The 52,663-nt window shown below is 45.8% G+C and overlaps 1 protein-coding gene across 2 annotated transcripts; it reads left to right on the top strand.

Moving 5' to 3' along the window:
* The first annotated feature begins 29,030 nt into the window (after nt 1-29,030).
* On the top strand, nt 29,031-33,290 carry TMEM177 (transmembrane protein 177). 2 transcript variants are annotated; one of them, XM_068408032.1, is made up of 2 exons: nt 29,031-29,106; nt 32,164-33,290. In XM_068408032.1, exon 2 carries the CDS (start codon nt 32,178-32,180, stop codon nt 33,111-33,113), a length of 936 nt encoding a protein of 311 aa, XP_068264133.1. In that variant the 5' UTR covers nt 29,031-29,106; nt 32,164-32,177; the 3' UTR covers nt 33,114-33,290. The 2 variants fall into 2 exon arrangements, with proteins under 2 accessions (XP_068264133.1, XP_068264134.1); XM_068408033.1 differs by lacking the exon at nt 29,031-29,106 and adding an exon at nt 29,305-29,793.
* Nucleotides 33,291-52,663: the final 19,373 nt, after the last annotated feature.

Below are 52,663 nucleotides of genomic sequence, written 5' to 3'. Positions count from 1 at the left end.
TAGCGTATGTTGTTCCAGATTTACAGCAGCTGTAAATGATGTACTAAGGTTCACAAACCCATTTGCACTCTCTGGCTGGGAAGAAGGGAGGCAAGATTTTTCCAGGGAGGAGAATATATTTCAAGATGTACTTAGAAATGAGAGCGAGCGTGTGTGCGAGTGAGAAACCGCTACTTTACACAGACTGGTCGTATCTTGACTTTATACTTGAGGCTCTCTCCTCTGGCACTCTTAGGCTTTGGCTTTGGACAGCCAGAGGAAGGTGGCTCGCACCACGCAGGCTTTCACTGCAAAAAGTCTTCTCTATCCTTCATTTTTAGCAACTTTACTGTGAACTTCCAGTACACCCTGCAGCTGAGCTTAGTGCAATCCAGCCCCGTTAACTTTTCTCACCAAATTTCCATTTCTATATAATCGAGTCCAGCAGCTTTGCTTCTTTCAAAGCAATTGGAGCTCCCAGGCGTGAGCTCTCTGTGTTTCCAAATGTCATCTATGTAAAGTTCAGTACCTCCTGAACAAGCAAATGCGTTGCTGTGTTTTCCTGTCAAATGCCTCGGGGAAGGAATGTAACTGAAATGTCAGTCTGAGGAAGAAGCGTCTCCCAAAGCGTGAACGGAGCGTGTAGAAATACGGACATTGTTTCTCTAGGGGCACCCGCCAGACAGCAAATGGCTTTATGTGCATCATCGTCTATCTGTCAGCTCCCCAGAAATCTTTCTTTTGAAGCTAGTAAAAAAAAAACCCCATTCTTTTATTACAGATTTCTTTATTTTTTCAAGTCTACATAAACGTAGCATTCCAGCTTTTTAACGCTGCACCCACGCAGTCCCTCTGCCTGTTTCTCTGTCTGCCCGTCGTAATCTGAATTTCTTGGCCACATAAACATATTGGGCAGATGCATGGAGGCCTCTGAGAGAAAAAGTTTCCTTAAGCTCAATATAGAAATCTGTGGTTGGAGAGAAGAGAAAATTATTAATGTCTCTACTGAGGGAAAAGCGAGGGCCATCTCTTTGGCTTGGTGGCAGCTGGCTGCCAGCCAGCCCTGTGTAGCTTCAGGTTAGCCACATCCCGTGCTGGCTTTTGACCTGCCAAGAAGCAAAGAAGATGATGGAGGGCAGGGAAGAAGCTGGGAAGTTGGCTTAGAGACCACATCAGGGAGGGCAGGGCCCAAACATATGGGAACGGAATCCCGGAGAGGGGTGAGGAGCTGGGTGTGCTCTTTGAGGTGTCTCAGGGAACGGCAATGAGGAGATGGATTATTCAATCAATCAATTTGATTGAACCAACCCAGAGGTTGGAAGAGCCCTCTGGGATCATCGAGTCCAACCATTGCCCTGACACCACCATGGCAACTAGACCATGGCACTAAGTGCCACATCCAGGCTTTTCTTAAACCCCTCCAGAGATGGTGACTCCACCACCTCCCTGGGCAGCCCCTTCCAATGGCTAATGACCCTTGCTGAGAAGAAATGCTTCCTCATGTCCAACCTGAACCTCCCCTGGTGAAGCTTGAGGCTGTGTCCTCTTGTCCTGTCGCTAGTTGCCTGGGAGAAGAGGCCGACTCCCACTCCGCTATTGCAGTGGGACAGAGCAGGGGGCATGGACCATGAATCCCCAGCAGGTTTGCTGCTCGTGGAAGACTTCTTTCAGTGGCAGTGCAGTGCTCTTTCCATTGCCTTGTTAGCCTCTGTACCTGGGTCCAAAGCCCAAAAGCTGGCAACATCCCAGCTGCTTTCAGGCAAACTGTTTCTGCGACCCTGTCCGTGGCTCCTGGGAGGAATTCCTGAGCACCACTGGTGCTCCTCAGTCTCCTCCTCCCTGCCACGGGCACCTGGTTGGCATCTGAAAACCCTTGCAAAAATGATGATGGTTTTTTTTTTTTGCATTCAGAAGGTTTATAATTTGTTTGTCTCCTTTTCACACTCCCATATCTCACTTCAGTGTTTCTGTAGTGTCTGTAGCTCGCCACTTTGCCCAAGTCAGCTGAAAACTATTAGAATTGTCAAGAAATTCAGAACCAGTTACTGTTACCAACAAAGCTGCTTTCTCACTGCCGTCTTCATTAGTTTTGCTGGCACTTGCAGCTAACGAGGACAGAACAACATAGGGTCTAAACCAGTTGTCTTCTGTATTTCCAGAGTTTCAAATCCAGGAGGGCTATTAACTGCTCCATCGCTCCACTCAGATGATTATCTCATTTTATTTTATTAGCCAGTACCACAAATGGCTCGCTCAGGGCCAGCAGTGGTGGCCAAGGCTTGCCTTAGCTTTTGCCAATCGGCCCCCTGCAATGCAAACTTTTGCCCAACGTAACGACCAGCCTCGGCTTGCTGCAGCGTTTCTGAACTGTCCCATCTTGGTAATAACCTTAATGCTTTCAAGACAGTATTTTATAGACTAGTTTTGCTCATATTTGATTCTGACCTTTTGCTCCGCTCTCGTGAGACCCCCCCTGCAGTGCTGCGTCCAGCTCTGGGGCCCCCAACATAAGAAGGACACGGAGCTGTTGGAGCGAGTCCAGAGGAGGCCACGGAGATGCTCAGAGGGCTGGAGGACCTCTGCTATGGAGACAGGCTGAGAGAGCTGGGGCTGTTCAGCCTGGAGAAGAAAAGGCTCTGGGGAGACCTTCTAGCACCTTCCAGTCCCTGAAGGGGCTACAGGAAAGCGGGAGAGGGACTTTTTACAAGGGCATGGAGTGACAGGACAAGGGGGAATGGTTTTAAACTGAAAGAGGGGAGATTGAGATTAGATATTAGGAAGAAATTTTTTCCTATGAGGGTGGTGAAAGCCTGGCCCAGGTTGCCCAGAGAAGCTGTGGCTGCCCCCTCCCCGGCGGTGTTCAAGGCCAGGTTGGATGGGGCTTGGAGCAACCTGGTCTGGTGGAAGGTGTCCCTGCCTGTGGCAGGGGGGTTGGAACTAGATGATCTTTAAGGTCCCTTCCAACCCAAACCATTCTATGATATTTCCCCAGCTGGAATACAGGCTAAGAGCAGCAGGGCTGGTGCAAACGCTACGCTGAAAGGGGCAGCAAGTGCAGCGGCAGGGCTCTTTGATGAGCAAAGTGTCGTTAATATTTCTAGTTGGTGCTTGTCGTGGTTCTGAGGAGCTAAAGGAGAGGTGTCCTGTGGATCAGGAAACACCAGGAGCAAGAAGGGGGCCTTTGCAAGCAGCTGAAATGGCAGCAGCACTGCTCTGAGCCACGGTCGGGGGCTGTTTGTTTAAGTCGCAGTTTGAAGGTGGCTGAGGGAAGCTGTGGGCAAAGCTCTTTTGTTTAGATGCTGGCTCAAGGTCTACCTGGACCAGGGCTGAGAAAAGAGCTGGCCGGGGAATCTGGGCAGCCTTTAACCCCTCTGGTGGGCCAGCAGGCATCGCCTGCGCTCTTCAGCGCTGTAAAGCAGGGGGAAGGTGGGCTCTGCGGCCCCGAGCGGGCCGTTACCTCCCACGGGCGTTGATCTGAACTGTTCTTGCTAGAAATCAAGAGGAGAGCATGTGTTATGCTTTAGGGGCCTCTTATTATCAAAACTTGAAGAATAGTGTTTCCTGCTCATCCCCTTTGCCCCTGTGGCCCTGCCCACCGCCGCTCTCCCAGTGCCCTGGGGATAACTCAGGTTGGCACGTCTGGGAACTTTTCCACGTGAAAGTTAAGCCCGTGATTTAGGACTTCATCACCCGCCAGCCTCTCCATCCATCCGCACACAGTTTGCTGGCAGGAGCCACTGCTCATCTCCCCCAGCTGGGAAAGGCAGGTTGCAGGTGGGATATATTAGGTGTCAGATTATAATTGATCTGCAAAGTGCACATTTAACACTGCTAACCCACTTCAAAGGGAAGCGGGACCTTCCAACCACCCTCCTCCGTAGGGAGAAGAGGAGGCTCAGAGGTGACCTTATTGCAGTCTACAACTACCTGAAGGGAGGTTGTAGTGAAGTGGGAGTCGGCCTCTTCTTCCGGGCAACCAGTGATAGGACAAGAGGACACAGCCTCAAGCTTCACCAGGGGAGGTTCAGGTTGGACATTAGGAAGCATTTCTTCTCAGCAAGGGTCATTAGCCATTGGAAGGGGCTGCCCAGGGAGGTGGTGGAGTCACCATCTCTGGAGGGGTTTAAGAAAAGACTGGACATGGCACTTAGTGCCCTGGTCTAGTTGCCAGGGTGGTGTCAGGGCAATGGTTGGACTCGATGATCCCAGAGGGCTCTTCCAACCTGAGTGATTCTGTGATCTGAGAGCTTTCCTGCATTGTTATTTCCCCTGAAGATTCATTCCACAGCCTTATAGATGTGTTGAGCATCTTAACCCTCCCGGATTTTCAGGATTTCCTAACCTTCAGCTATCAGCTGCCTGAAGCATGGCCTGACCTGTTGGCTCGGCTCCCGTAGCTCGCTTTGATGGATACAGTGGTTCTTCCTGATATGATGAGCTGGCCCGTATGGGAGTGCCAGACCTGACAGCTGTGGGCACTGCGGCCGTGGTGGAATAAACAAAGCCTTTTCTGTTTCAGAGGCTTCCAGGCTGTCAATCTTCAGGCGGGGAAAGGATCGCTCACTGTTTCCTTCCCCTCCTGCTCCTTCAATGAATACAATACTCCATTTTAAACGTGCAAAACTCGCCTTCCCCCCTCTACAGCTGAGCATCTGGGACTTTAAAACGGACTCCCCTAGTAAATAAAAACAAGCAGCTTGATTAGTTTCATGGCAGCAAAAGTGGGTTAATCGCTAAAACTGCTTCTTATGCTGTCATGGTTCAGATAAATGGGTTTAGCACAGCAAGCAGCCGAAGGGCACGCGTTAGCGGCTCCTCCTGCAGCAGAGGAGGAGAGCACGCTCAGCGGATCACCGCTCGGAGGCACCAGCCTTCCCCCTGACTTCAGTGGAGCTGAGATTGTGCTGTAAATAAATATATCTGCTTCCAAAGAGACAGATCAAACACAAGTAAGCTTTTTCTTGTATCTGGTAAGATCTTTTTCCTCTGTTTCCTCAATGGATTTCCACAGCATTAAATTTTCATTAAAAAGAAAGTGATTTAAAAATTGCGTTTACCTAGAGCCTCTGACCACGTGCGGCCATATTGCCACATAAAAAGCATATGTATTCTCAGCTCCTATTGGAAATCACAGAATCAATCAGGTTGGAAGAGCCCTCTGGGCTCATCGAGTCCAACCATTGCCCTGACACCACCATGGCAACCAGACCAGGGCACTAAGTGCCATGTCCAGGCTTTTCTTAAACCCCTCCAGAGATGGTGACTCCACCACCTCCCTGGGCAGCCCCTTCCAATGGCTAATGACCCTTGCTGAGAAGAAATGCTTCCTAATGTCCAACCTGAACCTCCCCTGGCGAAGCTTGAGGCTGTGTCCTCTTGTCCTAGCGCTAGTTGCCTGGGAAATAAAGCTATCAGTGCTTCAGTTGTGGTGTGATAGCACCTGGGTACAGCAATATCCACTCCGGCTCCACCTCTGCCAGCCCTCGATCCAAAGCATCAGCAACCAGCCCCAGAGCTACGGATAATTTAGGATAATTTTGTTAGTCTGGGTGCAGGACTTGGATTATGTTAAATGATCAGGTGCAGCCTGGATTTGTTCACACAGCAGCTGCAGCAGTAAAAAGGTATGACAGCCCAGGGGAATGTGAAGAAGTCAAGGAGGGAAATGAATATCAGCTTCCAGGCAGGACGGGAAAACGCACGAAGGTTTGGTGTAATCACTGGAGTCTGGCTAAAATGTTGGGGGGGTAACTTTGAAATATAGAACAGGATGAGCTTTTTTGATGGCCAGCCCACTGTTGGTATTAGGTAAAGCTGTTGTACAGTTTGCTAAGTTGGCAAATAGTTGGTAACTAAATATTTGGAAGTATTACATCCATTAGCATATTGCTATGAGGCCTTCAAAGGGAGTATTATGGGGTATTGAGTGGTCAGAAAATGTAAAGTAGTTTTCCATTTCTTGAGTGAATCCCTGCACCAGCTCCTCCCAAACAAATACATGGATGGATGGTTGGTTTCAGCACTGGTTTCTGTTGTGTTATTTATCCATTGCTCTGACAAACTCTCACCTAAAAACAATTAAGACACACAAAATTATTAAGCTGTGATTCTCATCTCTTGTCAATTCACCACCGAGCCAGCCACCAGCAGCCCCTTTCCTGCAGCACACTGCTCCCTTGGGAGGTTTTTCCAACCAACTTTGCTTCTGATTAACCCTGGAGATCTCGCCAGACCTGGAGAGGCAGCTGTGACACAGCCACGCCGTCCTCCCCTTCTTCACAGAAAGCAACAAACGAAATCTCTACTTTTTACTGACTGTAGCAAACAAGCAGTTTCAGGCGCGTGAGAAAGAGAAGCCATTTGGTGTGGTTTTTCGCTTCAGCAAAAGCGTTTGCACAGCTGCAACCCACAGCTCTGCTCCTGAGCCCTGCACAGCTCTTCCCTCATCCCCTCCTTTTGCAGGACCGGTGCTGAGCAGGGAGATGCTGTCAGAGCAGCTCCCTGGGCTGGTGGGAACCGGCAGACAGGAGGTTCAGGTTAGACATGAGGAAGCATTTCTCCTCAGCAAGGGTCATTAGCCATTGGAAGGGGCTGCCCAGGGAGGTGGTGGAGTCACCATCTCTGGAGGGGTTTAAGAAAAGCCTGGACATGGCACTTAGTGCCATGGTCTAGTTGACAGGGTGGTGTCAGGGCAATGGTTGGACTCGATGATCCCTGAGGTCTCTTCCAACCTGGTTGATTCTATGATAGGTCTGCTCCCTCTATAGGTAACGTTTGCATTGCCTGATATACGTGTATTCCTTCTAAGAGGCTACAGGTACTGCCCAGGAAAGGCCTCCACACAGGTCTCCCAGCAAACGCTCAGTGCACCGACCCTCTCCATCGCACTGTAGATAAATCACCCCATATTCGCTGGAGGGAGGGAGGCAGAGCAGAGGAAGCGAGAGGCTTCACCAATAAACTGGGACTCCTGTTCCTACTCAGACCAGCTCTTCCTCCACGTGCTCATCCTCCTTTGCTCCCCAGCTCTCTCTCGCACCAGTGGGTCAATACGCTGACATCGGAGCTTGCCTGTTTTCTTGTAACATCCTCCATGCACAACACCACACTACATCGTGGGCTCCTCTAGGAATACACACTTCGCTGGAGCATGTTTTTATGCAGAATATGGGGCAGTCCAGCTGAGGAATCGTGGGTGTAGTGCCTGCATCCAGAGAGCAGCTCTTGCTAGAATCAATTCTGCCTTTAATTACAGCGCCAGATTGCAAGCTCTTCAGAAAAAGAGATTCTGTCCCCAGTTCTTCACTGCCTCCTGTTTTTGGGTAAGCAAATGGGTGCAGCTCAGCGAACCGCACGACCCTCATTCCGTCCCGGTAACGCAATTACAGCAGTTGCTGCTCTGCTCGCAGCTGCACACACTGCGCACAAAGCGGGACAAAGCGTGTGTACGCTGGTGCGGAGGGTCAGCTTTGGGGCTTTGGAATCCTCCAGCGCAGCTGCGATCCTGCCTGCTGGCAGCCTGCACGTGACAGTCCCCGTCTGGGCTACCAGGGTGGGTCGGGGCCGCGGGGGAAGGTGACGCTGGCGCTCGCGCACGGGGCTGCTGAGCACTCAGTAGCTGGGAGTCCGGGGAGCATCTGTCAGAGTAGGAGTAATAGTATTGCTGCTCTTAATTAGGGTTGGTACCGCTGCTCCGTGGCGAGCAGCCTTATCATGCCCACACTGCTGCTCCTCCTAACCTTGCTCTCCTCCATGCTCTTGCTTTTCAGTGTATTTATTCATTTCTCTCCATTTCCAGAGCATAATTATACTGAACATATTCCGAAGCTCACAGTAAATCCCTCCCTGTCCCCAAGCTCCCCCAGTGCTAACCTTCCCAGTGCTTCCCTGGCTTCAGGTTACCCGCATCTTGAGTACTGTGTTCAGTTCTGGGCCCCGCACTTCAAGAAAGATGTTGAGGTGTTGGAGCGAGTCCAGAGGAGGGTGACCAAGCTGGTGAAGGGTCTGGAGGGTCTGACCTCCGAGGAACGGCTGAGGGAGCTGGGGTTGTTTAGCCTGGAGAAGAGGAGGCTCAGAGGTGACCTTATTGCAGTCTACAACTACCTGAAGGGAGGTTGTAGTGAAGTGGGAGTCGGCCTCTTCTCCCGGGCAACCAGCGACAGGACAAGAGGACACAGCCTCAAGCTTCGCCAGGGGAGGTTCAGGTTGGACATGAGGAAGCATTTCTTCTCAGCAAGGGTCATTAGCCATTGGAAGGGGCTGCCCAGGGAGGTGGTGGAGTCACCATCTCTGGAGGGGTTTAAGAAAAGCCTGGACATGGCACTTAGTGCCCTGGTCTAGTTGCCATGGTGGTGTAGGGGCAGCGGTTGGACTCGATGATCCCTGAGGTCTCTTCCAACCTGGTTGATTCTGTGATTCTGTGATTCTGTGTTAACCCCTGCACTGCCCGGATCTCTACACCGCTGATGAAGGAGGTGCTTTAAAGACCCCCTGTCCAAACTGAGTGCTTTGCCTTCCAGTGTCTCTCAACCAATTTGAAGTGGATATGGAAGTATTATAGCCCAAGAAAAAGGTTGTTAGCAGGGTTTGGGGTTTTTTTTGAAGGAGCAAATATCAAAACATCATGCCTTTCTAGCCCTGGGAGATGCAGAGGTGTCACAACTCTTTGGGAACAGTATTATGCCACAGACAAAAGCTATTTTAGCTTCTCTTTCTCATTTTTTAAAATGATATTAAATAGCATCCTCTCTCCTCGGGGCACATTCTGGCTAAGTCATATCTCACTGTAAATCAAAAGCATTTCCACTAACCTCAGCAACGATTTTGGCCAGGTAACTAGGGCATGAAAAATAATATGGTCAGGAGGCTTCAAAATGTGTCTCCAATATTTTCACAATAATCTCTCTGCAAAGGTGATCAGGCAGCAAGGGAACCTGATTAATAATTAACTAAAACCAAGATCCCTCCCCTATGTAAAAGCTATGTTGATACCCAAATTAAATAACCAAAAGTCACTCTTAGATTTGCTGCTTTGTTGCACGCTGATATCTGTGCTGATAAAAAACACCGTCTGTTTCAACATGTTTTTATCGTACCCCTCATCGGCAGAGGTTTGATGGTGTCTTCTGATAATTAGCAATATAAACCACCAGACTGCTCAATTTTTAGCCATGTTTCCTTTTGAAAACAGGCTTATGCAACAGTGTCTGTCATCCACCTCCTTCTCCTCCCAGTCCCACCACTGTCAGCTGCATCACCCAAATTTCAACCAATTATGGGGCAGGGAGGGGGGGAATAGAGACCTGAAATGTATTGAGTGTCCACAGATTTCACGAAATGAGTGGAAAAGATAAATGCTATTAAGGACCTCAGGCTGCTTGCACTGGGTGGAGGGAAGGGTGGGATGGAGATGACCCTTCCTAAACCTGGGAGAGCCCACTCTGGAGCTCTGCCTGGACACGAACCCATGGGAACAACACGTCTGTGGTTTCATCGCTCGAGCTTTGACGTCTCTGTGCATGCCTTTCTTCCCATCCTGCTTAGCTTATTAGTTGAGAAGGCATCCTCCTGTGTGGGCTATAATCTCTGTTATTTCCACAGGTCACTGAGAATACTTTTTCACCAGAAGTGCCCCTTATGAGGTGAAGCATCTAACGGTGCCTGAACTAGCACGCACGTCCCTGCACAGACCATGCTGTCCAAGCAGGTACGTGCATACACTCTGGGCCTTTTGGGACCTATCCCTTACAGAGCAAGTGCATTTTATATGATGCTTCTACATGTCAGCACTTCACGCTTCCTCCCCCCCGCCCCCGGCGTTAGTTAGCTCGGGTTGGTAATTCACCATTGCTTTGACATCTGGCAGCACAATCAAAGCAGAATCTCACTTACTGAGGCTGCAAGGCAAGCAAATCTGTGTTTCTTCACAGCTTTGTCACCTCATCCTGTTTCACAGCAGAAAGTTCATTGCTGCCCCTGTGAAAAGGCTCTTCTGCTATTAAGGGGATGGTTCCACGTTGGGATTGCTTCAGCAGCAAAGCCAGCCTAATGGGTTTGTCTGAGTTCAAGCCCCCACCTATGGGTGCTTCACCCCTTTCAGGTGGGCTAACTTAATTTTTCTCTGGGGTTATGCCCTCAAACTTCTTTGAGGTGGATTTGCTGCTGGGGAAGCTGTAATGTAGCATGGCACACAGACTCAACTGCTCTTGCAAACATGTAAGAGTACCTCCTACTGTATGCTACAAAATAATAATGAACGCAGTGAAGTCTGGACTTTAAAAATAATTACCAGAAAAAAAGGAAATGTAATGTGTCATTTTGTATTTTTTTGGATAGAAGAGGGACTAGTCCAGCTCCTACTAAATTAGGGTTTATTCCTATGCTTCCTACTCTATAAGAAGGTACCTTTATTTCCAGACCAGAATGTGCCCAAAGGAACTTAATCTGCCAAGCACAGATTTATCAAGCAGAGGGGGACAGGTGAGGATCTAACGAGGACTAAGCTCAACCCTTCCCACTGTGCCCGTTCATAGCTGGGTTATTAAGTGGCACTAAGTTGTCCACCGGCACGACCACGTCTGACCCAGCCCAGGACCTATTCTGGCCAATGCCCACAGACAGGCAAATCCTTCATAGCACAGTAATACGAGAAAGTCAGTGGGAGAACGAAGCAATTTATAAAATAACTATACATCTGCCAGGTGATTTGTTGGGATCTGCCATCACTTTTGCTGAAAATGAAATAGTTAATTTGGCAGTAGCTGCTCTATCACACCGTAGTAAAAAACCCTTGAAATTATGATATCAGCACAACAAAGCTAGATAAATTTTAAATTTCCTCCATTACAAGTCTTTCTTGGGATCTGGCTGATTTTAATCCCACCCATGCCATGTCCTATTTCAGTCCATTTGATGTTGAGCAGTGTGGTGCTCCCACTAAGGGGCAGGACCAGGCTCTTACATTTGCTGTAGAGCTGTCAGTTCTGGCTCTGTGTTTTTCTTGGTTTTCATATTATCTGCTGTTCATGATTTGGATTTCTTTTTCCCTCTTTGTTCCCCAATGCTGCAAGTACAAACCAGCCATCTGTAATCTTACCGTCACTCCTTCATTTAGAGAGCAGGCACCAACACATCTCTGAGCTCTGTCTGCAGCATCCAAGGAAAAATCAATTCCAGCCGTATTGTATCAATTTCAACCCTTCATAGGAACTGGCAGAGTTTAAATCTCTTAGCTCTCTATGTCTTGAATCAACTTTGCATAGATACAAAGGCAGAATAATCCTCCTAACTTGGAGGGGGTTTAATTCAAGTGTGCGTCTATCTAAAGAAATTAAATAAATGCGTTGCTTCAGTTCACATGCTTTTTCTGAGGGAGGGGGAAGATGTGACCGCCTGCTTTAGGAGGCCAAGTGTTGATACTTCTAATGAGCATCAGCTAACTTTACCCTAGTCCTACATTCTCCAAGGGAATCACAATGGAGCAAAGGCTTCATCTTGTTCCTACTCATGTCAGTAAAAAAAATTCCCACTGATTTAAATTAGAGCATGAGTGATCCTCAAATATGAGTCAGAACTGCACACTCCAGCTTTCATTGGGTCAGGCTTGAAGGGTCTCTCTTAAACAACAGTCCTGCACAAACTCACCCAAGTTCCTCACGTGCAAAAATATTAGTTTACAAAATGAGGCCCCAAACCCTGACTCACTCCTTCTTTATCTAAGCTCCCACGGCAGTACTGTAAATATTATCTAGGCAGTTAGAGATTTGTTCTTTCACCTCTATAGCACCATCACTTTTTTCCTTCTCTAAGTCTTTTACTCTGCAACCCCCACACTTTGCCCTGTGCCTTTACAGAAACAGCAGAAGCAATAAACTTTCATTTCCCTCTACAAACATTATGAAACTGCTTAATTATTAAAATGTCTGTGTTGTTTCACTGGAGGGAGAAAGACAAGCTCTGCATGTTCTAATTGTTTGTTTTCTTCTCAGTTTCCTTGGCATAGGGTTTGTTCTTTTTTTTTTTTTTTAAGCTTAAACAAACATTTCTTCAGACTCAGCATTCAAAAAGTTCCTGGTGAATTAAACTCGTTGAGGCCCACCAACCTGAATCTATCAATGGAGACGTGAGGAGGGGAGGTGATCTCATTTTATGGTAACACGTCTGTAGGACATCTCCTAATCTCTGAAAGTGGAAGGATTGCCTTTTAAATCCCAAGAGTTACAGTCAAAAGCCTTCTTGAATCCGTAGTTGACCTACAAGCAACGTGTTGCAGAAAGCATTTTCTAATCAAGACTTAGCTAATGCTGTGACAACCTGTGGTTCATGAGACCTTTGTGGTTGCCAGGCGCTAGCGTGGGGCTCTTTGCACAGAGGCAGCCAGCCTGGGAGGGGTTCCAGACACGCACAAGTTCAGCACAAATGGCCAAAGTCTTTTTTCAACCTGGAGAAAGTTGGCTTTGTGAAATGTGTCCAGTGAAACCTGGACATATGGTGGCTTTAGCTGTAGAGAACTTCATGTGCATAATCTGCCTTCCTGCACTTCTGCCAGTGACAGCTGGGAGGTCACTACAATTATCCCGAATTTGGATGCTGAGCGGCAGTGAGCACTTGCCTGTTTGGAGAAGAGAGAAAATTTGTTTGCAACAGCTTGTAACTTATGTCTTCAAAGCGTGCCTGCCCTTTCTTGCTTATAAAGACCACGCACTGGGAGATCAGGTAGAGGATTAATGAAGAGGACACTCATCTCCTCAGCTACTGAGGTTTTGTTAAAGCTGAGTCAGTAAACCCGATTAGTCGGCAGGATGTCCAGGCAGGATTAATTTGGGGTTGGACATAGGCTGGTAAAGAAATGCTGGGTGTGTTTCTCCTCCTCTGTCAGGGCTGCAAGTGGGGTTTTGTGCATGTGGGACGTGGTGTGACCAAGTGGCTAATCCACAAGGGAGGTTCTCAGCAGTAAGTGGGATGAGATGGGTTACTCTCTAAGCTACGAGGAAAAAGAGAACATCATCCTGTGGGCACTACTCAGGTTATAGCAACGCAAATTTTTCAGGAGGACCAAGCAGCATGGTGGATGGTGGCACTCAGTGGGGAGTGCACAGTGTGGCACTTCCGAGTACGTCTCTCGAAACTATGCTGTGTCCTCTTGTCCTATCGCTGGTTGCCCGGGAGAAGAGGCCGACTCCCACTTCACTACAACCTCCCTTCAGGTAGTTGTAGACTGCACTAAGGTCACCTCTGAGCCTCCTCTTCTCCAGGCTAAACACCCCCAGCTCCCTCAGCCGTTCCTCGGAGGTCAGACCCTCCAGACCCTTCCCCAGCTTGGTCGCCCTCCTCTGCACTCGCTCCAACACCTCAACATCTTTCTTGAAGTGTAGTAGCGCTGGAGGAGCTAAGGCGACTGACACTACAAGCCTTTAGGCACCATGGTGTTTCACGAGCAACTCCCAGGGTGACGGTTTGCAGAAGGACTTAATGTGCCCAGGAGCTTCTCCAAATAATGATCAGGCTTTCCAGGAAGGTTCAGCTCTACAGAATACATACAAAAGCGTGGTGTGGTGATCTCTGTGAGCGGGCACGGCACACTCCGCTTCAGAATTTGTCCTTACAATGTCCAGCACCTTCCGACAGACAGAATTGGGGCTTCCTACCTAGGTTTTACTCTGCTCCTACTCATAGTTACTAAAGGTCCTTTGAAGTGAGTAATCTTACCTGCTCTCAGCTGTGCATGCTTACTGTGCAAGCAAGGTACTGTAACACAGAGCAGGAGGATGGCAAAGGGAGGAGATTTTTTCATTTTTGAGTTGTTAATGATCCATACAGCTAATTTCAATCATTTGTATAATTGTGTTTAGACAGAATGTGTTGATATTTTGCTCTCTTAAACCCAGAGGGCGTTTTTAGGATGTGCTAATACTCTGTTTCAGTACTTTACCAATGCTTGAATGAACTCTCTGATAATGACTCCCAGAGCACTGTGCAAAATCAGAAGAATCCTCTCCAAACCGTTTGCCATCATCTGTCAAACAGAGGTATTTTCCATAAAATCTGGAGGGGTACAGAACTGTAAAGAACAGATTTATAGTGAACTGGTGTTCCTACACGGGGAGGAGAGGAAACTTTCTGGGTTAGCACAAAGCTTTAGAAAACAGAGGACTGAAACTTGGTTCTCCACCCTGATGTCTTCCCACAACAGTCCCTGGAGGAAAGTACCATTTATGAAGCTTTGAGCCTGCAAATTAAATGAGCTGTGTTGTGTGATCTGTGCATCCAAGTATGGAGTCACTTCTTACGTGATATGTGTGACGCCACACGCTGCTCTTAAAGAAATAAGTGACGCTCCTGGACCAAAATGGTTCAGTGTTTCTGCCTTCCAGGTCTTCCTATTGTGCAGATATTAACAGATGGAAGAGGTGTGGGATACACCATTGTGCACCACAGAGCAGCTCTTCTCAGTCACACAGACAAGTTTAAAGCTAAATTCAGATGAAAAGCAATTCATTGGAATAAAGAGAAATTAAAGGTTGCAAAAGATAACACTTCCCCGACAAAGCTGCTGAGACAAATGACTTCCTCATCATTCTTGGAAGCAGAAGGTCACTTGGGAAAAGGCGAGTGGAAATGAGTCAAGAGTGTGTGTCCCACAGCCCTTCACAGAGAACCGGATCAGACTCAGCTCTGGCAGATAAAAACCAGGCAAGGGACAGTTCTGCCAGCTGCCCTTTCTCCCTCCCTGCCCACAGGGGATGCTTTGGTACCGAGCTGAAGCCTTTCTCCTAAGAATAATTACGAAGTAGAAATCCCTACGAACTGCTCCAAATTCCTTAACCACAACTGATCAGGTCCCTCACTCTGTAAGTGCATAAGATGCTGTCACTGGGGGTGACAAAATGAAACCAGCCCTGGAGAACTGGTGGGGCTAAGCCCGTGCTGGTTTTGGCCAGCTCGTGCTCCACCCTGCTCTCTCATCACACGGGCTAGTCAACGGCCATGCCACAAGCAGACAAATTTCTCTTAACCACTAACTGGGAAATGCAGGGATACATTTTCCTGTTGCCTGGACCATAAAGCACCAGGAAATCTGGCAAGGAAACTGTGGTCTGCTGGTGTCTCTTCTAGCAGTGCCATATGGAAACCCCCAAAAGGTGGGTTAGAACCGCCTCTTGCAACCGCTGCCTGTTTTCAGAGGGCTGGTGCCCAGGGCCAGCTGGCAGCTGATGGCAACGGGCACGTGTGGTACAGAGCCCAGAGGCCAGTGCTGCGGGGAAGGGGTCACTTGGGCGGAGAAGAGGTAAAATGCCAATGTGTTGGTTGAAAGAGCGAGATGGCAGGTGTGCATGAAAGGGTGACTGAAGTGGAAGAACATTTTAATCATCATAAGGGATCTCCCCCTGAACATAAGACCTTCACTAGGCAGAGGAGATGGGGATGGAATTCAGGATGTATTTCAAAACCATTCTTGTCCATAACAATAACCGGGTAATTGTATTTCTTGCATGCTCCCCCCCACGGTGATTTTACTTGGCTCACCTCGGGTCATTAGCCATTGGAAGGGGCTGCCCAGGGAGGTGGTGGAGTCACCATCTCTGGAGGTGCTTAAGAAAAGCCTGGACATGGCACTTAGTGCCATGGTCTAGTTGACAGGATGGTGTCAGGGCAATGGTTGGACTTGATGATCCCAGAGGGCTCTTCCAACCTGATCGATTCTGTGAACTATTCTGAGAACCTACGGTTTGGAGTGCTGTGTCTAACATTGGCTGAAAGGTGTTCAGGGCTCTGAACACATCTGGCTCTTGTATTAACTCCCTAGCTACTTTAAACTAGCATTAATTCAAGACCAGCATGAGGAAGAACTGAGGCCAGCCTGTTCTTCAAAAGGAGAAGAGTCTCTTTACCTGGACAGGTCTAAGCAGACCACCCTTCTGCTTAGAGGAGAGTAAAACCCAGTTTAAGTAACTGAAGAGCACATGCAGTCCTAGTGAGCTCTTGGGAAAGATTTTGAATTGAAACTGGTCTATGTGTTGTTTAGCCAGAACCGATCACGTCAACACAAATGCACTTATTTTTCTCTGCTGCTTTTCAAAAGGTCTCTTAATTACCTTGGTTTGAGATAGCATTTGATAGCATCTAACAGCTGAACAATCCTGATCGTCACCTCTGATTACACGAGACTAGACAGGGTGGGAAACTTGAAGTTTTGCCTTATTTGCTTTAGAGCTTTTATTCTTTTTATTCTTGATCCAAAGCCTGCTGGAGTCCAAACAAAAGTTTCAATTTCTTTCAGGCTTTAGTTCAATACCTTTGCCAATAGCCATTTAATCACAGCCTGACTGCTAGCATATGTAATCAAAACAAGTCTTGCAACCACATTCTAACAGTATTTGTGGACAGCAGGGGCTCAGCGCAGACTTTCAAGCTGCAGAAAGAGGCTCTCCAGGTCACTCCTGAGGTACTTTGGCAGGGTAAAGGCGTTGGCATGAGCGCTCAGCTGGCGGTGTCGGTCTGGCGTGATTTGCCCAGACAGATTGATTCTAAAGTGACCTGAAAGCAGCAGACTTTCCCCTAACAAACCTGTTCTGATGTTGCTTGCCTGGACCCACAACAACCTGGAAATGCAGTTTGTTAGAGCTGAGGCATGTAGTGTCTGAAAAACAGGAAGCCTTTTTTGTCCACCGCAGCGAGGTTTCGTTACAGCCATTTAAACAGATGAACTCCTACACAAAGCTGGTTGCTCTGTTTATTTTTTTCGCCTATTTTCATGTGTATTAACTTACTCCCTACAATCCCAGTGGCGCAGAAATCAAGCATCTCCTCATTAAAATTGAGAGCTACTAATTTTGGCATCCTCTGTGCGATAAGCAGCTTTATTTCAGATTGCACATTGCCTTCCTTTTGCACCATGGGCAGCTTCACAGAATAAAGCAAGAAATATAGTGGTCGATAGTAGAGGCAAAGGAAAGATGAAAAGACCAGGTTGAACCTTTCAGGAACGGCGTTTTTTTGGGTATGAGGTAGGCCAGGACTACATAATCCTTGTGGTTGTTATTAACAGAACAGGCTTTTAGGCTGAGAATTTTTCTTAGATCCTTTCCCCTACACTAAAAATATTAAACACACAGTTGAGGTGTTGATTTTTGTGTAAAATGCCTAATTAGCCACTGATCACACCCTTAGAAATGGTTCTTAATGCAGGTTAGAAAGGAAACCAGACTCAGGTGGCCTGGATCATGAGAGGAATCATTTAATCAATTTGGGGGAGATTTAAGGGAGAGAGAGAAGTTGTTGGCAAGTCAACTGTCTGTTTTAGAAGAAAGGGAAAACACAGAGAAGAAATGGTATGTTTAGTTTTTTTCCTATTTTGGTGGGTTTTGTGCAATGAAGCTTTTCTCACCACTCCTGACTCATTACCATGGATGGGCATGGAGCACAAACAGGTCTGTTGGTTGTTTTATTGTTGTTTTTTTTTTTCCCCTGGGTTCCAGCTTCTGTCTGTCTGTCTGTGTGTTCCCATGCAAACTGTTTGGTCTAGTTGCTCCTTTGCGTGAAGCAAAAATAAGTAGCTGAGAAGTCTGCAAGTGTATTTAGTAAGTCTTCCTGTCCCGTTGATGAAATACTGACATCTGTGTGCAGCAAGTCAGAATATCAAAGTGGTTTGTAAACTATCATCACCTCTCGCTGGTTATGATGCTGTTCTCCTAAGCATATATGTATGTAATGAGGGTCTGACCTCCGAGGAACGGCTGAGGGAGCTGGGGGTGTTTAGCCTGGAGAAGAGGAGGCTCAGAGGTGACCTTAGTGCAGTCTACAACTACCTGAAGGGAGGTTGTAGTGAAGTGGGAGTCGGCCTCTTCTCCTGGGCAACCAGCGATAGGACAAGAGGACATAGCCTCAAGCTGTGCCAGGGGAGGTTCAGGTTGGACATTAGGAAGCATTTCTTCTCAGAAAGGGTCATTAGCCATTGGAAGGGGCTGCCCAGGGAGGTGGTGGAGTCACCATCTCTGGAGGGGTTTAAGAAAAGACTGGATGTGGCCCTTAGTGCCCTGGTCTAGTTGACATGGTGGTGTCAGGGCAATGGTTGGACTCGATGAGCCCAGAGGGCTCTTCCAACCTCATTGATTCTGTGATTCTGTAATGCCACTCAGTTCAGTAACAGGGGTGGTGCAAACTATGTCCATGTGAGCTTGAAAAAGGTCTGTTGATAACCTTGCTGCTTTGCATGTTGCTTTGGGCTCTGGGGCGTCCCTTCCCTCCAAACTTTCACGGGCTGTTGCACCTCGTGAACGTACGCAGGCCAAATGGTGCTCTCCTGCCATGATCCTACCAAAGCATGCTACTTTTTTACTGTTAACTGAGGGCTGCTCAGTTGTAGTCCAGTGAAGACTAAACAGCTGTTCTGGCTTGTAACGTGTCGTTCCTGCTCTACACATCACCTCCTCGGTCCTATCAATGCTGTCTCAAGCTGAAGAATCATGTGCATGAGAGTGAATGTTTTCTGAGGACACATCACCTTATTCCCTGGCCAACAGCAATTTTTGGAGCCAAAGTGCTTTATCAATCATTTCAGTTATTCATTAAGACACACATAGTAGGGAGTTTCTAGGTGATCCTGCTCCGGCAGGGGGATTGGACTAGATGATCTTTCGAGGTCCCTTCCAATCCCTGACATTCTGTGATGGTAGTGTGTGATGTCTACATGTGACTATGCAAATTATCTTGAATGAAGGAGTTTCAGTTCTCTGTTCTGGCTGATGAGCTTAAATCATTCTTCTGTTAACTTTGTGTGAAGAAATCATGAGACAGAAATAGATATATTTATTAAAACTTTATTCGGGTTTTGAGCTGAGGACACCATGACTCATTCTCACCTGGTTCTTAGATGTTGTCACTCATCTGTGAAGTTGTTCTCTGAACATGCCTTGGATATCTATTGCACTTGAGATGGCTGCTCTCCACCTGGTTTTTAGCACTAAATTATCTATGGCAAGCTAATATACGATAAGGTTTCTTTTGTCTTTATGGATAACATGGACTGCTCCTCCAAACGTAGCTTCCAGCTTTTTGATTGACTCTCCAGTTTGTTGGCTCTCATGTGATTCTCCAGCTGTAACATGTGAGGTCAGGCACTGTTATCAACTCCAGATTAGTAGGGAGATTACTCCTGATGAATGCGAACCATTCTTGGCATGTAACAATTTCTGTTTCAGAAGGTGGATTATCAGTTTCACAATCTTCTGAAGTGTTATCCCTGTGTCTTCCCTTGTGATTTGTGATATACAAATGCAAACCACTGTGATAACAGGCTTTTGCAGGCACGGTCTAACAATCACAAGGTTCCTCCTGCCTTGCGTATTCTTTGTCATAGTATTTCCCACTTGTTCATCTGCACGTAGTGTGTCATCCTTACCATACTCCACAGACCTTCTCTGCCCCTTGTTTTTATTTTTTCTTTGGAGAATACCTTTTATTTGGGGAAAAACAACAGTTTCTATTTTGGATTCAATTAGTATCTCATGAGGAGACTTGAAGAGGATGTAACACTCTCTTGAGGAGACTGTGATACAAACAATAGCCTCTCTGAAACAAAACTGTTTTGTGTAAACCAACATACATTCCCCTTTGTAGGGTGCTGGTTGGCTTCAAGTTTGTCTCAGGGATTTCACAAAAGTTTCTCCTCATGTAGAGTTATTCGGTGGATATGGAAGAATCCAGAAGTGTTCTTGTTTATATTGTGATCATGCTTTTTCACTTCCAACGATACCGAACCTGTGGTATTTCACTTTTCAGTATTCAGACCTGGAATATGATTGCAGTTTTAGGCAGCTCTTAGAGGCTGACATATAAACTTGTTCTGGAGTGACTGTAGGTGGCAACTGGATCTTCGGATGCTGCATCGGCTGTGTAGGTCTTCAATGCTTATTTTGAAAGGTACCCAGAGCGTCTTTCTTTAGAGCTTACCTTTGCAGATGGAATGCTTATGCTTTAAGCCAGCTCTAGGAAATCTTATATAGCGTAAAGTTCATCAGACATCACTAGCAACATATAATTGGAGTGGCAGTAGATGTATAAATGAACCTGATATTGTGGTATCCAGATTTCATTTTAGCAACTATCCTGAAAAAGGTATTGACCTGGAAAGCTAGTACTTGACTAAGGAGATGCTACTAAACCATCTAAACAAACCTGTCTGTTCCTATTCAAACGTATTGCTTAATCAGGAATGAGTTTGTTTGGATGGTACTGCTTTCTTTAGACCTCTCGCTGAGAGGGGAATCTCTTCAAAATTTAATTCATTTGCAAGGCTGCAGCACACACCAGTTGATCCAGTCACATTTAAAGCTGCAAGATGTGCAGACTCAGAGATCTGTGCAGTCTGAAGAACAGCTCAGTAATGTTCCTTAAAGTACTGTAAGATCGTGAAGTGACTGCTGCAATAGAAACACAGACTGTTCAGTGGCTGAACATCTTCTGCTTTTCCTCAAGAAGAGAGTGTGGGATCAGACCCCTCCCCTCCTACACACAGACACATACCACTGTGTCAAAGCAGACATATTTCACCTGCTTTGGCAGAGCAATTGGTTTATAGAAAACAGCTCTGGCTTACTGTGCCTGCTCTCTGCTGTACACGCTCCTTGTAAAACTTGATCAGCACCCACACAGAAGCTGTTATTTTTCTCCAGTTAAACATACAGTCCAGGAAAAAATGCTGTCGGTTACAGCTATACATGATGCCATCTTCTCAGGATGACCTTTTCTTAAGTATTTTAACTATGACTTTCTGACTGAGGAAAAAATTATATGCCACTTTGAGCGTGTAAAAAATACGTAGTTCGGTAGAATTTATTTTTAAATTAGAATCTCCACAGGTTGAGATTCGGAGTGTCCAGCAAAGCACTGAGCAAACTGGCACTCAGTAGGGAAACATAAAGAAAATGCTGGATTTCCAGTGGTGATGGAAAATGATTTCTGCATTAACAGAATGTATCTTTCACTACGGCTGTCAGCATGAGTCCTCTTTCCCTGGACAGTACACATGTGGAAATGAGCTTTGCTTATAACATTGAATAAGGCGAGTCTTAAACCAATTGGGTTTCCATTAATTCAATATGTTCAAAATAGATCTCACTTTAACATTCAACTTGCATTTCTTCTTCATTTAATCCAGTTATTTCTGTTGATAACTCTCCCCTAGAACTGGGGTGTCTTTTCAGCTGACTTGAGTCAGGGTGGAGTCTGTGGTCTGTGCTTGTGCCAGGAGTATGTACTGTTTTCACAGGCTTCAAATGCATGAAATAGAGACATTATATTGAAAATATTATGGCATCCCTGATTTGACTTCCTTTGCCCAGTCTATACTGGCATAATCTGATCCTTCGAGTTTAAATTACTAGAGGCGGGAGACATATCCTTGCACATCCTTACCCAGTATGCACCACTGAAGCACTCCAGACTTGTGCATATCCAGACTTCACCAGGGGAGGTTCAGGTTGGACATTAGGAAGCATTTCTTCTCAGCAAGGGTCATTAGACAATGGAAGGGGCTGCCCAGGGAGGTGGTGGAGTCACCATCTCTGGAGGGGTTTAAGAAAAGACTGGACACGGCACTTAGTGCCATGGTCTAGTTGACATGGTGGTGTCAGGGCAATGGTTGGACTCGATGATCCTAGAGGGCCCTTCCAACCTGGTTGATTCTGTGATTCTGTGATATGCTTTACTGAGGCTATGAAGACATCAGTCATGCATTTTGTTTCCGAATAACTCTGTAGGTGCCGACAAATTCTAAGTTTAATAACCATGGCTTATTCTGAAATGTAGCTTTAGCAGGTAACAGTGCCCGCCTCCTTGGACTTTTTGCTGTGATTTGTCAAGATCATTGAGAAATGGGTCTGAGTGCATGAAAAGTTCAGCAAATCAAAACGATGCCCACCTGATTTTTAGGTACTGTCTTTGTATTTTGCAGGTTGATAACCTGCAAAGCTGACATGTACTAGGTCTGGTGTACAAAGTCATGCTCTGTCGAGAACAAGTGGAAGAAATTAATTGCACTTCACCTCCAGTATTTAACCATACCACTGTCCTGCTTTTCTTAAGCAAAGCATGAATTTTCAGTTCTTTGGGCACTGCATCCACATCAACGCTCTCAGTTGGTGCTTGTATCAGAACACTGTATGTGTTCCAGCCAACATTTCTGATTCGTAGATATGCTTATCCCTAGGACCTTTATGTTGTCTTGTTCCAGGGGCGTCACTGTGCATCATTCTATCTATGCATAAAGTGGAATATTTAATAATAATCCTCTTCATGCTCTTTCCACTGAAGTGAAAGCCTCTGAATGCAATTGTGCTCTGCCTCCCAGCCTTGCCAGCAAGAGCTAGGACCAAGTCTACCTCTGGACCAGGATTATAAATGGTTTAAAGTTTTGTTCCACAACACAAAACAGAAGCCAAAGACCTGGTCCACAGAGTCTCTGCTCCCTGACACCCTCCTGCCAGAACAGCCTATCTTCTGTTTGTACCTTCCACAGCTACTAATGACATAGAAAAACAAACCCTTATCTGTAGTAAGTCTTGGAAGGTCGTAGTGTTTGCAAAGGACTCCCACCATGGAGCAGTGCTCAGTGACCACCCAGGCTGATTGACTCAGTGACACAGCCCCAATTTCTGCTCGCTGTCAAACATCATTACCTTCGCAGGAAGGACATCAGGAATCGTAAATGTTACCAAGGTTAGATAGTATGATTAAATCTGTTAAATGTTACAGCATTGCCTCTAAGAATTGGTATTCTCCCCTTCCCAAGACACGCTGCTTCCAACTCTGAAGGGAAATGGCGCTAATTAGCTGTATTATGAAGAGACGTGACATCTTAATTCACTAATTCACATGTGACATATTCCTTCACTACAGTTAGCTAATCGCAGGACCAGAGCTCTTGAAAATAAAGATTATATTAGTTATAGACAATGCACAATTGCCCTGGTTACAAGTTTGGCTCGTACGCACTGGCAACAAATCCCTGACTAGACAATGAGCTTATGTTTGTGAGTTTTGTTCTGATTTCACCAAATGGCATCGCAATGATGCCTGTAATACAACTAGACCCTAATGCGATTTAAAATGCAATATTCTATAGGGTCTGTCTGCACAATGTGGACAGGCCTGAATCAGTTTTAAATAGCAGTAGACTACTCGCAGGACCACAGAGTTCAGCATGAATTGATTTGCCCAGAATCTCTAAGTGGTTTTGCTTCCCAGCTCTCTGCTGCCGGTATCCAGATTTTTCCACCAGCATCAATGTTAACCTAGATACGTGTCTGTTAGCCTCAGCAGAGATTGCAAAGTACATCCAGATCAAGGATTTTTTAATTATTATACTTTAGGAGTCCTATTTGAGAGAAAGATTTTCTCTTTTACTGCACAGGATGCTCACTCTTTACCATCAACTTCTGGTACGCTCAGCTAGAGCGGAGGGAGCTGGTACAATTAGTCCCAGGATCTGAAAATGTGGTAGCAAAGCAATAAAAACATGACCACCTGCGTGTTTTCCCTTTCCCACATCTCCCACCACAAAGAGCCCTTCTGAGGTTTAGGCAGGTCTGGACCAGCAGAGGAATACTTCAAAATGTCATGCCAAGGGTGTTTGGGTGGGAACAGCAGTCAGTCCCATGAAGTCACGTAGCCAGCCAAATGCCTCACAGCCTCTTCGCTGCCTACTAAAGCACTAGCTTTTGATCCCTCACCACAGAATCACAGAATCAACCAGGTTAGAAGAGCCCTCAGGGATCATCAAGTCCAACCGTTGCCCTGACACCACCCTGTCAACTAGACCATGGCACTAAGTGCCATGTCCAGGCTCTTCTTAAACCCCTCCAGAGATGGTGACTCCACCACCTCCCTGGGCAGCCCCTTCCAATGGCTAATAACCCTTTCTGTAAAGAAATTCTTCCTAATGTCCAACCTGAACCTCCCCTGGCGAAGCTTGAGGCTGTGTCCTCTTGTACCACCATTTCCGAGCTGTGGTACATTGGGAAGAAAATATATTCCCAGCTCCTCTAAAGCCTCTTTGTTTTACTTTGATTGCTTTGATCTATATACCTGTCAATCCCAACAACACAATGAGCCTTCTTTTCACTCCTTCTTGAATACCGGGGTTTGAAGGTTTGATTTGAGACCAGAAATAGAATTCCCTGTTCCTTTCCCACAGCTGTGTTTCTGAATGCTTATCCTTTACTGTACTTGTCTATATATCAGCCCTCTTGAGAGGGCAGCACAAGGTACATATTTAAGAACATACGTGTGCCTCAGGAATAGGATAAATAGTTGGGAATAGATCATCTTTTTCTACAGAAAAGGCTTAACAAGGAGACGGGGAAACTTTTTATCCTACTACTTTTTACACATGGCTTTGATTACCAACATAAGACTGGCAGAGCTTTTGGCATTCCAGCCAAACCTTAACGCAAGGGGAAATGTGGATTCTAAACTGTGCTGTCTGAGCCCATAGTAAAATCCTAGAGTACAGGCAAAAATTGCAGTTGTATCTCACATCAGCTGGACAACAGGAATGTCCCATCTGGGATGGAACTATAAAAGGAGCAGTGGGAATGGGACATGCACGGAAATATGATCAATATTGGCCGATATCTTCCCTTTTCAGCAACTGAAACTGCTGCGATCTCAACAGCTGCACCTTCGTGCTTTTGCTCAACGCTATGTACATTCAATCCCACTGTCATTTTGCTATTAGCTGCAACGTGGAGATGTGCAACTTGTTCGGAGTGACAGGCTGGAAAGCCATCTTGCCACAAGCTTTTCTTCCCCTTCAGTGCAGTAAGATGACCATTTAAGTATGAACAGGCTTGACCTTTTGACACTTGTCAAGACCCTCAACAGTCACTTAATACATGTTTTCAGTGCATTGTCTGCCGCCTTCTGCTGAGTTGGAAATATTTCCAGCATAGTTCATTGTAAGTCACCTTAATACAGGTACTTTCTAGGTATATGTTTTGCTTAAGGGTCTTGCACTACTCCTCCACGTGCTCCCCACTCATTACTGAAGCACTACGCTCAGCAACGCTGAAAGAGGTCCAGGTAGCTGCACCAGAAAACAACCTGATACGTCATGCCCTTCCTTCACAACAAGATCTTCCCCAGATCTGCCAACACATCTCACTTCAGGATCTTTTTGCACTCTAACATTTCCTCTGTTATTCATCAGACTTCTTCTCTGTTCTCATAACTTTAATTTGACAAATGCTCTTGTAGAAACCCCTGATGTCTACACTATCCAGTCCCTTGGTTTTCATTATTACTTCCGTAGATAATTAGCAGATGATCCTTGTCCTGCAGACTTTATAATCTCTCTCTTCCTGCTATCAATGTTACTCTATGGTCATAGACTCCTAGAGTACATTTCTCTAGTCCCAGAACCCTGCAGTGTCTCTTCCATCTGACACCTGCAAGAACTGAACTACATGAAGAAGTGTTTGGGACACACAACATTGCATTAACTTGGGCCAGAACTGCAAGGCTCTTCATGCTACCCGCCATTAAAGCTTATGTCTGGAGGCTGGATTAGCCCAAAACTTGTGTGAAAGGGCAGACAAATGGACTCCATAGAGGAAGAAGAGGCTGGGGGAAGAAATGTATATATCTCCGATTGGTGGACATTCACTGACTGACCACATTTACTTTGGAAATCACATAAGCAAAATAGACTGCGAGAGCACACAAATTTTTAAGAGAAGTCAATGACTTTCAGTTCTGTACTTACAATTTGATACAAAAAGGTTTATTTTTAAGTGTTGAGAGGCAGGTGAATGTAGGCACCTAGGTGGTAAAGCATCAGACAGAGCTGTAATGTATTTTTGAACGAACTTAGAGCGTGTCCTGTAGCACCACCTAGCAGGCTAATTTAAAAGTGGTCTATATCCCTCGGTCCGTGACTGTATCGATGTGCTTATACAACAGAAATAGGGTGCACTTCAGTCTTCTTTCACCTTCCTTGCTGTAACAGTTGCTTCTTGAAACCAGAGTCATGCCAACATGGTGATTAGTGAAGTTGGGGTCTCTACTTTTCACAATCATCTTTGTTGTAAAGCATTCAATAGAAACCACACTGCAAATGCAACGCTGTGCCAGCCTCTTGAGTTTTTGAGGAAGAAATCATTGGTTTCTAGACATCTCCAGCTGGTACAGAAGGCAGAAGCACCTTTCAGAAAGTCAGGCTGTACAAACCCATCCAACCCTCCCTCCACATTCACCAGCAGGAGAAGTAAGTCTTAGTGACCCTCAGGCTTTCACAATCCATCATCACACTGTGTGTTAGTGTGGAGTCTGGTCTCCAGCTGTCCATCATCACCTGCAGGCACTTTTTCTTTCTACATCTGCATGAAGTATGAATGTCAATGCCAATGTACAAATGACAAGTTTTGGCAGATGATGAAGCTACATGCTGAGGCTGCAGACCTGGCTGTAACAGCTCTCTGCTGATATAAAGGGGCAGATGAAGCTCTCCTCTCCTTTTCTTCTGGCTGCCTCCCACCTTGTTACAGCCCTGGCACTTTTCAGACTCTTCACTGATCCCATTCAGCTTGCTAACCTGGCAGAAAACAACCACTTTGTTCCCCGTTACTGTTTTCTGCTGATAGTGAGTTAAAAGCAGTGCACAAGAGGGTACGAAGTGGTTCAGAGGGAGACAGAGAGGTGGGTAAGGTGGGATCTTTTCTCCGACTTCTCCCTTTTGGTGGCAGCAAACCGTTCACCTGCCTTGCCATATTGCATAAAACCATAACCTAAGGCTAGAACTGTGCTCTCTCATGAAGGAGCGTGTTTTCTTAGCAATTAGCAACTTGTTTATTGGAAGTTAAAACCAAGGCTGTCATTAATGGCCTCTGTTCACAACAGGGAGGGATGCTGGCTATGCCTGCCCAGGCCTGTTTAGCATTTCTAAAATGCAGGGGTCACACAGGAGATCATCTAGTAGGAAAAAGATAGGATAAATATCTTCATTTGGGTACTTTCACGTAAGTCCTGGAGGAAGAACTGAATTTGAATGAAAACTCCTCAGTATTCAGTTTACAATCTTAATCCTTCCACGTGAAAGCAAATCTCAGGCCAAAAGGTCTAGGAACCGAACCTTTACAGGTAAGAGATGCCTCAATCAGGGGCTGCTACGAAGAAAGATCTGTCAAAATTAATCTAAGCAGATAACAACCATGGCTTGCTTTTATTTCTATTCTGCTGCCTCTCAACCCTCTATAAAGCATTATTTTCATTTGGATTGTGAAAAATGGTTACCTCATGACTGCCTGGCGTGAAGGGAGATTTCAGAACAACCATCAAGCACCAACACATACCTTTCCTATAGATGAGGCACAACCAATCTTCTACTATCCACTACCCAAGTGAAATCCTAAGCTGGCCAAAAGCTATCCTCTGTCCTTGTTCTGCAAGAACTGCACAACCCAGGGGCAAGGCTGGTGTTAAGAAAATTGGCAGAGTCTGGATCTCTAGGTTTGCTGACTCTTTATTGAGCAACTCAGAGCTGGACCACCACCGCAGTGAATGGTGATTAACAACAAAAACTCTATATACTTTTCAGAACACATTATGTAAGATATAAAGTCTTTAGTACTTTTCCACAAACGCTTCCAGAATCTTCTCGTCTGTTAAAAATCCACCACCATCTTCTGTCTCAGCTGGTTCTTGTCATTCTGTTCCACTTCATCATTCTGGCTTTGAAGTCTTCAGGGTCGTCTTGGTCACTTATCTCCTTGTTCATCTTCTTCTGTACACACAGATGTTTTTACCCTTGAATGTTAAGAAGGCTTCAGGATGTTCTATTAATTACATACCACAATGTAGGCCTAAGCTGAGCAGTTTTCTACCTCTACCGTCTCATGCTCTTTTGATAAATGCTTATTTTCCAGACAACTATCTTTTGTTATATCTAAATTTCTAAGAAACTACTGATTAACTTGACTGGGTTTTAAGCTAGCCCTGGAGGGGACTATACAAGGGCTCAATGAGCAGCATTATGGTTGCAATGTGGTTCTCAGACTTTTGAGCACCTGTGGAATTGTTTCCTTATCATTTTTATCCTTTGATCTAAACATAAAGCAAAGCAAATCATTTATCTTCTTCTACAGCTAGACTTAGCGGAGCCGTGCCCTCGGAGGCCAGCGCTTGCTGCTCCGTCACCCACCACCCTCTGCACCCCAGCGAGGGCAGACCTTGCCAGGGCTTTCTCAGAGCGCCCAGGTTGTGAGCAAATCCGTGTAGGATTATCGAGAAACTACCCTGGCAAGCTCCTGCTTTGAGCAAATCATAACTTTAAAGCAAATAAAAATCCCTGCATGTGTTATTTTTGTATTATGGATAACAGAGTCCAGAGGAGGCCACAAAGATGCTCAGAGGGCTGGAGCCCCTCTGCTATGGAGACAGGCTGAGAGAGTTGGGGCTGTTCAGCCTGGAGAAGAGAAGGCTCCGGGGAGACCTTCTAGCACCTTCCAGTCCCTGAAGGGGCTACAGGAAAGCGGGAGAGGGGCTTTTGACAAGGGCATGGAGTGACAGGACGAGGGGGAACGGTTTTAAACTGAAAGAGGGGAGATTTAGATGAGATATGAGGAAGAAATTCTTTCCTGTGAGGATGGTGAGACCCTGGCCCAGGTTGCCCAGAGAAGCTGTGGCTGCCCCCTCCCTGGCAGTGTTCAAGGCCAGGTTGGATGGGGCTTGGAGCAACCTGGTCTGGTGGAAGGTGTCCCTGCCTGTGGGAGAGGGGTTGGAACTGGATGGGCTTTAAGGTCCCTTCCGACCCAAACCAGCCTGTGATTCTGTGAAGCACAAGGGCACAGGCTGAACTTATGACTCCGGGACAGAGACGGCCTCTTCCCCCGGCCGCCGCCCGGGGCGTCTCTCGGTGAGCGGCGGCCGCGCTCCCGCCTCCGGGCCGCAGCCCCTCAGGCAGGTTCCCGCCGCCGAGTCGCTCCCGCCCGCGCTTCACCCGCGGGGCTCCGCGCCCGCAGCGTCCCACAAACCCCGGGCCGCGCTGACGGGAACCCGCCCGCCCCTTCCGCCGCAGCGGGGAGGCGGCCGGCCCGCCGGAGCCCCGCCTCGGCCGCGCCGCGGGGAGCCTGGGTAGGTGCGGGCGCAGGCGGGCGGAGGGGAGGGAGGGAGGCCTGAGGCGGGGGACCCGCCGGAGCCGGCCCTCAGCCCTCAGCATGGCGGGGCGGGGAGGGAAAGGCGGCGGCGAGGAGCGCGGCCCCCGGGGCCGGGCACCGGGGTCTACAGCCGGTTTTAGCCGCCGCTCCCCACCCCTTTTATATTTTTATTTTTCAACCATTGAGCCTTGAAACCCCGAGCTCCGGAGGCAGGTCCCCCCCCTCGCCCCGTTTCCTGAGGGATACTATTTGAAGCTGGGCTTTCCCCTCGGCTACATGTAACTAGAAAAAACAAATTCATTCAAGTCTCAGGACAAAACCTGCCTTGATATCCCCGTCTTGAACTTCAGCTATTAAAATTCTCAGGCTTAAATGAGAATGAGCGCCCGTAACGCCACAGAGATAAATAGTATTTCAGCATTTGGGAGAGACCACCTTATATACGTTGCTGCGGCTTTATGGGAAGTAACTAAACCATTAATTTTGCGGCATATGGGCCATATAAATCGCCTTGTGGCTTCCGGCTGCCTTCCTCGTACATAAATTGCACAAAGTTTATGAATAAAAATAAAGCTGCCGCATGCAGTTTGCAGTGGGATTTTCTGCAGGAGCTGAGAGTCTGCGCTGACCCTCGGGGAAGGTTTGAAAGCACGAGTGCTAAAAGGTATCGAGGGCAATTTTCCTTTTATTTTCATCAGTGTTGACTGTCATGAGACAATGAACGCTCCGTGCGGTTCCTACTTGTTCCTGGCAGGACTGTTGGGCTTCACACGTGGGCTGCCCGCCTGTCCTGGGGTGCTTCCTGGCACCCCGAGTCACCGGCTAGGAGCAGTACTCAGCACCCCGCGTGCTTGGCAAGCACCATTCCGGCATACAAGAAAGGAGAGCAGACTGGTTTTCAGTGAGCAGACTGGTTTTCAGTGTGGTCTGGCCTTGCCCACACTGGTGTGGACATAAGCGGAGAGGGGAGTGTTCTCTTTGCTATGTTCCTCATCTTAAAAAGATCTGGTAGCCAGCCCGAACAAGAGGGCTCTCTCTAACACGAGTGGGAGAAGCTTGGGAAGTCTTTGGCTCGGCTTCACGTGTGGGTCAAGTGATAGTCCTCATACAATCACCCCCTTTGAAGTGCTGCCCCCCCCACTGTAAACGGCATGACCTATTCAATCAGATCTAGACTACCAGATTTGCTGAGAGGTCATTAACTCCAAAGAGGTCATTTGGGTTTAGTATTACCATTTTCTGGTTTTCAGCTCTACTAGCAAGGAGGTTTTCTCCCCAAACTGGGTTTTATCCAAGCTCTTGGCTTTTTAGCATGTTTTTCTTCAATAATTTTGTCAAACAAATCACCACCTCCGGTCTTCAGCAGCATGTAAGAATACCACCACTTAGTACACTAAGAAATACATATTAAATTATTGTATACTGACATGCATCATTGTTTTTATTAAGCACTCAGTATGTGTTCAGTGCAGTATAAACATTAAACAAGATTATTCTTCCCCTGGTGAATTTACAGTCTGAAAGAGCTTCATAGGAAGGAGTAGTAATAACGTATCATTAAAACACCACCTTTAATTTAATCCCCTTTTGTTTCCCTGTGGTTAACACTCATTTGCTGTTGATCATGACTGGTGTATCCTAGCACGTCATGCAGTGCTGTTTGATGATGTTACAGCCCCCAGTTGTCCACTCTACCCCTCTGCGGGAGGTTCTTGTTCAGCGTGAGTGGAAGAGAAGAGGATATGTCTGTGTTTCAGCTGCTGCCCTCCAAAGCCCAGCAGCATAGCTGAAACCCACCTTTGATGGCACTCTAGGCTAAGACCTTGGGTGGTGTATCAAAGCACGGTTTCCTTCTGCCACCTCGGCTTCCTGTAAGGACAGCTGGAAATACTAATGTCTTCAACAGCTGCAGCCAGATTCTCTGAAGCTCATGTGTTAAAGCCCTGAGAGAAGAAATGTTGCAAGATGCAAATGGGAACAGGGGCATCGAATTTTCACTGATGTCTGTTGGATTCAGCTGCCTAATTCACTTTTTATTGTAGCATCATTTTAGGGGAGAATTCTGTAGTTAATGGGATTTTTTTAAGAGATTGGAGCACATCATATGGTTTGGACCATAAAAGGAACTGATACTCCCCAAGGGAAGCAGGACTCTTGAACTGAAGGAGTTGGCAGGTTTGAAAGCTTTTTAAGTTTATCTGCTTATTTAAAGAGTCACAACGTAGTTTTTTGCCCTGAAACAACTTCTGTTCCAGTTTCTGCTCTGGATTGCACATATTTGTCAGAGAAATTATTTCAGAGACAAATTTTTTAAAGTAGCCGCTGAAAGCATGCTGCTTTTTGCTGAGTAAGCTAGAACCACTGCCTGGAAGTTGAAATCTGAAAAAAAAACCTAGAGAAAATGCATACTGTTGTTTTTTTTTTTTATACTGAGGTTGACTATCCGTTAGAACAAACTCTCAAGGAAAATTCTGTCTCCTGAAATTTTCGAATCAAAACGTGATGTTATTTCAGAAGTTGTAGTCAAGCTCAAGTTATGGAATTTAGTATTGAGGTTACTGATGAAAATTTTTGGAGCTGTACTGCAGAGGAGGTTTGTGTAGATTCATCTGATTATTGGCTCTTTCTGGCCTTAATATCTGTGGTCTGTGTCTGCAGTGGAGTGCAACGGTAGGATTGTGCTAGCAAGGACTAGACGAGTATGTTGGGTAAATGCAGAATGTGTATTGATTGCTGGGGGAAGGAGGAAGTGTGGTGGCTTCATTATTGTCTTTATTGTGGTAAATTGATTTACTGGAGAAGAGGGAGAAGTTAATTCTCTTTATCAATTGCCCTGGATTCTGAGGCCCGAAAATTAATGAGCATCACTTTCTCTGTAAAGGTGTTTTGTGTTTTGTTAATGTAAAAGGGAGACTGTTTCTTTGGTTATTGCGCTCTGCTGCTTCTCGTGGTTTTTGCTTTGTTTTTTAAAATGCTACAGAGATGAGAGACCCATTTATGCACGCTTTAATTCCTGATTTTGTGTTATAAACAGGTTAGGATTTGACTATGGCAGCGCAGTTCCTGCGGAAGGCGTCTGTGGGGTTAAAGAAGCACAAGATCGCTTTGTTGGCCGTTTCTTGCGTGGGACTGTTTGGCGCTGACCTTTCCTATCATGTGTTTCCTGAGCAGACCTTCAAACTGTTGCACGAGTGCTGGGCAGAGGGGCAGCCAGCTGAGCTTTCACAAGGGCTCTGTGGGGTCTTTCAGGATGTCCTTCAAGATACCGCTGTGAAGTCCGCTGACTCCTACCGAGCCTTTGCAGCTTCTGGCTTCCACCCTGTGAGCGCTGGCATCCCCTGGCTGCCTGCAGGCTCTTTGGTGGGCATCCCGCCTAATTTTGCTAGCACAGCTGAGGATAAAAAAGGAATAGTCAGCCATGTTGTTGTGGTCAATGGCAAGGAAGTAGACTGGGAGAGCAACGAAGGCGTTGCTTTGAAAGAAGCTCTGACATTTTCACTTGAAGCTCAGAAGTTTGCCATTGCCAGAGAAGTTGTGTATTTGCAGAGCGGCAGCCCTTTAGCAAGTGCAGTTGTGGCTCCAGCTTGCTTAGCTGGTACATTTCTCTGCGGGAGAGGTATAAAGCTACTCCTGGGTTTATCTCCTGGCCCCGTGATACTTCGCAGCATCTGTAACCTCGTAACTGCCGCTGGGGGACTGATGTTCTATTACGTTTCTTACGATGCTGTGACCTATCATCTAGACTGCAAGGCTGACAGAAGGGCAGCCACTGTTTCCAAAGACTATGCCAGAGGTGGGGTTGAATTTTATGATAAAATCTTGTCCCGCAACAGGATTCTTCGTGGTCTGATGGGCAAACAAGGGATGAAAATGTACGCCCCGAGTGGTAACCTTTTCCCCAGGCACTGGTTCAGAATAAAGTATACCCCGTACACTTACCGAAGAGATTTGATTGTTAATATTTTAAGAGAGCTCCAGGCATAGGAAGGGAGTGCTTGAATTTTAAGCTTGTGAATTATGTATTCTCTTGAAACACTGCTGTGCTGCTATTTTTTTTTTTTCTCTGTATCTTCATTAGAATTTCGGGGTTATTTTTGCATATAGTTCGAAAGGAGTTATTGCACATTCTGTGAATAAAGAATTATCTCTTAAAATATTAAAGACTCTCTTCAAAAGTGCTCTGTTCTGTGTGCATCTCAAGTCACAAGACCACTGAGGAAGGGAACTTCTCAGATACCAATGGGGAAGTTCTGGTGCTCTGCTCTGCCTTCCTGCCAGCACAGTCTGTAAAATGGAAACGGTAAAGTCCAACAGAGAGTGTGGGAAGCATTACAACTTAAACTGGGGTGTTTGTATATATGTTTGCCATTCCTCCTACAGAACAACCCAAAAATGTTTAGCCTAAGAAGGTTTTGTCTGGCAGAACCGAGCTTTGCTCGGGATTACTAACCTTCTGGAAGAAGGGTCTTTAGTGCACGGGCAGTAAACTTGCTACTATAGCCTCACCTTGGAGCTTCTTTGTGATCTCCAAGATGATAATTCTCAAACTTTGTAGTTCCCTCTTTCCTGGGTTTCTATTGCAGCCGTTCTGGTAGCCCTCCCTGGTGCCGTCACAGCAGTTCTCCTCATCTCTGCTGTCATTCTTACAGGAAACGTCTATTATTTTGTATCTTCTCAATCACAGATGTGCCAAATGTCCTCTCTGCCCCGGTATTGTCCCTTTTTCATCTGCCACAACAATAACTGTCACGCCTGTGTTTGCTCGAAGCGTTACTGAGTTCTGTTTTCCCTTTGAATCACGCGGTGACACAAAGTTGATACACTGGCTGCTGAGGCACTGGTGTTGCTTTACATGGCTCAAGCCATGTGTAGAAGATGTTTGGGTTTCCGCTGAAGTGCTCTGTGTCACGGATGTTTTTCTGGACCACAACTTACCACCTGCAGTTGTCCTTGAAGTATCAAGTCATGAGATGTCTCTTAGGTGCTTTCTGGCCTTAGGGCATAAGGTTATTGTTCTTATGAACTTTGTGAAAGAGTTTGACAAAATCTCCTAGTCTGTGGAATAAAAGGAGACTTTCCCTTTAGGCAGGTGGCTTTCAAAGCTTCAGGCTAAATTTTATTTGCCTTCTCTTCCAGGTAAATCCAATATAACAGGTCAAGAGAGAGGTTTTTTGGTTAGGTGATGCAGTGGCTCAACACTGGAATATGCCTCCTGTTTTATATAGCCTGTGAGCTCAATTCATCCTCGTGTTGCTCCTTCAGAGAAGCCTAAGCTCCATGAAATGTTCTCAGAGAGAACTTGGCCCACTTTTTATGTGGTTTAAGGAGCTGCTACTACCTAAAAAGTGCAGAGAGCAAACAGAGGCCACCTTTGAGATTTACAACAAGTAGCAGTTGAAACAAAATTAATTTAAAGAAATCTGCTTGCCTCTTACCGCTCCTTCCTGCTGCTTTTCCTTGAGGTGCCTGCAGCTATATTTAACATCCTCAGGTTGTAAAGCCCCAGTGATGCTAATGGGTTTTGCAGTTGTGCACTTTGCTTTACTCTTGCAGCTGGATTCTCCAAGAAGCTCCACGGATCTGTAAATGCTCTGTCTGATTTACCCTTCTTTGAACTTGCTGTGGCGTATCGGTGTCAGTAAGGGAGGGCTGGCTAGTTTTAAGACATATGCCCTTGCCTTCCGAAGAGATGTTCTTGCCAAGGGCTTGCCACCTCTGTACAGTCAAGGTCCTATTCTGTTGCCATCTGTGTACAATTTTTTGTGTAGAAAAGCAACAGAAAATGTTAAGCAAAGGGAGTTGCTAGGCGATGTGGATATAAGTCGAAGCCAAGAAACTGTAAAAGCAAAGGTGTGAACGAAATAATGAACTCTCCTAAAAATGGATATTGTCTACAAAAATGAAGCTCTCTTTCTGTCTGGTAAAGTGATTAAAGGATGAGTAGCAAATGACCAAAATGAGCTGCTAGTTTAAATTTCTGCACAATCTAGTTTAGAGATATGTCCTTGACTGTTTTATTTATGTTATTATCCTGAATTTTCTAGATAACTGAGAAGAAAATGATCCTTGTAACTTGATTTTTATATAAATGTAATGCTTGCTGCTACATAAAGCTTTAGTGGATCATGCTGCAAGAGACAAAGGCCACCTAGGTGCTTTGCTCAGAATTCCCCCTGGCGTGCAAGAAATGCAGGGTCTGGCTCACATGTTTCTTTCCCTATCCTAAAAATTGTGGTTTCTTGTCGTGGAGATGCCTTCAGCTTGTTCAATGGTCAAAACCATAAAACCGTCAGAAATAGAGCACGACTGAGAGCCGCACAGTTTTCTTGAAGACCAACTGTAGACATCACCTTATTTAAAGTAATTTCTGCATCAGCTGCTGTGGCTGCCTGGCTCTTCTTGCAGTTTGCAGGAAGAAGGAGCTTCAGAGGTGCCTTCCAAGAGAGAAATCTCCACCTGGGTGGCATGTGAGTAAAGAATGTCCCCCCTGGTATTGCCACATGGGCTTCAGTTGAAGTGTAGCATGATGTTTTTAGAAAACAGCCCTTTTTATTACAGTAGAGCAGTGTCATCACCCCTTTTCACGTTGAAGTGGTTTCCAGAACCTGACAGATAAGATGGTGAGAGAGCTGACTGTGAAGCTGTGGAGCTGGTTGCCCTGCAGGGTAAGCTGGTGGTGTTGGGAGAGGTGATGCTGGAAACCCAGCCTACTGCTGTTGTTTTGCCCTTGGCCGTAGCAGTTGTGAAACAACCATTGTGACAAAGTGTGGCTTGGGTGGGAGTGAATTAAAATGTATGAATCAAGTCATCCGGACTGAGTCACAGGCAGCTTTCATGAAAGGAACAAATGCAGAGAAGCCATCCCAGAGTGAGTACTGCTCTACACAGCCGTTGTGGGCATCATTAGAACAACTGCAGGCATCTCCGCTACGTGGAAATGCAATTCCTAGCAAGCTGCAGACACTGAGACAAGCCTGTGAGCCACATCCTGCAACTGTTACCCGCTCGTCTTCAGTAAAGCTTCATGTAGCAGGTGTGATTACATTAATATAAAAATGATTAAGTTGCAGACAACCTGCCATCCACGCGTGCACCAGTTCCTCCTTGGTTTTGTTCATCTCGGCTGGAAGTGTCTGTAACTGAAAGGCAGAATGCACTGGTAAGCAGATGTAGGAAGACATAATTAAGATCTCAGAACAAGGTCAACACTCTCAGGAAGAGAGAGAAGCTGAATTTGGTTGTTCTCAAAACTAGACTTAACAACAGAAAAACAATGTAATTCTTCTCTAGGAATTGGCACGTTAGACAAATTAAATCCGAAGGAGCTGAAAAATGGCTTATGGATGTTTTGCTGGGCTGCGTTTTCACTGAGAATATATCAGTTTGTTTAGCTGAAGTGAGTATATTCAAGCTGCTCAAACTGCCAAATCTGTAAAGCGGAGAAAATGACTAAAATTTGGCTAGAAATCAGTCTGTCTTTCCCATCTGGAAAAAGGGATTTTTTTTTTTTTGGGCAAGCCAAACTCCTAAGCTTCATAGCCAGAAATGAACACTGAAAAATGTCTCTGCAGTTCGGAGCTCTCGCTCCTCACTCAGACCAAGTTTGCCATGATGTATCCTGGTCTCCAATCTTGAGAGAAGGAGTGCTCTTACAAACTCAGTTTGTGTCCCAAAATGCTCTTTAGAAAACACAGTCAGCCCAGCTATATGTTTATTTCCCCCCACTTTAGTCTTTCTGTATTCCTTACTGCAGGAACCATTTGTGGTACTATGTGCTTGTGCGGGCCTTACTATAATGTGACCTCTGCCTAATAGTAGAACGAGCTTCCTATATATGGCAGTAATTAAGGATATTGGGCCTAAGGTTTGAAAAAAGAATTGTCCCCCAGATCATGCTTCCTAGAGAACATTTCTTTTTTTAACGGCTGAACTTCCATCATCTGGAAGTTGGGCCCTTTTCCAGTCTGGATCTGGTTACTCGGAGTCACTCGCTACTCTGGTCTGCAGGAGCATTACTGTGTTAATGGACTCAAGGCTTTAACGGCTTCTTTCAATATAAATGAACAACAGGGTGAAGCTGTGTCCTCCTTCGTGTGTGGTCAAGCCGCTTCTGCTGTAGATGTCTTGCAAAACAGCAGATCTCATTAGGGTGACTAATAGTATTTAGAAAACATAAGACACCGTGAGCCCGATCCCAGGTTCAAGGTTCCAGCAGTTCTTGCAGCAGGAACATTAAGAAAGGATATGCCGGTGCTGTTCAATATCTTTAGAGATGATCTAGACATAGGGATCGAGTGCACCCTCAGCAAATTTGCAGATGACACCAAGCTGGGTGGGAGTGTCGATCTGCTGGAGGGTAGGGAGGCCCTATAGAGGGATCTGGACAGGTTGGATAGATGGGCCGAGACCAACGGCCTGAGGTTCAACAAGAACAAGTGCCGGGTCTTACACTTGGGCCACAACAGCCCCATGCAGCGCTACAGGCTGGGGGAAGAGTGGTTAGAGAGCGGCCCGGCGGAAAGAGACCTGGCAGTGCTGCTCGACAGCCGGCTAAACATGAGCCAGCAGTGTGCCCAGGTGGCCAAGAAGGCCAACGGCATCCTGGCCTCTATCAGGAATAGTGTAGCCAGCCGGTCTGGGGAAGGGATCGTCCCTCTGTACTCGGCCCTGGTGAGGCCGCACCTTGAATCCTGTGTCCAGTTGTGGGCCCCGCACTTCAAGAGAGATGTTGAGGTGTTGCCCTTACACCACCCTGTCCAGTCTTTTCTTAAACACCTCCAGAGATGGTGACTCCACCACCTCCCTGGGCAGCCCCTTCCAATGTCTAATGACCCTTGCTGAGAAGAAATGCTTCCTAATGTCCAACCTGAACCTCCCCTGGCCAAGCTTGAGGCTGTGTCCTCTTGTCCTGTCGCTAGTTGCCCAGGAGAAGAGGCCAACTCCCACTCCACTACAGCCTCCCTTCAGGTAGTTGTAGACTGCACTAAGGTCACCTCGGAGCCTCCTCTTCTCCAGGCTAAACACCCCCAGCTCCCTCAGCCGTTCCTCAGAGGTCAGACCCTCCAGACCCTTCCCCAGCTTGGTCGCCCTCCTCTGGACTCGCTCCAACACCTCAACATCTTTCTTGAAGTGTGGGAAATTACCACAAATATAACTCAATATCAACGTGAATCAGCTGAGACTGAAGCCATGATTTGTGATATAAAGACTAGAAGTGGAATTTCCAGAAGTGAAAACTAGTAAATTACTCCACTGTAACTATAAAGAGATTAAAAGTGGAAGTTAAGATAAAACTATAATCCGCTTTACTACTGGAAAGCTGTATTCATTCTCAAACAACAAATGAATTACTATACAGTGAAACACTGGATCTGTTCCTCAGGGGAGACTGAAAATTAAGATCAAGCCGTGTTGTAAATAATGATGCTGGTTTTGCTAAAACCTTTTTTCTTTTTTTTTTTTTCCCTTCATTTCCTGACTAGACTGGAGGCATCCATAAATATTTCAGAAAACAGAGCAGGGGAAGAATTACTCTGTAGAAAGTTTTCCTTGTAAGATCTTTTCTCATCTGGGATGAGTTCCACTGCCTTGGTGACTGTATTATGAAAGCGTGTTACATAATTCTCTGTAGATACCCACAGACAGATGTATTTATGGTTTTTGGAAACTTCATGTAATTTAGGCATAAAACTTGAAGGGTGTTTTAGAGTTCCTCATTAATAATAGTTGAGAATTATGCTCATCTAAGGCAGCGCACATAAATTCTTAATGTTCAGACGTTCATTATATGCCTGTGATGGTTAGAAGTTGCTATAGGAAAATAAAAGCCAGTGATCCCAAAGGTTATTTTTTTTATATATTCTTTTAAGCAATTTGGAAAGTTGTGTTCATCCCCTAACACTTCCTTCCCTTCTGCTTCCACGTTCTTCCACTTAATCTAAAGTTATAATAGTGAATAGTGAAAAAGTCAAATCAGGAACGAGAAAAACTTTTTATTGATGAAGTTTTCATTAAGCGTGGCAGCACCTGATTAAGGGAAATGCTGAATCCATCATTTTATGGAGGTTATAAATCCAGGTAGTTTTTTGCAATCATAATTTACAGATCTTAATAGCTTAATGTGAAGGTAGCTACGGCATAGTTGCAGGTGGCTAGATGAAAGCTTAATATATGTATGTTGGCTTTACACCTATGAAGCAGGTGAAAAGGCAAAAGTTTTTTCTTATTTTCCTGGCCAGAACATAATTTGTGTTGCAAATTAAAGTCATGCTTTAGCGATTGCAAATTGAACTGTAAAAACATTTCTTTCACCTTTTTTTCTAAGTTTCCAGCAGTTGAACTGGGTATGTAGAGCCATGAAAGTACAAAAGTTTCAATCTAAGAACAGAGTAAGGATGAGAGTAATTGGGGTTTTCTACATATTTGGGATTTCTTTCAGTGAGTATTAAAGAAAAAAAATCGGGGCTGAAACCGCACAATAGATGGATCCAAAAAGGTACATTTTCTTGTAGAGTCCATGTGGAAGGTCTGGGAAGGGAAGAGGCAAAGGGTAGGTTGAACAGGAGGGAGCCTGGGTGCTTGTATCGTGCAATCCAAGGAAGATTTACATCATATGCTCGTTATAGCTAATGTGGAAAGTGATTAACTCCTTGGGGAGCAAGAGACTGAAACCAAGTAATCCCCCAAGGCGGATGACCTGACCGTGAAGCGCTAATCGGGCTCTCCTTGGACAGGTTATTTTCATCCCCTCTGCCTACTTCTCAAGTCTTATTTTGCCTTTGGTTTTCCTTTAATATTGGCTTCCTAGAAAAGGGAAAAAAAAAAAAACAAAGCAATTTTATTGCTACTAAAATAGGTTAAGGGGATCAAAAAGACTGCTAAATTTTTTCATTATGATCCAAAAAAATCTCTCCATAGACTGTGGCACAGAAGTATTATCGCCTCATGTGTCTTTTACAATTTTCCATCTTTACAACAGTATTCGTTAGCACTTTGTAACTTCCTTTAAGTTAGTCTCTATCCAGGCTATCAAAGAGCATGCAATATAAAATTCACGTTGCAAAACCAGATTCCCTGAAAAGTAACATGTACGATACAGATCACGGTGTAGCTGGTTTATTTGCTGTCATTTAATGTGTGTATCCATCATAAACTCCTCAAGTGTTTTGTAACTTGGCTATTAAAGAAGAACTATTAAAAGTTGGTGGATGGGTTTGCAGGCTGTCAGCTGTGAAACAGTGATTCCCTAGTTGAAAAATCAGTCTGCTCTGTTCAACGTCCCTATAAATAATATAAGGCAAATCACAAATTCAGAGATTTTTTTTTTTTCCCTGCCCCTTTTCTGATGATAATAAATAATATTGTGGGCCAAAGAGCAGTGATCTGTCAGGCAGAGAACATCCTAGGTAAGCTTCTGCATGTCAGATGGGGACTTTGTGTACCCCTGGGCAAGCAGGCACTCACACGAGCGCTGGCAGCGAGTCAGTGAGCATATGTGCTTGAGGAACTCCTGCCCGGTGGGGAGAGCGCTTGGCATCCTCTCTGCAAGAGAACTTTTCTTCAGGAATTCAGCAAAGCACGTAGACTTTGAGGACACGACCGCTTTGCCTGGAATTAACAGGCTCTGTTGGGTTGCAGGCTGAGATGCTTCAGCTCAGCTAACGTTACAGCTGCCATTCGTAATGCTTACTGGATTTTTAAGTGCCAAGGCCATGCTGGTAGGAAAACTAGCCACTAGCCCGAGGGCTTGATTAATGGGAGCCTAACCAAGGGGAAGGGTCCAAGATTGCCGTTGGCTATCAATAAGACCAGAATGGAGTCTCCACGCTGTGGCAGCTATGAATTATTTAGTTCCCACAGATGGACAGCATGCCATTTGGGTCAACGGGGTTTGGCCAGAACCTCCCATCAGAGATCTGGCTTTGCTTAAGGCATACGCAGCAGGTGTGTCACCAGCTGGGACATTTTCTTTTGCCCAGTGAGCTTTGGCCCTTTAGCAGCATGCTGGTTCCTCTGAAAGAACTGAACCACCCTCCACTAAGAGGCATGATTTTTATTCGTGCCAAGTTTGCCAGTCAAGGAAATAGTGGCAAACAGAGAGCTGACTGTAGATCCAAGGTTTCTACCATGTTCTGTCGCTGGTTGAGGGGAAAAGCCCCTGAAAGGTGCTCTTAATTTGTGCCAAGTGGCATCCATTCCTGGAGAATCCTCCTTGAGCTGAGTCTAGCTCCTTCCCAGCCTCCCCTCCACCCTCCTACACAGCTCCAGCCAGGAGCTAAGGGACACCAGTGGATGAGGAGCCAGCTATGAGAGCTCTGCACCATTGGAGGAATAGCACTGGGATCCTTCTGGGATAGCAGGAGGAGTGTGTAATGAGTAGGCTGGGGTGAAAAATGTGTTTCAAACCAAGACTAAAATTTGTATTTGATCAATAATGAAACAAAACCTGAGCAGCCCAGCATTGCTGTTGCTCTGTGGTATCTGCTGGCCAAGCAATGGTACTGTAGGCTTGATGAGTGTATTATTTTCAGGCAGTTCTCAGTTCGTGCTTACTCTGCATCATTTTGGAAAAGTATGATTTTAATCACTTGTCATAGGGATGACCCTCTTGTAACACAGGACATCTCAGTGCTTTATGTTTTTGGTGAGAGTCACATAAGGAAGAGGAGCGAGCATTTGAGCAACCTGACATCTTGGCCAATACGGTCATTCTTAGGTTGACCCAATAGCTTTGTCCAGACTTTGAATCCCCTGCTGCTTTGGTTGTTTGGTTTGGTTTGGGGTTTTGGTGGGATTCAGAAGAATACCTACACATTTGCAATGATCATCTACAACAGGATTATTGCCATCAACATTATGGCACTCCTACACCAGCGAGATCCAACCCCTGACTCAAATAATTTTACAATATAAAATTCAATCCCTCTGGCTAAAGAATCTCCTTCACCTCAAGTAGTAATTATTCCTCTTCTACCCTCCACGTATAGGGACAGAAGAAATGTCATGATTATAACTTCCATGGATGCAGCCCAGGGGATCTGGTGGGCACAGCACGCCTCGCAGTTTTCAGTGTTTAATGAGAGCTGCATGCTAGCTTTTTTCATTCCTGTTGAACGTGTGTAGAGGTGCCAGGGAGAGGCTTAAACCATTAGAGAAAACAAATCGGGTATAACCTGAAAGGTTTGAAAACTACCATTGAAACAGATGTGTTATGTCATTGCTGAAGGTGTTTTCTGCAGAAGCCAAGGGTGTTTGCAGCTTCTCTGCCCTTTCAGCATCACTTTGGGTGATCCTTGTCTGGACCTTACTATTTTTAACCTAAATAGACATAGTCTCTCCTGGTGTTCTCAGCTGGAGATGTTATTTGTCTTCCTGGGCTCAAGTGTTGTGGAGTGGCCATTAAGAATCACCCGGTGTTGCCCTAGAGGTGTCTATGCTTTAATGATAACAAAGTGATTTCTGTCCTTTACAGGGTGTAGGCCCCTGCCGTTGTCACTGATAGAATAATGGCGTGTTATCAAATGATGGGGACCAGGCTGACTGGTTTTGTCAGGTGTAACTTTCACTGAAGTTACACAAGAGATGCCGTAGATTTTGCCAGAACTTCTTTGAACCACGTGTTTAATGGAGGTCTTTTACCAGAGGATCTTCATGAATATACTTAGAATGAAATTTGCTTCCACCTGCGCTGTCCTTGGTGGATATTTTCTTCCTCAGCCCATCCTAAAGTTCAGAGGCTGAAGTTTTAATTCTGTTGGTATTTACTGACCTAAAGTTTTGTAACATTTAATTTTCTTTCTGCTTTTGGGTGGAGGTGGGATGAGAAAGGAGACACACCATGACAGCTGCCCGTGTATTTTGGGGGTTGTCCATCAACAGAGATTACCCATTGTGGGACCTCTCGGTCCAAAAAGGATGATGAGAACCTGGAAGGGTCCAGCAGGAGCTACCAAGGTTATCAGAGACATAGATACACTACTTTATGGTGATTTTTGTCAGGAGACCCACTCTCTAGTTTTGTCAAGCTCTACTGAGGTTTTTTTTTTCTGGTCCGCTGACTTTTCCTGCCTCGAAAACGCTGGCTTTCACTACTCTCTCATTACTCATTCATTAATAACTTTAGCAAATCAGATTGATTTTATTATGGTACGTAGGAGTATTTTGCAATCAACCTTATGTGACGTAGAACAATTGCTGAATATTTCTATTCTTTGTTTTCTGTCTCTTAGCTAGCTTCTCATTGATTGGCACCCCCTGACCATACTCTTCAAAAGCAGCTTTGTGCCAGGAGAATATCAATTGCCCTTAAAATAGTGATAGTAATTTTCTGATCACTGTTTTGTTTACCAACTTAAGGAATCCCAGAAAAAACATAACTTCCTTTAGAAGAGCCTTGTTGTGTAACCCCAGCCATGAGCTTCATCTTTTTCAGATCTTTAGGTGATGAAAACTAGCATAACTGCAACTGCATGATTTGTGGTGGAATAATGCTGGCTTGTGTCCAGTGAGAATCGGAATTTTTATGGCAATGGCCATAATGGGTAGGAGTTATCCAGGAGGTGAGACAGGGGTAGGAGTTATCCAGGAGGTGAGACAGGGGCATCAGGAAGGACAAGCGGATCTGGTGCATTATTACAAAGGATATATGCATTTTTTTTCTGAAAGTTTTCTTCTATGGACATAGATTTAACATGTTCGGTTTCTTATTGATGCTCTGAGAAAAGCATCTTTGCATTGGGAAAATAAAATTTGCTGCTCGCAGCTTCCCACAATCAATTAATTATTCAGTATTTGAGAACTTGGCAATTTGCTAAGCAAAAGTGATAGGGTAGGAGTGAAGAGAAGTCACAACATGTGATGCCACAGCTCATGTAAACTCAGGCATGAGAAGAATGATTTGTTTGAAAAGAATGCAGTATCCATCCTTTTATTTATGTTTTGCTCATTTACTGTGGGTCTGTAGGACGTAAATCACCTGTAAGATTTATTTTCCGTTCAAATACAGAAATTAGAACAACGTTCCTACTTGTGAGCGTGTATGTTAGAAGCAAGACATGAATTTTAATCGTGGGCTAGCAACTCAGATGACATCAATTGCAACAGCTCCTCTGAAATCAGCAGAGTTACAGGAATTTATCCCACCACAAGTTCTGGGCCAGTATATTTTAAATAGATCTCAAAGTGGCAGTGAGTTTGACTGTCCTGAAAGCTCAGCTGATCTAACCAGAAAGGTCTATTAGCTGACAAGGAACAAAGAAGGAATATTTTATACATCTCTCCCTGTTTCTTTGTTATTACAGAAGGCGACTGGCAGGTTTATATTCAAGACAAGACTTCCAGGAGATGTGCTTTTTCCTTCCCAAAGGAGGACTACTAACACGGTGTAGTTTGGTAGACGGACAGAATCTACTTACTTTACGTAAGTCTGTATCCTGAGTCACCTTAACAAGAAGGAGAATGGGTTGTTTGCTGGTTCCAGTAGGATGGAAAAGGGTTGTTTGCTGGAGAGCCCAGTGACAGAAAGTTTTTGCTGCAGAACAGAGAGAGCTTGAGCCTGTCTAAACCTATAATGTTTTAAGGTGCTAAATCTCTGTTACCTAAACTCAGTCTTTTTATATTATGGTAAGCTTGTCCTAACTTGCAGATGTAGGCTGGTAAATAGTGCATCTTATATTTAGTAAATAGGAAAAAAAAACATTAAACCTTTCCTGTAGAATTTTTTCCAGTACAGTACTTAAGCTTACTGGAAAAATCCACGATGGCATAAACTGTCAAGTGCCAAGACACAGCTAATACAGTGCAGCTTTCTCCCAGCGCTGAACACTCAAGGACATTCTAGCCTTTCTGCTTAAATGCTGAAAAAGATGCAGACAAAGTCAATATTAGGTTTGTGCTCATTTCTTCTTTGCACATCAGGTATCAAGGCTCTTGCCAGTTTTTATTTTGGCAAGCCTGATGACCAGGTTGGCTTGCCAAGGCCGTAGAGAAACATCCTTTGTTGGCAAGATGGACTAGATGACCTAATGCTCCTAGTTGTTCCTTTCTACAGCTTCTCTACTTCTGCTAAAGATTGCAGCCCCGTAGTTTCGACTCACTGAAATCCTGTTGTTGCTAGTACTTCCTAACTACTGAAATTAAATATACTTGCCCATAACAAAAGAAAGTATGTTATATTTGAAAGACAGGAGCTTTTATCAAAGCTCTGTCATGGGGTTTTGGTGTCTGTGGGCCGCATCTTCAAAGGTAGCTAAGGGTGTAACAAACATCTAGTGAAACTTGTGAAGTGCCTGAGAAGCGAAGTGATAGTCTGCTCCTTGAATACTATCTCTTGGTAATGAACGTTTCTCTATCGAGCCAAAGGGCTCAGAGGGACAGGTTTCCACCTATTTGACTAGGTGAGAAAAATCTATTAATCTCTCTCTTCCCTCTGCAGGAGTGCTCTAAATGCACCAAACCGTGAAGTGGTTTTTATACCTTGTAATGACAAATTGTCCATGTTACAGTCCTCCTTTTAAAAGCAGGAACTACGTAAGGCACTTCTTCAGGAAATTGCCTTTCTCCTCATTAAGCTAATCTTTTGCCCCAGAACACAGAGTATTCCACGCGGTCACAATTGCTGAAACATGCTTTCACCATGAAGTCATTAATGAAGGCAGCTAAGTAAGAGATACCATTAGAATCATTACCTAGTGACGAGACAGAAAAATTATTCTGACACCTTCATCTCTTAGGCTGAAATCTGGTGTTTTGTTATCAAGATAAGAATTAAAATAATAAATCCAGACTTTAGCAAATTTGTTTCTGATCTTGAAGCCATATGGTCCTACTGCACAATGGTCACTGCTGCAGCCTTCATGAGTAAGGCAATAGCAGAAGAGTGGCAGTAAATAAAAATGTGAATAAATTCCTGTGGTTGTTGTTCTAAAAGGCACGAAGTAGGTGAATGCAAAATTGCCCAAACAAGAAGTGGATAACCACCATTTACCTTGACTGTCACTGCACCACGGTATTGTATAAGATCCACTATCTCTGCAACAGCATCACCTGGGAATCCCATCAGGCCAGCACCTGGGCTGCCATTATCTTTTCCTTCTCAACGTGCCAAAATGTTCTTTTAAAAGTAGTTACAAATTAGATTTTTCTATGTACAAAAATGAGAAAGTCATAAATATCTGACTTTGTATCTGATCAGAGACCAAGACAGACTTTAAGTGGCTGGCAGAGTAGACAGAGCCCCTGTTTTATGGCTTTGCTTTCTGTTTTGTTTTTTTCTTTTGAGGACAAGGGAGACATTTAACAGGTAACATCTCCGGAGGTGTTTAAGAAAAGCCTGGACATGACACTTAGTGCCCTGGTCTAGTTGCCATGGTGGTGTCAGGGCAATGGTTGGACTCGATGATCCCAGAGGGCTCTTCCAACCTGGTTGATTCTGTGATTCTGTGTGATTCTGTGATCTAGCCTATAATTTAGAAGAGGAAATACTTTCCCTGAACCTTAGGAAGTACAGGCTCTCCATAAGGTTTGGCACCACAAGATGACAGGGCTGTCCTATTTTGGCCATTGGTGATAAAGGTGAATTTTGTTCATGGTGACTGTGTGTTGATATTTGAAAATTAAAGGAAAGCAGACAAAAACAGCAGCTGCATGCCCTGGGGTTGGGTCTTGGAGAATATTTGCATGGCTGGAGGATTATTTGTAGAGTTTGTGCATTTATAGTCCCATAAGCACAGCATTTGATCAGAGATTGGGGACGAAGCGCAAGCAAATATAGATTAGTCAGTCTGAAACAGATAGACAAGAAAATAACGAGAGACTGAGTGTATTCAGGCATTAAAAGGAGAAAAGGGCAGAGAAAGATCAAACTCAACATAAAGAATGACAGTCAACGGAGTAAGGACATCTCAGCCAATATATAACCAGTGATTTAATATTTCTAATTTTTTCCTCCTCTCTTTTTTCTTCCTCTCTTTCCTATATTTCTCTTATCTCCATTTTGATCCCAGAAATATTGTGGTAGCGTAGAAATCCACTTGTGTGCACGAGCTCGCATGTCTGAAGCCAAGATTACAAGTACTTTGGGGCTGAGTCCATTTATTAGCCTAGACAGAACCGAGCTCCATGAATAAATAACAATAGTTTTATCCTAAGGAAATTGATTTGGAAATAATTATTCAATGGAGGAAAGTGCCAATATTTCAGCGCAACATTTGCATGAAATATTACTTGCGGAGTATTATTCAAACATATACTGAGATACGGAATAAGGAAAACATTTATCCATAATAAGCAATAAAAATATTGCCCAGATTTGCAATGAATAATTCAGTCTGCATTAGTAACGTGCGCGTGACTGTGCACATTGTTCATATCTTTACAAATGCTGTGGTAAATTGCTACAGGTTAAGAGGTACTTACATCCTTTTCTGTGTGGAACGCTGTTAGGTCCCATTTCTCAAGACGAGCTGAGCCACCCAGAAGTTTAAATATGATAATGAGTTGCAGATACTAAGTGTGTGTGTAAATGGGCCGTGGGGAGGCTGCTTGGGACTGGCATGGAAGGATAGTGCAGAGCCTGGGCTAGGGGCATATTCTGTAGGGCTCTGCAGAAGCACTCGTGTATTCATTTCACCCTAAATATTCTTTTCTTCTCAACACAAAAGACATATTTAGAAGTGTTTAAAAGCTGATTAGAAACTGAGCAGGTTGCTGATGGAAACACCAAGAGATGGATAAGACTGATTACTGGGCACTGCGATGAAAGAATCCCAGAATCCCAGAATCAATCAGGCTGGAAGAGCCCTCTGGGATCATGGAGTCCAACCGTTGCCCTGACACCACCATGGCAACTAGACCATGGCACTAAGTGCCATGGCCAGTCTTTTCTTAAACCCCTCCAGAGATGGTGACTCCACCACCTCCCTGGGCAGCCCCTTCCAATGGCTAATGACCCTTTTTGAGAAGAAATGCTTCCTGATGTCCAACCTGAACCTCCTCTGGCGAAGCTTGAGGCTGTGTCCTCTTGTCCTAACCCTAGTTGCCCGGGAGAAGAGGCCGACTCCCATGAAAGATGACAAACCCTTGGGAAAAACAAGACACATTATCTAGAAAGCTCACTGCAAAAAGATGTCCCCACCGTGGTTCTACTTCTGTTTCATTAGAATTGACATTTAGGCAGGCAGTGGGAGTCAAGCAACGTAAATAGCTGTGAATCTGGCATCCCGTTGTTAAGCTCTGGACAGGCATTGAAATAACCCATGCTTGAAGCCACAGAGATGTGTGTGAGGCGTGCAGAAGAGAAGAGAAAAACAGAACGTGGAACAGTAATAACATTTTCTTTAAATTTAGCTTTTTGCACTGATCCCAAAAGCTCGTCGTTCTAAAGCAAACTGGAGTTGCTTCATACCATCAAACGTGTGGTTTCTGAGAGGATTTAAAGTTAAGCTGGTTCAATTATTCACCCTTTGACTTCTAAGAGCTCTCTAGACTGTATCAACCCATATGTCTGGTTAAAAGTTTGCATATGTTGTAAAGCAGTTTTGATAACATGGCAGGAATATTGCCATAACCAACAGATATTAATAACAGGTCGTTAAGAAAGCGTTGTATCTGTCTATATCCCACTCTCTGTTTATCTTTACACACATCCTAACGGACCATTATTTCACAGAATCACAGAATGGTTTGGGTTGGAAGGGACCTTAAAGCCCATCCAGTTCCAACCCCCTGCCACAGGCAGGGACACCTTCCACTAGACCAGGTTGCTCCAAGTCCCATCCAGCCTGGCCTTGAGCACTGCCAGGGAGGGGGCAGCCACAGCTTCTCTGGGCAACCTGGGCCAGGGTCTCACCACCCTCACAGCAAAGAATTTCTTCCTCAGATCTCATCTCAATCTCCCCTCTTTCAGTTTAAAACTGTCCCCCCTCGTCCTGTCACTTCATGCCCTTGTAAAAAGTCCCTCTCCCGCTTTTCTGTAGCCCCTTCAGGTACTGGAAGGTGCTAGAAGGTCTCCCCGGAGCCTTCTCTTCTCCAGGCTGAACAGCCCCAACTCTCTCAGCCTGTCTCCAGAGCAGAGGGGCTCCAGCCCTCTGAGCATCTTCGTGGCCTCCTCTGGACTCGCTCCAACAGCTCTGTGTCCTTCTTCTGTTGGGGGCCCAGAGCTGGACGCAGCACTGCAGGGGGGTCTCACGAGAGCGGAGCAGAGGGGCAGCATCCCCTCCCTCGCCCTGCTGGCCACGCTGCTGGGGATGCAGCCCAGGACACGGTTGGCTTTCTGGGCTGCGAGGGCACGTTGCTGGGTCTTGTTGAGCTTCTCGTCAACCATCATTTCCGTACGTCGAGCTGGCTGGTGGCCCTAGAACAGGGAGGTACGCATGAGTAGACGTGCTAACAAAGCATTAGTTATTTTATCAGGAAGCCACGCCTTGAAGCCCGCTGAAGAAAAGCAGGGGCTTATAGCGCAGGCCACCAAGAGCACGAGAACAGGATGGGTGCAGGGCTTGAAGGTACAGGCACAGGAGGTTACCAGAAGCCTTAAGCACAAATTGCAAGTAGTAAATTACTGATGGCAAGAGAAATGCAATCTCGAGAGCTGGCTAGAACCAGTTTTAGTGCCTAACTGGGACATGTGTTGAGTTGTGTAACAGCCTATTGCAGCTGGCTGGCAGCACAGGTGGGGACGTCTTTAGATGGTACGCAAGATTGCAGCAAAACCGACGAGTTGCACGGGAATCTGCTCTCAGGATTGGGTACGTGAATTGATCACTGTGATACCTTGTATTGACACACACGTAAATATTCTTTCATCATCGGGTTTGCTCTAGTGTTGTATTGCTTGGGTTTGGTTTGAGGCTGTGGTTGGATGCGACACGCAGAAAGCTCTATGTTTTGGGTTTCCTGGAAAAGAAACATCACCAACACTAACTGCCGTGCTTCTTAGGACACCTTTGTTTTATACAAAGCTTGCACCCCGTCATCATCCCAGATGATGCCATTCCACGTGTCCAATTCTAGCATAGTCTGGTGTTGTAAATCTCAGGAAAGGACTTGAAGAGAGAGATATGTTTAGACAGAAAATACAGGCTTAGAGCCTATACTGTCTTGGCAGGAACAAGATTATGATCTCGTGACTGATCTTTAAGCTAAAGAAAACGGATCTGCTTTGTCTGCCTGCGATTTTTTTGTGCTGACGTAGGCTGGTAGAGCAAATAAGTACATCATGTTTACACAAAGCTGTACTAGAATCATGTACGTTTTATAACGTGGTCACACCTGAACAGCTTGATGATGTCGAGTATGTAAATTAAAGATGCTCCCGGTGCATAAAAAGATGCTGCAGGTTGTAAGTGACAAAGCTGAAATACTGACTTACAAATGAGCCGTACCACCCGGTGAGCTTGTTAAACAGCATCCCTGCAGAAGACAGGGGTGAATGTGGGTGAATCCACTTGGTGGATACCCTGTAAACACAGATGTTGAGCCCACATTTTTTGCCTGCAGACAGTTCTGAAAAACAGGATTTGTGAAATCACAGAATCACAGAATCAAACAGGTCGGAAGAGACCTCCGGGATCATCGAGTCCAACCATTGCCCTGACACCACCCTGTCAACTAGACCATGGCACTAAGTGCCATGTCCAGGCTTTTCTTAAACCCCTCCAGAGATGGTGACTCCACCACCTCCCTGGGCAGCCCCTTCCAATGGCTAATGACCCTTGCTGAGAAGAAATGCTTTCTAATGTCCAACCTGAACCTCCCCTGGCCAAGCTTGAGGCTGTGTCCTCTTGTCCTATCACTAGTTGCCCGGGAGAAGAGGCCGACTCCCACTTCGCTACAACCTCCCTTCAGGTAGTTGTAGACTGCACTAAGGTCACCTCGGAGCCTCCTCTTCTCCAGGCTAAACAACCCCAGCTCCCTCAGCCGTTCCTTGGAGGTCAGACCCTCCAGACCCTTCCCCAGCTTGGTCGCCCTCCTCTGGACTCGCTCCAACACCTCAGCATCTTTCTTGAAGTGCGGGGCCCAGAACTGGACACAGGATTCAAGGTGGGGCCTCACCAGTGCCGAGTACAGAGGGACGATCCCTTCCCCAGACCGGCTGGCTACACTAGTCCTAATAGAGGCCAGGATGCCATTGGCCTTCTTGGCCACCTGGGCACACTGCTGGCTCATGTTTAGCCGGCTGTCGATCAGCACCCCCAGGTCTCTTTCCGCCAGGCCGCTTTCTAACCACTCTTCCCCCAGCCTGTAGCGCTGCAGGGGGTTGTTGTGGCCGAATTGTCAGACCCGGCACTTGTTCTTGTTGAACCTCATGCCGTTGGTCTCGGCCCATCTATCCAACCTGTCCAGATCCCTCTGTAGGGCCTTCCTACCCTCCAGCAGATTGACACTCCCACCCAGCTTGGTGTCATCTGCAAATTTACTGAGGTTACCCAGGCCAAGTCACGGCTCTGCATGCTGTTCTACTACAAACCCTTAACAGCATTAAGTGATGCATTAGCCAAGGCTTCATTACTTTTACCAGATATAGTATGGTGTGTCGTAAGTACTATCAAAACTGACCTTCAGTTGTCAAGTTAAGTTCATAGATGGGAGGCCCATTTGGCCAAACCTCTACGCTTAGTTTGGTAGGGCAGAGCCCTGGGCTTCTCCAAGATGTGCAGCCCCTTGGCAGCACTGCTGGCACGTCAGAGCTGATAGCCAAGGGCTGATAGCCCAGAGCCTCCCGCTCCTGCGGAGGGATGGGAAGGGAGAAATCACAAGTGATGGACTCTGGGTGTCTCTCTGCATGGAGCCTGTTTCAGGATTAGTGGATTTTGGGCCAGAGGAGGCCAAAGGGACTGGTCGATCTGACCATCCATCTACCGAATTTCACCCACTGTGAGTAAACGTCTTGTACAGCTCTGAGTACGGCATTACGTACTGCATTTAACTGAGCGCTGTATTTAAAATATATATATATATATATATTTCCCTTTTTCTTCGTTGGGGCCCCCAACAGAAGAAGGACATGGAGCTGTTGGAGCAAGTCCAGAGGAGGCCACAGAGATGCTCAGAGGGCTGGAGCACCTCTGCTATGGAGACAGGCTGAGAGAGTTGGGGCTGTTCAGCCTGGAGAAGAGAAGGCTCCGGGGAGACCTTCTAGCACCTTCCAGTACCTGAAGGGGCTACAGGAAAGCGGGAGAGGGGCTTTTTACAAGGGCATGGAGTGATAGGACAAGGGGGAACGGTTTTAAACTGAAAGAGGGGAGATTTAGATTAGATATTAGGAAGGAATTCTCTCCTGTGAGGGTGGTGAGACCCTGGCCCAGGTTGCCCAGAGCAGCTGTGGCTGCCCCCTCCCTGGCAGTGTTCAAGGCCAGGTTGGATGGGGCTTGGAGCAACCTGGTCTGGTGGAAGGTGTCCCTGCCTGTGGCAGGGGGGTTGGAACTAGATGATCTTTAAGGTCCCTTCCAACCCAAACCATTCTATGATTCTATGACTGCGCCTGCCACAGCGTCCTGAACGACCTTTCAAAAGGTGGAAATTTGGGGAGGGAACAA

Source organism: Nyctibius grandis, chromosome 9 (genome assembly GCF_013368605.1).
Source record: "Nyctibius grandis isolate bNycGra1 chromosome 9, bNycGra1.pri, whole genome shotgun sequence".
In the NCBI taxonomy this organism is placed as follows: domain Eukaryota; kingdom Metazoa; phylum Chordata; class Aves; order Nyctibiiformes; family Nyctibiidae; genus Nyctibius; species Nyctibius grandis.
Note: the sequence above shows the minus strand (reverse complement) of the source record. Positions and strands in the feature narration are given on the sequence as shown.

What these genes read in the sequence shown, in the direction of transcription:
- TMEM177 (XM_068408032.1), top strand. Translation starts at nt 32,178, where the DNA reads ATGGCAGCGCAGTTCCTGCGGAAGGCGTCTGTGGGGTTAAAGAAGCAC.